The sequence below is a fragment of the Dipteris shenzhenensis genome, chromosome 16 (assembly GCF_047967505.1).
Source record: "Dipteris shenzhenensis isolate YYH24624 ecotype China chromosome 16, Dip_SZ_1.0, whole genome shotgun sequence".
Taxonomy (NCBI): domain Eukaryota; kingdom Viridiplantae; phylum Streptophyta; class Polypodiopsida; order Gleicheniales; family Dipteridaceae; genus Dipteris; species Dipteris shenzhenensis.
Window position 1 is genome coordinate 40056130 of NC_141611.1, and position 72089 is coordinate 40128218.

Genomic DNA, 72089 nt, shown 5'->3' on the forward strand with positions numbered 1-72089 from the left:
TATTCCCATGCATAACTTAGAACACTTTTCTTTGGCTCAAACCTTATTCGTCGCACATTGCCCACACATCTTTCAACACTTAATGGTGGTGCTAAGTGAGATTTCACAATGGATTGTTTTACCTTGATTCTTTTTATTTGGAATGGATTAAATCTACAACCATCATGATTGAATGTTTCTTCAAGCTATTGGTTATTAAAGTTGATGGTCAAAACATTGCCCAACAATGCTAATTTTGATTCCAAAAACATCATTATTTGACCTTCTCTATAATCGTTATCTTTCCACATCTTATAGATGTACATTTGCGTTCATTGGTTTGGCACCAAAGTGAAAGCCTATGAAAAGTCATTGGGTGTTGCTAATATCTAGAATCTTTCTTTTTAGTGCTCTCTTTTAATGATGCTAATATATAGAATCATCCTTTTTCATGCTCTCTTTTAGTGATGCTAATATATAGAATAATTTTTTAATGCTCTCTTTTAGTGATGCTAATGTACAGAATATTCCTTCTTTAATGCTTTCTTTTATTGTTTCTTTTTGGTGTTTCCTTTAAATTGCATTGTTAATTGGCTTGTGGGAGAAGTTTCGTCAAGACACAAGAGTTTCTATTTATGTTGTAACTCAAGGTTATATATGCATCAAGATTTGATATTTTTCACAGTACATTGATCTCTTCTATTGTTGCTTTTTGGCTTTTCTCTTTAAAGGCTACTTTTAATTGGCATGTGATAGCAATATTTGGTCAAGACAACGACTTTCCATTTTTTTGGTAGTTTTTCACACTACATTGATCTCTTTTATTGTTGCTTTTTGGTTTTTTTTTGAAGTATATTGTCAATTAGCATATGATAGAGTGTTTGGTCATGACACAAGAATTTCTGCTTGACCCCAAGGTAATAGTAGCCACATGTTTGGGGTATGTGACTCCCTCAAAAGTAAAAGAAAATGCTATATCAAATAGGATGGATGAATAAAGCAAAGTGAAGCAAATGGAGGCATGAATTGCAACCAAGCCTTCCACATTTAGGTGTTCACACGGAGCTTGGGAAAATCAAAGCCATTGAAAGGATGCATGAGCCCGAGAATCTTACACAGTTGAGGTCCTTTATGTGTCATGTATTTGACTTTTCAAAGATCAATGTAGCTTTATAACTCCATATTTAGCAATCAATTAAAAATATGATCAAACAATCATAGCCATCATGTACCACACATCCTTGATTAATATATTGATGTATTGTGCCAATTCAGTTTTATTTTTTGCCCAATTAGTGGTAGAGAGACCACACATACAATGAAATGAATCTAGTGACTTGTCTTTCATATTGAAATGACCAAAATTGAAGAGAGACAAGCTTGATAACTATGTGAAGTGTTTGATTTTTTATGAAAGCACAGATGTTCCACAATAGTAAATCTATAAGACCCTATTTGGCTAAGAGCTCTCATGCGAATGGTCTCTTTTAATTAGTAGATGTCCGTTGAAAAGAATTTGGCAAAGCATGGAACCTTGCATTGCAAAATGGAAAATGGGCTCAAAGAATGGGTAGTCGATGGATATTCCAGAGCATTTCTCTAACCAAAGAAGAGGTATTTGATGCTAAAATACAAGAGCATCTCCATTAAAATGAACTTTGATAAAAGAATGGCTAGTCGATGGATATTCTAGAATATGTCTCTAACCAAAGACGAGGTATATAGATGATGCCAAAATACAAGAGCATCTCCATTGCAATTTGACATCTATTTACTACACAGAGGGTGGTGTATATATTGCAGCAAGTCAATACCCAGTACAATGGTGTGTAGTACGTATATTTTTAACATGAAATTATGCAAGTCTTGAGAAACACTCATCCTAGCAAGGTGTTGTTTAGGCATGTGATTGTGCTTGAGCAGTCATACACAAGAATACAAAATGCCCTTAAAATGGTATTTCAATTCCATAAGCACCCAAGCTTGCATGCGTGTACCCTAGCTTAAAAAAAGGTTGCCACTTGCATCATTAATAATTGATCAGGGAGTGGAATTTTTGAGATGCATAATAACGACACTTTTGCATCATTAATAATTGATCAGGGAGTGGAATTTTTGAGATGCATAATAACGGCACTTGTGTTCATGTGTTCACGTTTGTCAAAGACGGCATGTTGTGGACTTTGTTAAATGTGCTTTTAAGTATGCTTCCAAAAATGCTTCATAAGGAAAGATCACAACATAAGCACAACATCAACACCACACAATGATGTGGTGATGCAACATGAATTTGGGGGTCAAGGCGAACATACCCATGGATGTGCCAAATACATCCCACATGTTCAAAAAGTTGCATGCATTTTGCTCATGTTACAAGAGTGGTAACGAACATGCCCTTTCGTATGGGGTATGAGTGTGTTCTCCAGAATGTGAGATTTTAAAATTACCACATTGTTATGCATCTCCAAATATCGATGAACATTGGAGAGTGGTCACCCATATCTTACAGAAGTCACCATCTTGATGGGTGCATTGAATGCTTTTGCACATCCTCATGTGTGCTAATATGCATGGATTGTGGGACACAAGAACTGTACACGCGAAATTCATGGAGATGCGAACTTCATGGAGAGACAAGAGGGAAGAGAACCTAGCAATACAAAGAATGTGGGATTAAAAGATCTATACATGAGCACATTGTGTAGAGAGCCGAAAGGGAAGGCCCCTAGCGAGACAATAGGTTGGGTATTTGTATTGCTAGGATAAAGTTAGAAGTTACCCATAGCAATGGTGAATTGAAAATTTGGTCCAATGCGGGATAGTTTGGAATCACTTATAGGAATGGAGACTTGAAAGTTTGGTCCTAGGCATCTTTTTCTCTCCTCCACGGTCCACACTATTGCCTTGCATGACCCTAAGCCTTTGCTGATTTATAATCCCTTTGCTCTTATATTATTGATCTCTATCCCATCCCCAAAACACCACATATGTATTTGTTTCGAGAAAAGAGGGTGGGTCTAAATCTTGAATTTTTAGGGGCTCGAGTGCCCTCGATAGAAGTAGAACAAAAAGCTAATAGAGGAGAAGATGCTCTAGGGATTTGGGTGGATAGATGCCTTTGGGTTTGGGCAAGCAGGTACAGAGTGTCGAGATGCTTCTGGGAAAGTGGGCAAGCGAGAGGGACACGTATGTCAAAATCATAAGGCATACCTTGATCTTTGAACAAATGCGTGCAAAGAAAGTGTATAGGGCTTTTATGAGAGGGTACCAATTTCATTGTTGAGGGAAGAAAAGGGCACTAGGGTCATGAAGTACAAGTAAAGGTGCCGTAGGGGGAGTGCCATGGTTGCAATGTCAAGATGGTAGTGATTCAAGATGGCTACATTGAAAACAACCCTTGTGGGGGCTTGCTGCATTGAATGAAAGAGCGACATTGCAACCATCAACCATCGTGTGGAGTTCATGGGGCATTTGAAAGAAGATGCTTACTGTGATTTTTGGTTGAGGAGGGCCACCAGGTGGTGAGTTGCAATATCTTGAGCGTGGGGTGCCACACATGAGGTGAAGGTTGTTATGGGAGTTCTTATGTGGGGACATTGGGGGCAAGGTGGAGGTAGTGTGTATTTGCGCGTGTGAAACATGTAGAGGGGGTGATTTGGCTTGATGGATTTCAGGTCAGAACTCTAGAGGGTTATGTGAGATTCATATAAATGCACAACCAGAAATGTGAATTAAAAAAAAAACCAAGGACATAATCCTTGGAAGGTAGGGGGAATGTGAAAGGGGTGCCACAGGAGTTGAGCCAGTGGGCAATTCAAGGGGGTGAGAGGAAAAGTTGAGTTTTTTTCTTAAGAAAAATATCTACCAAAGAAGAAAAGATGATGAGTTGGCATGTGGCATGGCAGATGAGGGTGGTGACATGAGAGCGAGTGATTGAGGGGGAGGGTGAGCTAGAGGACGAGAGGGATGTGAAATCCATCTGGAGGGCGTTGTGTGTTTACGTACTTGGCGAGACGAACACTCGTTGTGTGTTTACATACCAGATGTCAGCATTAGAAAGTTTTATGAAACTCTAAAATCCTACGAAGCCATGTGGCACATTCTAAGAGTTAGATCAATTGGCCTATTATTAGCTACTTACAATATACTTAGCAACATAGCATTCTAGTTACACACTTGGTGCATGGTGGGCATGCCCAAGGAATCATAGACGGGCAAGGGTGCCAGTGCGCGCCCATGTCCAAACCACGACCCAAGTGCATGATGCACCATGGGCGGGCATCTGACGGGCGGCGGGGGCAGTAGGAAAAAAGCTGAGCTGGAAGGGGGGCTGAGGTGGCAAGGGTGCCAGGTAAGGGGAGGAGGGTGAGCTGGCAAGAGGCCGACGTGGAGGGGGGGGATTGGCCATTAAAAGGGAGCAGGTGAAGTGCTGTTTTTCTTCTTCTCTTTTTCTTTTCTTCGTTTTCTTCTTCGTCTTCATTTTCTTCATCTTCTTCTTCTTCTTCTTCTTCTTATCGACTTTTTCTTCTTGTTTACTGGTTCTTCGTCTTCTCTGCAATTTTCCATCTCCAGATCCACATTTCCTGCTCCTCCTCCTCCTCCCCTGTCATGTCCCCTTCTCGCTTGAATGCATCCCCTCTGCTGTATCGCTCCCGTTCCCCTCGACCCTGACTGTTCCTCCTTCTCTGGATCCGATTCCCCCCCCCCCACCATGCCCCCCCACTTCGAATCCAATGGCTTCCACAAACACCCCCGTCATCCTCACCCCCCTCGCACCCCGAATCCCAAGCACCCTGCCGCCCCTTCTGCTAATGCCTTGCAGGAAATCGGGCTCGATCACAATAGTCGCAGATCTCCCATCCAGATTGTCAACGGGAAATTGAAAGGTAGTACTCCTGATGCATCGTTCAGGACGGCGCAGCTTTCGGGTGACTTATGGGAAAGCAAGGAGAATAGAGCGTCAACGAAGGACTCAAGGGTTACTTGCACTGTAGGGTCTAATGTGGCTGGAATCCTTTATAAGTGGGTGAACTTCGGCAAAGGTTGGAGGTCACGTTGGTTTGTGCTGCAAGATGGAGTTCTGTCCTATTATAAGGTGCATGGTCCGGATAAGATCGTAATAAATCGCGACGGACAAAAAGGATTTAAAGTCATTGGAGACGAGTCGCAGAGGTTTTTGAAAAAGCACAGGAGTATCCATGGCGATGACAATCGGCAGCAAAAAACTTTCGGAGAGTTGCATTTGAAGGTAAGGACAAGAGCGCGAGTTATGATCATAAACAGCTTGAGACAACGGGCGAACATCTTTTCTTTTCAAAGGAAAATAGTTTCATTAAGAAGTGTCGCCGTTTGATCGCTGCTTTGAAATTTGGTTCTCAAATTTGGAGGGCGACAGAATTGAGTTTTAGTTTGGGCTTGCCAGGTTTCTTCTATCCGAAAAAGCAAATCAGACGATAAGAAATTCTACATTTTCACGGGCACAAAGACGTTGCATTTGCGAGCAGACACAAGAGACGATCGTGCTGTCTGGTTAGACTCCCTTCAAGCTGCGAAGGATCTATTTCCAAAGGCCCCCCTAGCCAACGGGCTCAGTTTACCTTTCGAGGAGATAAGTATTTCAACTGAAAAATTAAGATCTCGTCTCTTGGAGGAAGGTATACGTAGTGAAGTCGTGAACGATTGTGAGAACATTATGATTTCCGAGTTCATGGTGCTGGAAGATCAACTAAAAGCCTTGCAACAGAATCATTTTAGCCTGATTGAAAGGCTGAGGCAGCTCGAGGTACCAAAGAAAAATCTTCATTTTTCTTCCACTTCACATCTCTACACTCGCACGTCCCTCCCCCCTCCCCCCCCAACCCTTCTCTCTCTCTCTCTCTCTCTCTCTCTCTCTCTCCCCGCCTCCTTCCTTCCACACCACCGCCCCTCCTTGAGTGAAAATTCTGTTCGTGGAATAAAGGTCTTTCTCATTCCAAAGCATTAAACTAAGCAGTGTGGGCCTGACGAGCATCCTCTAATCATTCATTTTCAGGCAGAGAAAGTGGAATTAGAGACCACTGTTGTTGACGAAAGCCAATATCATGCGAATGAAGGAGACAATGCAAGAGGACAGGGGCAGGAAAAGGACTGTGGTGAGTCGCAACATTCATTTGGTTGGAAATAGGATTTTAATAGAACTAGTGTATTTCCATATCCTATATTGCTATATCAGTTAAGTGGAGCACCGTTTTCCATATTCAAGTACCATGCCACTCCATGCCGGGTAAAACCTTGCCGTGTTTGTCATGTGTTTGTGCTGTCAAGTAAGCTACTCTTGTGTTCACTATCTTTGTAGCAAGTCTACAAATGGTTATGAACACAGCAATAGTAGTAGCTGTAATGGGTGATAATGTCTATGGTCTGTTGTCTTTGTTTTGTGGGCAATTTCTAGATTGAGGTTGGTTTTGCATAGTTCTAAATTGTCTACAAAGTTAACAGCAAACTGAACTGGGGGGGAAAAAACATCGAACCGAATTGAACTTTTACGAGGAAACTGCTTTCTACAAGTCTCAAAGGTGGGAAGGTCTTTAAAGCCTAGACAAGTGCAACTTCAATGGAAGCCCATCGGGCTGACATCTCTGCATGTGCACTCTATCGATTTGTTTGTGTTGACGTACAACTCTAATTTGTATCTATCATAATTGCTTGTTTGAAGCATTCCCATTACTTTGTTGCGATGTTTGCAGAGGGGACTGCCAGCGAGTCCGACGAGGATAATGAGAAACACGACAGTGTAGAACCTGAAACAGATGAGGATGATGACGTATTTTTTGATACAAATGAGGTCCTCTCAGCATCTTATCGCAGACACACCTTGGCAGATTCCTTTGGGGATTTATCTGATTCTGAGGATGCCTTTGATATATGTTCTGCAAACGATGGGAGTGGGCCAGATCCTAGCATGGAGCTCGTTGGTATTGATTATCCTCGTGTGAGGAGAAGGAAGAGGCTACCGGAACCAAAGGAGAAGGAAAAAGGGGTGAGCCTGTGGTCGTTGATCAAAGACAACATTGGCAAGGATCTTACAAGAGTATGCCTTCCAGTATATTTCAATGAGCCGATTTCTTCATTGCAAAAATGCTTTGAAGATCTTGAATATTCATACCTTCTTGATCGAGCTTATGAGTGGGGAAAACGGGTATGCTTTTCTTTTCATCTTAACTTCCTGTCTTCTTTTTGTTATGGAGCTTTGGCTGTGGCTTAGCAGATTTGATAAAAGGAGGTTGTACTTGAAACATTATTTTGAATGCATTTTCTGGAGAAATCATGTGAGATATGTTAAGAGGTTGGTACTACAGGTGCCCCTGGATGCATATGAGCAGGATGTGGATTTTGCTTGTGCTGTCTTGATTTGTGCATTCTTGTGCGGTCCACAAGTTTGTTGTTTGCATAGATAGAAATCCTATTGGGAGGTCTGAAAAGTAAAATCTGTCAAGTTGTGTACTGCATGGAGGTTGCAGTCCCTATGGTTGATTGCTTGAAGTTTGATGCATTTGAGTATGTGACCTTTTTTGAAACGAAAGATATTACGGAATGTTAATGCTTGCTTACATATGAGTGTAAGCGTAGCTTTATATAGTTTCCTACTTTTGTGGACTTGTTTTAAAGCCACTATCCTTTGTGTTCTTAACCTTTTCCATCTTCTTTCCCTTTTGTGCTCTTAATTTTTTCCTTCTTCTCTTCCTCTTTTCTTACCTCGTTTTGTAAAATGAAGGTTTATATGACCTCTTTTGTTTTGTATATTTCAGGGGAACTCTCTCATGAGGTTACTGAATATTGCAGCATTTGCAGTGTCTGGTTACTCTTCAACGGAAGATCGAAATTGTAAACCTTTCAATCCACTGCTGGGTGAGACTTATGAGGCAGATTTTGCTGATAGGGGCCTACGCTTCTTCTCTGAGAAGGTGCAGTTTTTACCTTTACTTACTAATGGTAGGGACATTGTGTACAAATGCAGAAATGCAGAAATGCAGATATGGGCCTATGCTTCTTCTCTGAGAAGGTGCGGAATTAATAGAGGGCTTTGAGGTCTGCTGTCACGGGGTCGTGAAATTCTAAGTACTTTAATGTACTACAAGATCGTGACAACTTTGGTTTTAAAAGTCCAAGCGTGGGCTTAATAATGTGTAACTAAACGTGGCATGGTGCCTAGCACATAAGCGTAATTAATCCTTAGGCCCAAAGGTATTCCAAGGAATTAAAAGAGTGGTTGTTGGGAAATGATGACGTGGCATTTTTAATAGGCCCCCTAGAGGGCCATGTACCTTCAGTGGCCTCCCTAGAGTTCCAGGTGGCTCTAGTGCCTTCTACATGCTTCTTTGTCATTCCTGGACCTTCCTAGACTTCTAAACTTCACATGTGTGGTTTTCTCTCTCATCTTCTCCCTTTGTTGAGGTTTTGGACTGGTTTTTCAGCCTCCTTCAGTTGAATTTCGTTTTTTTCATAACTCCTTACCTATTTGGATTCCTCGACTTTCGTTTGGCTCGATGGCTTCCCCTCTGCCTCCCCTTCGCAGTGATATGCTTTTTCCTCCGTGCGTTTGGTAGAACGGGCAGAGCTGAGCACTTCTTTTACTGGTCGGATTTGCGAAAGTGGCTTTTTTTGGACCGTTTTGCTTCTACAGCCTCCTGGGCCTCTCCTCTTGCAAAGCTATAGCTTTCTGTTGAATTTCGAGTGGTTCCCACGCATTGGTTGATTGGTTTTTCTCAGTTTTGGAGAACTTTCCGGCGATGAAACTTCTCAAAAACCTTCTCAATGCATTCCTCTCTGAAGCACGCTTCATTTGAGCCCAAGAACTCTCACTTCTTCGCGACAAAGGTGCTTCTTTTCGCATTTTTCAGTGGAATTCTTGCTGGTTGGCTCTTGTAAATGCTCTTTCTTTATGCCTTTGCACTCCTCTTTGGCTGAGAATGCAATTGGGCATTGGCTACTATGTCCTCTTGGTAATCGAGGACTTGGTTCGAGTTTTTAGGGCTTGGTGAGTTGTGATTTTGTCGCTGCAAAACCAGTTCAGGAAGTCTCTACTCTTTTTGCTTTAGATAGAGAAAGAACTGCTTTTATTTCAGATTTTCAGGATTGTTTCTCAGATGCACTTCCTCAAGAATTACCTCCCAAGAGGTCCAAGGATCATCAAATTGATATAATTTTAGGAAGCTCACCGCCTAATTCGTGTCAGTAAGGCACAACAGGAAGAGATAATGTCACAAGTGAAGGAACTCTTGGAAAAGAAATTAATACAGCCGAGTAATTCTCCTTACTGTTCCCTTGTGTTGCTTGTGCAAAAGAAGGATGGCAGTTGGAGAATGTGTATTGATTATAGGGCTTTGAATAAAGTCACAATTAAGAACCATTTTCCAATTCCATGCATTGATGATATATTGGATCGGTTGGAATGTTTCTTAATGTTCAGTCGTATTGACCTTAAAAGTGGATACCATCAGATAAGGATACGGCCTGAAGATGTCTACAAGATTGCCTTCCGCACTTCATTTGGCTTATATGAGTCCTTGTGATGCCTTTTGGTTTGACTAATGCACCTGCCACTTTCAATAGAATGATGGATATAATTTATAGAGCACACAGAAAGTTTGTGGACACTTTCTTCGATGACATCATTGTGTTCTCTAAAAATGAGTAGGAGCACAGGAAACACCTCACTATTGTGTTTCAAGAGTTGAAAAGACACAAGTTGTTAATAAACACCAAGAAAAGTGAGTTCTTTATGCATGAGATTCATTTTCTCGGTCATATATTGTCAAAGGATGGAGTCAAGATGGATCTTGCAAAAGTTGAGGCCATAAGGAGTTGGCTAATTTTGAAAAATCTGCATGAAGTCAAAAGATTCCTTGGGTTGTGTTCATACTATCGGAGGTCTATAAAGTACTTTGCAGAAATTGCTTCTCCCTTGCATGCTTTACAGAAGAAAGTTGTACCGTTTCGGTAGGGACCAAAGGAAAATGCAGCTTTTGAAGAGCTGAAGCAAAAGTTGTGTTCTGAACCCGTTATCTTGCCAGATCTTACAAAACCCTTCGCTGTAACTTGTGATGCATGTGGGAACAGCATAGGAGGCACTTTGACACAGGATGGCAGAGTGGTTGCATATGAGAGTAGAGTTCTCAAAGATGCTGAATTGTACTTGCAGACATACGAGAAGGAAATGTTAGCAGTGATACATGCTTTGACTACATGGAAACATTACCTTCTTGGAGCTGATTTTTATGTGCAGACAGATCATCAGTCACTTAGATATTTTCTCACGCAGAGAAAATTATCTGAAAAGCACATGAGATGGGCTAACTTCCTCTCAATGTTTCATTTTCAAATTGTACATGTGCCGGGTAACAAAAATGTCGTGGTTGATGCACTTTTCAAGAAACCACAGTCTGAAGCAGTCTCCAAGAAATCTAGTGTTTCAGCAGTGAGCATTGCTTACAACAATATGTTAGATGTGATGAAAGATCAGTATGTTAATGATGTTGATTTTTCAACTATTTATGATCAGCTTTTTGATGGTCAAAGGAAAATGCAGTTTTTGAAGAGCTGAAGCAAAAGTTGTGTTCTGAACCCGTTATCTTGCCAGATCTTACAAAACCCTTCGCTGTAACTTGTGATGCATGTGGGAACAGCATAGGAGGCACTTTGACACATGATGGCAGAGTGGTTGCATATGAGAGTAGAGTTCTCAAAGATACTGAATTGTACTTGCAGACATACGAGAAGGAAATGTTAGCAGTGATACATGCTTTGACTACATGGAAACATTACCTTCTTGGAGCTGATTTTTATGTGCAGACAGATCATCAGTCACTTAGATATTTTCACGCAGAGAAAATTATCTGAAAAGCACATGAGATGGGCTAACTTCCTCTCAATGTTTCATTTTTAAATTGTACATGTGCCGGGTAACAAAAATGTCGTGGTTGATGCACTTTTCAAGAAACCACAGTCTGAAGCAGTCTCCAAGAAACCTAGTGTTTCAGCAGTGAGCATTGCTTACAACAATGTGTTAGATGTGATGAAAGATCAGTATGTTAATGATGTTGATTTTTCAACTATTTATGATCAGCTTTTTGATGGTCAACGGCATGATCACTATATGTTGAAAGAGGGTTTCATTTTGATGCATGGACAACTCTGTGTCACTGATCAGATGCGACAGAAAGTCATAATGGAAAGTCATGCTCCTCCATATGCAGGACATAGGGGAATTACAGCAGTGGAGCAATACTTTTATTGGCCATCTTTGAGGAAAGATGTGGAAGAATATGTGAGAACATGCATGGTTTGTCAGAAAGTAAAGTTTGATAGGCAGAAGGCACCTGGGTTGTTACACCCTTTGCCAATTCTGGATAGACCATGGCAAAGCATAGCTATGGATTTTGTGTTTGATATTCCATGTACTCCTATTGGACATGATGGATGGTGGACAATAATTTGCAGGTTTAGCAAACAAGCCCACTTTGTGCCAGTAAGAAAGAAAATTACAGTAGATCAAATGGCCAAATTGTTTTTGCAGCATGTCTTCAAGTATCATGGGATGCCTGGATCAATAATTAGTGATAGAGATCGAGGATGACCAGCCTCTTTTGGAGAGGGCTGTTTGAAAGTATGGAGACTACGCTGAAATTTTTGTCATCTTTTCACCCTCAGTCTGATGGACAATCGGAGCAGGAAAACTCTGTCATCTTGGATATGTTTAAATGCTATGTCTCAGACCACAAAAGCAAATGGGAGCATTATTTGCCTTTGCTGAAATATGCTTATAATAATACGGTGCACACATCCACGGGTAAAGCACCCGTTTCATCCGAGATACTGAGCTGACAGTATTTCTGCTGTGAGACTTCATGATATTGATGCATCTTGACTATTGATCGCGGAGGATCACATAGATTTTGAGCAGTGTATATGGATGGATGCATGTCTCTCCTAGCCATATTTTCACTATCTTTGTATACTATAGTTGCGGCTTTCTTGTATACTCTTTCATGGTATATTTCATGCTCGCTCTTATGTTTTGGGGCAGCAAACTGTGGTTTGCTGTTTCAAGAGAGGGGTATGTCAAGAGGGCGTGAAATTCTAAGTACTTTAATGTACTACAAGATCGTGACAACTTTGGTTTTAAAAGTCTAAGCGTGGGCTTAATAATGTGTAATTAAATGCGGCATGATGCCTAGCACATAAGCGTAATTAATCCCTAGGCCCAAAGGCATTTTAAGGAATTAAAAAAGTGGTTGTGAGGAAATGATCATGTGGCATTTTTAATGGGCTCCCTAGAGGACCATGTACCTTCAGTGGCCCCCTTAGAGTTCCAGATGGGTCTAGTACCTTCTACATGCTCCTTTGCCATTCCTGGACCTTCCTAGATCTTCTAAACTTCACATGTGTGGTTTTCTCTCTCATCTTCTCCCTTTGTTGAGATTTTGGACTGGTTTTTCAGGCTCCTTCGGTTGAATTCCGTTTTTTTTTCACAACTCCTTACCCGTTTGGATTCCTCGACTTTTGTTTGGCTCGATGGCTTCCCCTCTGCCTCCCCTTCATAGTGATATGCTTTTCCCTAGGTGCGTTTGGTAGAACGGGCAGAGCTGAGCACTTCTTTTGCTGGTCAAATTTGCAAAAGTGGCTTTTTTGGGACCTTTTTGCTTCTACAGTCTCCTGGGCCTCTCCTCTTGCAAAGCTATAGCTTTCTGTTGAATTTCGAGTGGTCCCACACGTTGGTTGATTGGTTTTTCTCAGTTTTGGAGGACTTTCCGGCGATGAAACTTCTCCAAAACCTTCTCAATGCATTCCTCTTTGAAGCAGGCTTCTTTTGAGCCCAAGAACTCCCACTTCTTCGCTACAGAAGTGCTTCTTTTTGCATTTTTCAGTGGAATTCTTGCTGGTCGGCTCTTGTAAATGCTCTTTCTTCATGCCTTTGCACTCCTCTTTGGCTGAGAATGGAATTGGGTATTGGCTACTATGTCCTCTTGGTGATTGAGGACTTGGTTCGAGTTTTTAGGGCTTGGTGAGTTGTGATTTTGCTGCTGCAATTTCTTTTTGCCATAAGCTATTGGTTGGCCTCGTGTGCCGTCTCTTTCTTGGTTCATAGGGGCCCAGGCAGTGCTACACGATTCATTCTTTGGCTGGGTACTTTGCTGATTTTATTTTGGAGCTTTGAAAAGCTTTGTGAATGCCATTTGGAAACCACTCAAAGAGAGTGCAGCTGGGGTGTGGTGTGATTGCATCTGGACAGCCAATGGAATTGCACTTGGAAAAGAGAATGCCTTTGGATTGAGCCTATGGGTTAAGTGCACTTATGTGATGGTGTTCTATGCTTGAAAGCCTTGTGAAGGCTCAATGAATTGGGGCTGCGTGCTCATTTGCAAGGAAGGTCTCCCAGATGCAACTTGTCTGTGAAATATAAAGAAATACCGAAAGAGGCGCCACGGTGTTTGGGGCCAATCGGGTGCACTTGTCTATGTTTGTTGAGTAGGTGCATTCTAGCTTCCATCCCTTTTTTAGTGGTTTTGTTTGTGAACAAATGGGTAAATGCCAAATGGTGATCATGCCAGATGGGTAAATGCCAAATGATTAATGGTTGTGATATATGCTTTGTTTGTGAACAAATGGGTAAATGTCAAATGATTAATGGTTGTGATATATGCTTTGTGAGCTGTAAATAAGTGCTGAAGTGAATAAAGGTTTAGTTCCACTGCCCTTTGAGTGATTAGAGGCTCGTTTCATCTTGCCATATAGACACACCATAAACATTGAAGCATGTATAAATCACACACAAATTTACATGTGTACATACGTACATATACACATGTAAACATAACTAAGATATATACTAATACATCATGTGAATATGATCAAATGTTTACATCCTGTGTATGTATATTTATAATATTTAAGCTATAACTTTGAGTATGAACTTGTCAATGTGGTTACCCTATCCCACGGGATTGTGTACAAATGCAAGACAAAATGCAAATGTGCTTGCTGGGACATTTCACCGTTCTGCAGTCATAGTATCCTGTTGGGCCGAGAAGGGCATAGCTGTGCTGGCGTGTGGAACCTTAGAACCCGACGGCCTTTTTGCCCTTGGGAATCCTCAAAGGGTGTGCATCGGTGTGAGAGTAGTGCACATGGGACACACTAGTCATCTAGAGTCCAGGTGCCACTATGTGCGAGTAAGGACTGTTGCCTCACCTTTAGTCCTCCTGTCAAGCCTTTTATTTGCATATATATGAGCAATGAAGGCCTCTACCTCCAACATCCTTCCCGTGGTTGAATCCTAAATCAACATGCTATATGCCACATCAGTGACCTTCTAGATTGATTGCATGTCCAATATATTGGGGTACCATCACATTCTCTGGATTTAGTTGATTTGTGGTGCTCTAGTTGATCACTAGTAGAGAATTGGAGTGATGTAATGCAGCATTGTCCTCGGTCTTGGGTGATAGAAGGGCTTTGCCTATAAAGTAGGGGGATAACTGTAGTCTTAACATCATTTGGGGACTAGATGGCAGGTATGGGTTGTCTTGGGTTTGTGGGAGTCTTCTTGGCCATGAAATAGGTAATTGATAAGTCTATTTCCCATCAAGGGGCATTGATGGGGTTTGCATGTGTTAACTTAGTCTCAATATCACCGTTAAGCCTGCTGGCCCTCTGACCATGTGCTGCAATTGAATTGTGAGCCTCCATGTGTAGGCAGAATCATTGACCCTTGATCTTCTAGTACAGGAGGCACAAGTAGTTAAGTGTAGCTCTGATTCAGTCTTTTCCAGCTGGCATAAGATCTCCCATGGTATGCCAATGTATTGTACTTGATGAGTGGCTGGTAATGCTAAATTGGAGATTGCAAAGCTGACCTGGTTGTCAGCATTTGGGCATCAAATACGGCACATAGCTCGGAGCTATGCAATGTGCACACATAAAGAAGTAACCTGATAGATCTGCGTGCGTGTGTGACGGGCTTATGCACACATTTATGCTGTGTTTGCGCATGCATGTGCATTCAAAACCTACCTATAATCCAAGAAATCCTTAAAGTAAGATTTCAAGAGTCTTGCTCATTGCTCTAGGTCTTCAATAGGTACCATCCAAGATCTTGCGGCAGTGTCAAGGGTTTATTTCCTCCATTTTCTAAGGGAATGGAATTGCACATTTCAAAAGTCTCATCTCCTGGATACCCTGCCATATTAAGGTGCAAACTTACTGAAATATGGTTGTGTTGCTCAGAAGATAGCTCTTTTCTCTAGTTTGGATTCGTGCGTCGCTCTTTGGGTCTTTCTTTTCTTTAAGATTCATGCTTTGAAGTTGTGAATTGTAACGTTTTATGGTATAAAATTGATCCTGGGGTGTTTCCACAGGTCAGTCACCACCCTATGATTGTTGCTTGCCACTGTGAAGGCAAAGGCTGGAAGTTTTGGGGAGACAGCACAGTAAAAAGTAAATTTTGGGGCCGCTCAATCCAATTGGATCCTGTTGGCATTCTTACCCTGGAGTTCGAGGATGGAGAAATTTTCCAATGGAGCAAGGTTTACTACTGCATATGCTACTTGTAGCTAAGTCTGCACATTGAAAGATACTTCTTTTGGATCAAGACTGACTCTTGTATGGTTTGTATGTTGTTGATTATTTTCTGTACTGTATGTGTTGATGTATAGTTCATATTCTTGGCAGGTTACTACATCAATCTATAATCTTATTCTGGGCAAGCTTTACTGTGATCATTATGGAACTATGCGAATTCAGGGGAATCGGGAACTTTCTTGTAAATTGAAATTCAAAGAGCAGTCTATCATTGATCGTAATCCGCATCAGGTATTTATGAAAGTATTCAGGGAGATTCAGTCGCTGCTGAAATTGACGCAACAGTTTGTCATTTTGCAGTATCTCATATACTGCTGTTTATTCTTTCTGCTTGCAGGTTCAAGGCTTTGTACATGACAAGAGTGGGAAAAAGTTAGCGTGCCTATTAGGAAAATGGGATGAAAGTATGTACTTTGTGAATGGGGATTTGGCTTCAAAACCCAAAGGCTATGATCCCATGTCAGAGGCTATTTTGTTGTGGAAGCGTAACAAGGCAGCAAAATATCCTACAAGATATAATCTGACGTCATTTGCAATAGCACTGAATGAGCTCACGCCTGGACTCAAGGTACTGAAATATTGCAGTTTTGGTGTGCGTATTGGAGGTTTTCTAACTTATGTGAGTCAGATCTAGATTGTATTAGCTTGTTGCTTTGTTGATTGCTTCAGGCAGTCATCTGGCTTAAGACTATAGGTATTCATCAAGTGATTTTTATAGCAGTGATTGTCTTTCCTGCTCTTCATACCCATGATGGTGAATATCTTGTCTTTTCAGGAGAAATTGCCACCAACAGATTCCCGGTTAAGACCAGATCAAAGACATTTGGAAAATGGTGAATATGAGGATGCTTTTGCTGAGAAGTTACGATTGGAACAAAAACAACGAATGGTGAGCATCATGTGGGGATTTTCTGTTTGGGAAACACTATTTGATGCCTCCAATTATGGTTTAACGAGGATTTTCAATGATATTGCTCATCATGTACGGCATTGGTGCATGTGTACGCACGTTTTTGTTTTTGGGAGAGGATGTAATAAAATGGCTATTTTATCTCGTCCATGGTAGACATACACCTTGCTCTTGACTTACTCCTGAAATCTTGATCCAAGTATAGTCGATGATGCATTTCCCCAATTTGCTCCCTTAAAGTTTTTGTTACCGAGCACACACAGCCTGATTACAGTACATGTTAACACATGATTGTGGTTGAGTAAGGTTGTAAGGGCAAATAGCTTTGCTCTCGAGTGTGAGCCTTTGTATTATCAAGCACACAGGCATGTATGACAATGTTTCTTAATACATTTTGGTGGTTGAGGGACTGCATTTGAATAGCTTTGCAAGTGTGTCTTGTGGTGGGTGAGTGTGCCATTTGACTTGTGAAGAATGATGGAGACATAGTTGTGCTAGTGGGTATAAATATTTCTGATATTGAATTGCACATATATCTACGTGTGTGTGTGTGTGTGTGTGTGTGAATTGCCCTGTCACCTGTGACTTCCTACTATTTCTTGAGCAGCGCCTCCAAGCCTGCTTTCCCACTGCTTGCTTTGGCAAGCTTTTTTGGATCTTTGGCATTTACCCACGGAGAGCGGAATTTGATCTATTTTTCACATGGGTTCGATATTGGGCACTTTGGACTTTGTGGAGAGGCGGGAACCACTGAGTCTCTCGAGAGTCTACTTCTTCCATGTTCTACTATTTTCGGATGTCACTTAGGAAATCCTTTTATGATTGCTTGTCTGCTCGTCAGATAGATTACCTGTCTACTTGTCTTATAATGAAATTTTCTGAGCTTGTATTTGCTGATCTCAACTTTGGGGACAGCTTCTTATAATATAAATATACATGGATTTAAAGAGTGTGTGTGTATAGAAATAATGAAAGAGTTTATTAGAGTCTTTGAAAGACCAAAGGGTCCATGAAACTGAAAAAACCAGATACAATGAGGATACCTGAGTTTGGGAATGTTCCTGGATTCATCTAGGTATATACTTGAAGGGGTGGGTCCACTAAGTGGGCACACCCAAGACTAATACTAATTTGTAAAACCCATGAAAATTAGATATACATTGTGATGTCATTGTTTTTGTGTGTGTGTATGGGGGGGGCATATCTATCATATCAGATCAATAAGCAGGAAAAAACCGGTGTAGAGCCCAATACTGGGAGGAGGGAAGCATAAGGCTGAAAAAACTGGCTGGATGATCTATAGATGTAGCAATAGAGATGGAGAGATATAGATTTGTCTATCTATCTAGCTATCCACCTATCGATCTAGACAGGTAGATGATAGATGGAGATCTCTCTCTCTTTCTCTCTCTCTCTCTCTCTCTCTACACACACTTTTTTGTGAGATAGTGGTTCTTTGCTTGAGCTGCGTTGGAGAGAGTGCCTCAGATATTCATATCTTCTTGCCCTTCAACTTGTGTGTTTGTCGAAGAATCTTGGTCCTGGCTGCCTTGTCACTGAGAAAGATTTGTATCTGTGTTCCCTTTGGCTCAATACTCAAGATAGCATGTGAATCCCATTCCACTTGTGGTATCTGTTAAGCCAGGCAATCTCCAAACACAGAAGCTAGGGCCAAACAAGTGGCCAGAAAGGCCAGGGCCAAACAAATGGCCAGAAAGGCCAAAAATGGCCGACCATTACTGGCCGACCAGAATTGGCCGACCAGAACTGGCCGACCTGGAATTGGCCGACCAGCTGGCCGACCTCATGGGTCAGGCCTATAAAAGGCAGCAGCCCCCTGGCTGCCACATCACTTTTGGAACAGGCTGCTGCACACCTGCGCTCCAGCATCTCTGCCTCCTCTACCTCCGCTCCTGCATCCTCTCCAGCATCTCTGCCTCCTCTGCCTCCACTTCAGCATCTCCTCTGCCTCTGCTCCAGCAACTTCTCTGCCTCCTCTGCTTCCGCTCCATCATCCTCTCCTGCAGCTGCTCCAGATCAGCATCGACTTACTCCTCTATTGTTGCTGCCCTTCTTTGCAGATCTGCAGCAAACCTTTGCTCTTCTGGCAATAGGTTGCTGACCCAGATCTGGTTCAGTTCCAGCTTGTGGAGCTAGTGCAGAGCCCACTTTAGTTGATTGCTCTGGAGGACTGCCGTTTGCTCCCTCCACAGTTTCTTTCGTAGATATCTCTTCTCTTGTATTGAGTTCCTTTGGTGATATATTTCTTCTTCAGCTATCTTTTGTCTTCAGTGTTGTCTTATATCTCCAAGAACTTTCTTTATATGGTATCAGAGCAAGGTGTGCTTGCCGACACCTGAGCCTTGACCTGGAAAGCTTGGAAGATAGATCATCAACTGAAGATGTCTTCTCCTTCTTCCCCGAAGCGATCTCAGCACGAATCGACCTCTATTCAACCACCACCCTCGTCATATGTCGAGAGGGATCGAAGGTGATGAATACCTCTCCAAACTCTTTAAAGAATTTGCTGAATTTCAGAAATGGAAGGAACTTGAAGCAGGTACCAACACACCCCGAGCTGCTTCTTCTCCACGGCTTTCTCCGATACGTCAACAAGGACCTCTATTCAACTCGGAAGAAGCGGAGCAACATTTCAAGTTCGGTGCCAACGAAGAATAAGTATACCCTGACGAAAGAGGACAGGCCGGCATGAGGACAATGGGTTATTCGACAATGCCTATCCCACAAGAATCAGTGCAAGGTATGTTGCCCTATCCCCTTGGTGCAAATCCGTCTGTTATGCAAGGCATAGGAACGAGTAATCACGAGGACACAGATCTATACATGCATGTGAACACTCGTAGACGAGAAAGGAGAAATTCGTTAGGCAATGAGTTTGCTTTCGGTTCTCATTCTTCCTTTCCTCCCATCCCTCTCATATCTTCTGTTGCCATCTTCACTCTAGTGGCTTCTTATCCTCCATCTTCTCCCATGCCACTGGGCTCCTATAGCCTTTTTTCCTCTATCTCTCCCGCTGTCCCTTTTTTCCCTTTTTTCCCTCTCATGTCGTATCTCGCCTCCCATGTTTATTCCTCCCCCTCAGGGCCTTCTCCGAATCCTTTTGTTCCTCCGGTGGTGCCGCCTCTCCCACCTTCTCACTCCGCTCCTGTCTTGAGTCCTCTCATGCATCCACCGGTTGCTTCTCCCTATCATTTACTTTCTTCCTCTCACCCGGGCTCTGCAACAGCCAAACATGCTTTTACTGATGTGACTCGTTTTAATGGTTCTAATTATACCACTTGGTCAAATCTCATGCGCCATGTGCTTGATTCTCAAGACTTATGGGAACTCGTTCAAGGTACTGCACCGCAACCTGATCCTCATGTTTATCCTTATGAGGTAGTTCGCTCGTGGCGGCATCGTAATGCCACTGCCATTGTCGAAATCATGCGAGGGCTTTTGCCTGAATTTCACTCTCAATTGCGGCATTTTGACCTTGCCTCTGAGCGATGGGCACATCTCACTGACCGCTATGCGGCCCGAGATCGTACTCGTCGCATCAATCTTGACCACGATCTCCAACAATTCCAGATCACTGCTGATGATGATCTCAAGGTTAAGCTGGCAGACTACCCGCGGTTAATTGCTGAATTTGCCACAACTGGTTCTCCTAAATCCGAGGATGATCAAGTTACTTTCTTTTTGAACAAACTCCCGCCTAAGTACTTTAGTTTTATGCAGCAAATCATTTCTCAACCCTCCCTTCCTACCTTTTATGAGTTCGAATGTCAACTCTTGCGTTATGCTCGTCTCTACTCTCAGGTTCACCAAAAACATAGTGTTCCCGCTTCAAAGGGGGCTCTTCTCTTCGGGATTCAAAAAGATCAACTCAGCTCCGGGAAGCCCTCTCCCACTCCTGACTCTAATAATTCCTCTGGTATTAAACCCGCCTAGCACAACCTTCCCAAAAAGAACTGGTTTTGTCAGCATTGCCAGAAAGTTGGGCATGTTGATGACGAATATTGCTCCAAAGCCAAAGGCATTCTCCCATAGCCCCCCACCACGACTCCTCTGCCACCTCGTTGGCGCCCTAGGAGTGGTCCTCCTCCACCTAACGCTGGCCCTTGGAGACCACAGGGTCATGTCACTAATCAGTTCACCCCATCCCCTCCCTTCATCACTTCCGAAGGCCTGTTTGACTGGTTCACTGGAGATTCTCTAGACTTCACTTCCCAGGCCTTGATCCATATCACCGAGCTTGACTCCTCCCCATCCATATCTAGATCAGCATTTCATACTCTACCATGTGGCCATAAAGCCCCTTGGATTGTGAATAGTGGAGCCACTCATCATATGACCCCTCATCGTGATCTCCTCATTTCTTGCCAACCGGCAACAGGGGGAGTCCGCTGTGGCAATAACTCTGTCGCTCCTATTCGTGGCGTTGGTTCAATCAAATTTGATACCGACAAAGGCCCCAATCTTGCTCAGTTGGATCAAGTGTTTTATGTCCCCCAATTAGGGGTCAATCTTGTTTCCGTCCATCAACTTTGCCTTCTTGGCCGCGCGGTGCTATTTACAATGACGCATGTCGAAATCATAGATGAGACATCGGGACTCCTTTTAGCTCAGGGTGAAGCCCAACCTCATGGTCTGTACCTCATGACACGATTTCTTGAGACTCCCTCCAATACCGGCTCTGAGTTTCATCGGCTTCATGGTCTTGCTACCTTGAAAGATCCGACTGACACAGAACGGTTGTGGCATTATCGTCTGGGACATTTGTCCTATGACTCTTTATATGAAATGTCTCGGGATCATTTGGTTGATGGCCTACCTCAATTATCGCGAGCCAAAGATATTTGCCGTCCATGCCAATTAGGCAAACAAAGCAGAACTCCTTTTCCTCCTCATTCCACTTCTCGAGCCAGTGAGATATTGCGTCTAATCCACCTTGATATTAGTAGCAAATCTCTTGTTCCTTCATTGAATGGCTCACAATATTTCTTCTTAATTGTGGATGATTACTCTCGATATCAATGGGTGTTCTTCATGAAAGAGAAATTTGACACTTTTTCCTTCTTTGCTACTTGGGCTTGATTGGTCATGAATCAAACAGGGAAGCCTATTGGGATTGCTTGTAGTGATAATGGTGGTGAATTCATTTCCCATGAATTCACTCACTTCCTTCACGAGCATGGTATCCAGCGCCATCTCACATCTCCCAATTCGCCCGCCCAAAATGCTCGTGTCGAAAGGAGACAGCGCACAGTCATGAACATGGCACGCTCCATACTTTTTGCAGCCGAGTTGCTCGAACGTCTCTGGCCGGAAGCCGTGAACACTTCTGTCTATCTCCTTAATCGTTGCCCTACTGAGCCCATCCCGAACATGACGCCTTTTGAGGCTTTCTATGGCCACCGACCCTCTATTTCTCATATCCGCATCTTTGGATGCTGCGCGTACACTCATACTCCCAATGATACTCGCGGTAAACTAGAATCTCGTGCTGAACTTCTACTTCTCGTTGGCTACTCGGCTGAAGCCAAAGCTTATCGCTTATTTGATCCTCGCACAAACAAAGTTTTGGTTCGCCGTGATGTGGTCTTCGATGAAAGAGATCTTCTAAAAAATTTCTCTATTCTCCCTACTGATGACACCTATTCCCGTTCCCCCCGAAACCTCTTTCTCTCCCCCCGAAACTTCTTTCTCCCCACCCATTGCTTCTCCCGTTCCTCGATCCTCTTCTCAGGACCCATTGCCACGCTGGTATCGACAAACTATGAAGGTTTCCGGGATTATTTTCCTAGAACTTCCTCCTCCCGGTCCTCGTCGCTCTGCCCGGACAACTTCTTCCACTACCACTGCCTCCATTTTTACCACAGCCTATATCGTACTTCTGAACCCGCCACTTGGCAGGAAGTAGTTCAACATCTTGAGTGGCATCGTGCCATGGAACAGGAGCTTGAGAGCATTGATCGCAATGAGACCTGGACTTTGGTCGATCGACCCAGTCACAAAAAGGTCATAGGAACAAAGTGGATCTTTCGAACAAAACTCAAAGCAGATGGAACCCTGGACAAGTACAAAGCTCGCTTAGTAGTGCAAGGATTTTGCCAAAAACATGGTATCGATTATGAGGAAACCTTTGCACCTATTGCTCGGTTGACATCCTTTCGCCTCCTCCTCGCTCTAGCCGCTCATCACAGCTGGTCTATCTATTAGATGGATGTCAAGAGTGCCTTTCTCAATGGCTATCTCGATGAGGAAGTCTATGTGGCTCCCCCACCAGGTTTTTCTCCTCTTGGCCATGAAAATAAGGTATTCCGTCTCCGCAAAGCTCTTTATGGGCTTAAACAAGCACCTCGGTCCTGGTTCCACCGAATAGACACCTTCCTCAAAACTAATGGGTTTCATTCCACTCCTTTTGATCCGAATTTATATATACATCAATCTTCAGAGGGGGTCTGCTTTATCTTACTTTACGTATATGATCTTTTGCTTTTGGGCTCTACCACCACCACACTTCGATTCATTAAAACACAACTCAGCACCACATTCGAGATGACCGATCTCGGTCTTCTCTCCTATTTCTTGGGCATGGAAGTTGTCCAGCATTCTGGTGGTATCTTTGTTTCTCAACAGAAATATGCTCTTCAACTCCTTGATCAGATAATCCTCCACGAGCCTAAGCCAGCTGCCACTCCCTTGGATCCCACAGTCAAGCTCTCAAAGGACTTGGAGTCTCCTCCTAGCCATGAAAATAAGGTATTCCGTCTCCGCAAAGCTCTTTATGGGCTTAAACAAGCACCTCGGTCCTGGTTCCACTGAATAGACACCTTCCTCAAAACTAATGGGTTTCATTCCACTTCTTTTGATCCGAATTTATATGTACATTAATCTTCAGAGGGGGTCTGCTTTATCTTACTTTACGTATATGATCTTTTGCTTTTGGGCTCTACCACCACCACACTTCAATTCATTAAAACACAACTCAGCACCACATTCGAGATGACCGATCTCGGTCTTCTCTCCTATTTCTTGGGCATGGAAGTTGTCCAGTATTCTGGTGGTATCTTTGTTTCTCAACAGAAATATGCTCTTCAACTCCTTAATCAGATCATCCTCCACGAGCCTAAGCCAGCTGCCACTCCCTTGGATCCCACAGTCAAGCTCTCAAAGGACTTGGAGTCTCCTCCCTTTGATGAACATCTCTATCGTCAGGTTGTTAGCAAGCTACTCTGGCTCATTCACACTCGTCTGGATCTTTCTTACTCAGTTTCTATTCTCAGCCAGTACTTTAATGAACCCAAGCACACTCATTGGCATGCATGTATTCGTATCTTACGGTTCATACGTGGTACTTACTCTTATGGTTTGCATTTCAGACCAGGACTAACACTACAGGGATACACTGATTCCGACTGGGCTAGCGATTCGGACAATCGCCGTTCTCATGGCAGCTACATTTTCTCGTTCGGCTCGGTACCTATTTCTTGGTCCAGCCGTAAACAAGAAACTGTTGCTGGATCTTCTACTGAGGCTGAATACCAGGCCTTGTATGATTGTACCACAGAGGCCATATATCTCTGGCAGTTTCTGGCAGAGCTACACTTTCCTTGTACTGAACCAACGATCCTCTATGTCGACAACAAAAGTGCCATTGCTCTCGTCGGCAATCCCATTTTCTCCAACCGCACCAAACATGTTGGCGTACACTTTCATTTTACTCGCGAGCAAGTGGAACTGGGTACTATTTGATTGATATATGTTCCAGCTGTCGATAATCATGCTGACATTCTTACCAAGCCGGTTAACCGCCCTATTCTTGAGCATCTTAGCCCACGGCTTGGGATTGGTGTACCGCCTCCTTCTCCTTACTTTGTAGGCATCTCCATCTAAATGAAAACCCTCTTACAAAAAAAAAAAAAAAAAAAAAAAGGCTGATGAAGAAGATAGATCACCCTTGGAACCATTTTTTGATTACCCCTGGAACCATTCTACCTTGGACATTGAGAGGGGGTGTTAAGCCAGGCAATCTCCAAACGCAGAAGCCAGGGCCAAACAAGTGGCCAGAAAGGCCAGGGCCAAACAAATGGCCAGAAAGGCAAAAAATGGCCAACCAGAACTGGCCGACCTGGAATTGGCCGACCAGCTGGCCGACCTCGTGGGTCAGGCCTATAAAAGGCAGCAGCCCCCTGGCTACCACATCACTTTTGGAACAGGCTGCTGCACACCTGCGCTTCAGCATCTCTGCCTCCTCTGCCTCCGCTCTTGCATCCTCTCCAGCATCTCTGCCTCCTCTGCCTCCACTTCAGCATCTCCTCTGCCTTTGCTCCAGCAACTTCTGTCTCCTCTGCTTCCGCTCCATCATCCTCTCCTGCAGCTGCTCCAAATCAGCATCGACTTACTCCTCTATTGTTGCTGCCCTTCTTTGCAAATCTGCAGCAAACCTTTGCTCTTCTGGCAATAGGTTGCTGACCCAGACGTGGTGTTCCAGCTTGTGGAGCTAGCGCAGAGCCCACTTCAGTTGACTGCTCTGGAGGATTGCTGTTCGCTCCCTCCACAGTTTCTTTCACAGATATCTCTTCTCTTGTGTTGAGTTCCTTTGGTGATATAAATTTCTTCTTCAGCTATCTTTCGTCTTCAGTGTTGTCTTATTTATCTCCAAGAACTTTCTTTATAGTATCTTCTCTTTTAGGCAGTTGATCTTATCTTTTGTGAAATCCTTTTTATCAAGGCAATTTTGTGGTAGCCCTCCCACATGCAAGATTTGCTTGTTGGCTTCCTTGGTTTGGTGCTTTTTCACTTTATTGTATAGATTAGCTTTGTTCACTTTACTGTTTAGAGATAGAGAGGGAGAGAGAGAGAGAGAGAGAGAGAGAGAGAGAGAGAGAGAGAGAGAGAGAGAAGTAGAAGTAGAATTTATTAGCGTCCTCGGGGGGCCAAAAATGACCCATGGGACCCGTCTCAATACAATGTAAAAAGAGTCTCCTCAAGGACAGGGGTCAGGAGTCCATGAGTTCCTGACGACAGGTAAAAAGACGAGTGACAAAAGATCCCAATGCTGCCGGAGAGGCAGTGAAGAGAACTGATGTCCACTGAGCGGAGTCCCCTAGTATCTGCTGGTAGTCCTCCCTGATATGTGCATATCGGGGGCACTGTAGAGCTACATGTGCCTTCGTCTCAACTGTCTGCATGTCACAAAGGGTACAGACTCTAGCATGTCTAGGCTGGTGTATCCAAGCTCCCTGCTCAATGGCAAATGTATGAGATCTGGTACGGAACCTGGTGATGTTTCTGCGATATAGAAGGGGGATAGGTGTGCTAATATAAGACTTAGCATGAGTCTCTATGAACATGTATGTAGACCAACATGTGGGATTTATGTTGTCTTGGTAATATTCCAGCTTTACCCTCTTTTCACTTGTCAACCAGTGATTCCGCAAAGTGCTCAGTAAAGACAGTTGAAACTCTTGCATGTTGACCTTTTCAGGCGGCATGGTCAAATATGCTTCCACTTTCCATCTGCTGAACCATTTTCTTATGTCGGTTGCCCATCTTGTGCAGATGACCTTACTTTTGTAGTTCTTTTGAAGCTTTGTGTTGGGATTCCATGCTTTATGAGGCAGCCTATCAGGTTGCATTTGCTGCACCTCTATTAGGTATTGCATAACTTTGATCAATGCATGAAATTCAATCGGTCTCCTTCCCATTTCCAACAGAAGTATTGAGTATGGAGTAGTGGGTTTGACACCAAGGTGTCTCCTTAAGAAAGCTTTTTGCATTTTCTCAATATCATTCCATGTAGAGGCTGAAATGCTGCCTCCCCATACTTCCACTCCATATAATGTAAAGTATCTTTATACTTCAACCCACGCTTAACTCGTGGTTAATCATGATTTAGTGTAGTAATGGTTTGTTAGGGATTGGCTAGAGGAAGTGCACACTGCTTAGAAGTTCCTAGGAACAAAGTCTAGGTGCACCACTAGGTCCTAGGGGCAAGACAACAAAGGCACTAGAGAAGGGTCTTAAAGTTGGGCCCAAGTACAACCAATGTTGTCCTTGGCAGGAGGTTAGGACTTTAATGAAGGGACAAATGGCAAGAAAGAAGTGTCATTTGTCATGCATGTGTATGCATGTCCTTCCCCCCAACCTACCATCCCTCCCAGCTCTCCTTGGAGCTAGTTAGTCAGTTTGCATGAGAGCTCTGCTAGAGGTTCAAGTTGTCCTCACTGGGCACGCCTCTCGAGGTGGTTTTCAGGCAGAGATCTTGAGGTAGAGCTTTGTCCTTTGGCGTCTTGGGGCAGATCTGCCGACCATTATCCTCTACATCTCGTTCTTGTACTCCCTTCTGCCTTCTATCTGCTCCTTTTCTCTTCTCCAAGTAGCTGGAAGTATCCTGTACCCTTCGGGGAGCTTGGACGGAGGATAGGCGCGAGGAAAGAGCTCGCTCCTCTTCCTCAAATAGCGGGTTTTGGTTGGAGGTTCTGTTCTTCATTGGTTTTTCTTGCTTTGGAGCTTTTTGCAATGCATGTGTGTTGTTTGTAGTCCTTTCAGGACCCCTACAGGTTCTAGCAAGCACCTAGAGGCAAGGGTGTTCCTGTGAAAGGCCTAAGGACAGTGTGGATGCATGTGATAGCCTTGAGGCTGCCTTGAGCTCAGTTTGCCAGTGCTTTGGATGCCTGAATGCCTCTCAGTTGGGCCAGATCAGAAGTGGATGCTTGAGTATGCCTTGCCAGTTGGTATTCTAGCGGTGAACTTGGATTAGATGCATTGAAGACAGATAGAGGATTTGCAGAGAGGAACAGTGCAGGGGTGAACCCCTGGTGTAAAGCATTTCCATTCAGAAGCATTAAATAATTACCGTAAGGGGCGCCAAGGCATTTGGGGCCAGTGGGTGCATTGTGTACTGTTTTCACTGAGCAGGGGCATTCTAGCATTCCCTTTCTTGTTGTTGAAGTTTGTTTCTAAGTTTTTGCTAAGTGGTTGAAGTGACTGAAGCTTGCATTGTGGCTATTTATGAGGTTTATGACTGAGTAGAAGAAGTTCACTGCCCTTTTGTTTATTGAAGGTCGGTTTCAGAGAGAGATGATTGAGCTATCATCCTAATATTAGAAAGAAACTCTGTAACATATTGAGTTTTATTGTGCTAATTAATCATGGTGATCCATAATGGCACGAGTAGTAAACTCAGCGAAATTATTTTGTTTGTTCCATTTAAACTTTGTTGGAGCCCTCGTGAACCTCGAAATTTGACATAGGAGATAATAATTGTGTGTTTGTGGTTTGGGAGATTCAAGCATGTAGTCATGTATCTAATGCGTAGATTGAGTCTATGGTTAGGGTAATGTGCTGCTTCTGTAACAGTTTGATTTGTGATATAAGGGATCAACAAAAGTTCCATCTTTGTCAAAATGATGTCTTCCTTCAATTTGAGGACATAATCTTCTTTTAAGGGACGAATAAAGAATTATGCTACACCTTGGGCTTGTCCCTGCATGCGCCCGTGTGAACATATTTATACACAATATGTAGATGTGTACATACATGCATGTGTGCTCACGTCTGTGTACACCCCCCATATATGTATGCATGCATGCGAGTGCGTGTATACACACTTTTTCTTGGGGGGGTGAAATCCAGTGAAGATTATATTACAAGAAAGCAGGGATCTCTAGTTACAAGTATAAGAAGATACCATTACATGACAAGAAAGCAGGATAATCCAAATCCCGCGCGTGTACACAATCATAAAGCGATTGACATGCGTGTATGTATGTGTGTACATACACACGGATGTCTATACATACATACATACAGTAGGGAACCTGCTCAACGCTGCGACATTATATCGATTGCATGGTTGTTTGATCAAATAATATAAGTAGAGAACTATTTATGTGTGTGTGTGGTGTGTTTTCGTGCCCGCATGTGTATATGCGCCTCTTTGTGTGTGTGTATGTGTGCGGGTGCGTGCACGCTTGCACATGTGTTTGTGTGCATCTATTTGCATGTGTGATGTTGTGTGTGCGCACACTTGCGCGTGTGTGTATGTGGTGTGTGCTTGCTTGTGCATGTGTATGTGTGTGCACCCCCTACCTATGTGTGTGTTGTGTACACGTGCAAGTGTATGTCTGTGCTTGCATGCACGTATGTGTGCGCACCTTGTGCCGATAAGTACACATGCATTTACGTATGTGCATGTGTGTTGTGTATGAGACAAGCGTATGCATGCGTGTGTATATACGGGCCATTCACCCTTGGACTCTTGGACTTTTACTTTTACGGACACATGGACTACCACAAGCTCTTGGACTCTTAGACTATCACGGGCGCTTGGACTCCCACCCTTGGACTGTTGGACTACCATCAGCTCTTTGACTACCACCCTTGGACTCTTGCAAGAGGTAGTGATAGTCCACGAGTACAAGGGTGGCACGTGGTAACATTTCCTAAGCTCTTCTCTTGCAAGCTGGCACGCGTCAAAATGCCCTCAATGCCTTTTTTTTTGGGGTCTGTGGGTAATAGGTAGAATATGTATGTATACTAGGTAGAATATGTATGTATGTATGTAGGTGCACGTGCGCGCGCACACACACACAAAGCTTGGTTGTCCTTTGGATCTGGTTAGGGGATGGCACTGTATGAGGAGGAAGATCAGTGATGGAATGTTGCTTGGGATCAGCCTGGTCAGTCAGTCTGGATCCATCTCTCCTCCTTTGTAATCTCTGGGAGGTAGCTCGTCGTCTGACAAGTGCTACTGTCGCTCTAGTCCCGTCAAATAGTAGAGAGGAGATGTCTGCAGTCCTCATGTGAGCCACCGAGGTTGAGGCTTGAGTCGTGCATTTTGGGTCTCTGCTATGTCTCGTCTCTTGCTGCTTGTGACTCAGGTCATTGGAAAATAAGGAAGGAGAGAGAGAGAGAGAGAGAGAGAGAGAGAGAGAGAGAGAGAGAGAGAGAGGTTATTATATATATTAGTGTCCGCGGAAGGCCTCGCGGATGTGTGGGACAGAGTACAAAACGTCAAAAGACTTACACCATCTGGAAAAACCTAGAGAGAATCGACGGAGTGCCTATAGCAGCTCATCCCCGAATTATTATAGCATATCTACATTCAAATACTATCTATAAAGGTGGCCTGAATAACATTAGTTTAAGTCTGAGAGTCTTTAGGTTTGGATGAAATCTCTGATTAATTCTTTTCTATCCCTATAAACAGCCCATTTTCCTTCCTTTTGAGCATCCTTCACTTTAGAGTCAATTCAGTGGCCTTCAGTTTGAACTGAGTTGGAGTGAGCTCCTCCGCTGTCCATATCTTAGTACCTTTCAACTGATTGGTTTGCTTCAGAATCTTGCTTCTTTTCATCTTGTCTCGGAAGCTTGTGTCCCCCTCTTGGACGACGACAAGTACATCTTCAGCTTCCCACTCCATCTGTGCTATTCTTTCCATGGCTTAATCCAGATTTTCCTTGTGACTTCCTTCAACCAGCCCTGTGCTTGCATTTGCGACCCTTTTTTCTTGTTCTTGTACTTCTACATACACATCCGATGTGTTGATTTTAGTGTCCAATGTTGCTGCAATTTCCTGCTTCACTGACTGGAGCTGAGTTGTAACCAAGTCCTGGACTGTAGTCACCATCTGTGGTGTGGGTGCTGCTGTATTGTGTATCTGCAATACTTCATGAATGATTTCCTGCTTTCCTTGTCCTGAGAGAGAGAGAGAGAGAGAGAGAGAGAGAGAGAGAGAGACTGAGTTTGAGTTTGAGTTTATGCTGCAGGCTCGAAAATTGCAAGAAAGAGGTTGGCAACCCCGGTGGTTTCGGAAGGAAAAGGGTAAAGATACATATGAATATGTTGGTGGTTATTGGGAGGCAAGAAGTCAAGGCAACTGGGCTTCCTGTCCAGATATTTTTGGTCCAGGTTTGCCTGAGCTTCCTCAAAATTGAAAAGCTTTGATCATTGACAAATATTATCCCTTCTTTATGAATTCTTATTTGCATGATGTTTATCATTGCAAATTAGTGATTCTCACAGGAATAAGAGGTGGCATGGGATTCAACCCATGCTTTTTACTCCTAATACGAGGTCCCTGTTTTTGTTTTTGGACCAACTTGTTAAATGACATCTTGCATAGTATCCTTGTTTCTCCAAGTCAACGTTCTGAGGTGTGGTGTAAATGATTCATTGTTTTTGAGGGGATATGTGAGATCAGCATACTTGTGCATATGCATGAACATGAAGCTCCTTGTGAAGCTTAATTCGAATGGCAGAGATTAGAACCTCCTGTGGAGTATTCCCAGAATTTGAGGAGTTGGGCTGATTTGCCTTTATTTTTGAATAGTCTTCCATTGTGCGATACTTACATTGATATCTTTTGTAAGAAGAATTTGGAGGTTTGCCTCTGTGGGAGGTTCAGGGTTACTTGCTGTATGTGTTTTTCGTTGAGAGAGTTCTGTTGCAGTCTGCCATTTATTTGCAGCTAGTTTCTCTCTCTATGGCAGCTAAGGGCTGTCAAAATTCAATTTGCAATTGCGACCGAGGGCTTATTTTGACGATCGGTCCATGCGTGGCAATTTATTTTGTATATCTTGGTGGAAATCTGCGTGTATGGAGATAGAAATGAACTCTGATGGATTTGATGGGCTATTTGAAGGGCTGTATTTTAATAAAGATTCATGTCCCTTTACACACAAATGTATTACTCCTATGTTATTCTTCTGTAGCTGCATTGTTTATGGACATGGACATATTCTTCCATTAGGTGGGCCATGTAGAAACAAATAAAAATTAAAAATCCGTTCAGATTTGTATTATGAATTTATCTTGCTTAAAATTCATAAAGCTCTTCTCCGTGGCATTACTGGAGTGCCATGACATTGAACCAGAGCTGTATCAGGCATCTTCTAATGTTAAGCGTAATAAATTATTCAGGAAATTTAATGTGGCATTTACTCATTTGGTTACATTATGGGGTTGAAATATTCACGGCTGGTCAGTGACATATGACAACATTTATACTTGGTTATGTACTATGTAATCAAAGGCCAAAGGCTTTTAAACAGTTAATTCCTAAAGGGGCATGTTCCCATGCCAAGGGAGACAATTCATTGGCTAGTGCCACGGAAGGCAGAACCATACATAGACTTGTCAGAGCCACAAATATTGACTCAAGAGGACTTCATCACTATTTTAAAACTTTGAGCTGAGAAGAAAGAGGTGGAGAGGGAGAGAACACTAAAGAAGCAAGAAGTAGAGGAAAAAAGACTGGCACGAGCTGCCGCTAAACTTAGTTGCAACAAGAAACGACAGAAAGGGGAAGGCCAAAAGAGGAAGGGAGAGAGCAGGGCGAAAACTGAAGCCTGAGTGAGGGCGGAAGTGTTGAGGGAGTTGCAAGAGAAAGTTTGAGTGGATGTAGTTCCTCCACACGATGGGACAACTCAAGCTTTGGAGCCTGCCAGCAGCTCATTCTTGCTTGCTCTTGCAAACGGCGTTGCAAGCAATTTAGCCGTGGGCATACTCAAGGTTCCATGCAGAGGGGTGCCATTTGGATATGAAATATTCGGGGGGGACATGCTAGAGATGAACTACAAATGCCCTCCAAACACTGAGGTGACATTGGGATCAGAATGCTTGAGTAGCTATGGCCTCTCCCCTTGTGGAGAAGGGGCTGATTGGGTTGAGGCAAACCAGTTTCATGGTCTCAGCTTGGGGTTGCAAGCAATTTAGCCGTGGGCATACTCAAGGTTCCATGCAGAGGGGTGCCATTTGCATATGAAATATTCGGGGGGGACATGCTAGAGATGAACTACAAATGCCCTCCAAACACTGAGGTGACATTGGGATCAGAATGCTTGAGTTGCTATGGCCTCTCCCCTTGTGGAGAAGGGGCTGATTGGGTTGAGGCAAACCAGTTTCATGGTCTCAGCTTGGGTCCATGGGCTTGCGTGCATACTTCCAACCCATGGGCTTACGGGGACCCAAATGGAGCCATGTACACGGATCCTTGGAACATGAAGGGTATGCATCCATGCAGTGAGGGGGTGTACAACTCGGAAGACATCTATACAGTGAATAGATTGTGGAGGGTTTGTGCAGAAGTCCATCATTGTGCTGCAATTTTGTTACATGCTACCAGTTTGTATAGGGACTGGGGATGTTGCAGCTTTGCAACTCCCTTATGTAAAGGCCCCAAATTTTGCCAATTTTACACGCCGTCAGTTGGTTTAGGAACTAGGGACGTTGCCGCTTTGCAACTTTTTTCTGTAATCTTAATGTGTATAATTCCATTTTTGAATCAATGTGTGCATTTTAAATTTTCATATGTTTAAAATTTGTTTTAATATGTTTGCATCTCAAATGTCTGCTTGTATTACATCCTAGGTTTACATCCTAGAGCATATATTTTTAGGCTACACTATGTTTGCATCCTAGGTTTACATCCTAGAGCGTATATTTTTAGGCTACACTATCTTTGCATCTCAGACGTATGCTTGTATTACATCCTACGTTTAATATGTTTGCATCTCAAATGTCTGCCTGTATTACATCCTAGATTTACATCCTAAAGCGTATACTTTTAGGCTACACAATGAGCGGCGAGGGAGACCCTATTTTCATGGATGAGAATCCCCACCTCGACATGCCAAATCCCCCCCAGATGTCCTAACAGGTTTTGTGCCTGAAGAGATAGACCTAGATGAGCAGCTGAATCAGGGGGAGGCACAAGCTATATTCCAAGAGCAAAGAGAGAGATTAGGAAAGGAGAGCCTAGGAGTGTTTTTTGCGGGTCCCTTTGACGATGAGACAATGATGGGAGAGCCATTGAAGCTCCGAGTAGTCGTGAAGCTACACCCATCCGAGTTTGTGCAAAATACATTGTTTCTTTATTTCGGGACTCCCAAAAATAAGTATCCACAACCAAAGCTCTGAGACTTGAGACATAATACATTAGCACAAATCCTGTTGCAGAGGTTCATAGAGGTAGAGGGATACATGCCAAACAACCACCAAGTTCTTGTATTTTTTATTCAACAAGTGTATGTGTATGATGTATTGCAGTGACGTGTCGAATGGTCGGATAAGCACCACTAGTCAGGAATTGGAATGGGGCGACTTACTAAGCGTAAGAGAGCTCGAGAGAATAGGGAGCTAGTGTCTAAGAGACCTCGTGTTTTGACTCCACAGGTCCACACAGATTTGGTTGAGTTAGCCTACATTTGCTCTACCTCTCTGTCAGCAAGGTGTCACGATAGAAGTGTTACAAGACCGAATTGCCAGGAAATATGAAGAGATTGCAACTCTGTGAGGGAGTAACTTGAGGCTACAAGATGAGATCTCTCGCTACAGATCAATGTTTGGAGACATTGACGTGGATGAGTCAATTGACATCTTCAATATCAAAGATATCATGAATTTGGATAGCCAAGGTGTACCACCAAACACTCAAGGCACTTCAAACATGGGACCTAGCAAGGTAGCAACTTGAGATACTTTATTTTGATCAAATCTTATTTGCAGCAACTATGTTATGACATGTATTCTTTTATGAGATAAGCATATGTGAATCATATGTGATTTTGTAATAATATTCATTCAAAAGAAGTGCAAGAATGTAAGAGTGTAAATATTAATTCATGCTCTAATAGACACCAATAATATTATTATGTGACCATTTGTTTCATCGTACAATTTTTATTGTTCTGTAATTTCTTTTCCATTGATAGTTCAAATTTGGTTTCTAGTATCTCCTCTAGTGGCATTAATGGAAGGTTTTTAGATCAAATATTAATAAGTTTTTTATTTGTCAATCCCCTAAGCTCTACCAAATCCAAGCTACACTTATCTACCGATCCATATTGAGTAATTTCTCACAAAACAAATAACTCCTCAAAATTAGTGCTTTTGTACTTTCTATGAAACTATACTATATGAAAAGATAGTAGGTGAAGAAAAATAGCCTTTTCATGACCTCTTGTTGCAGTTTGTCTTATTCTTCAGCCTCGTGCAAGAGATGATCTTATAATGTCTCCAGCTTTACAATAGCACCCCTTACATGAGGCTAGTCTTCGTGACAAGTTGCAACAAGAGCTAATTGAAAGGATCATTTTTATCCACCCGTATCTTTTCATAGAGTATAAATTTTCAAAGAATACAGAAGACTTAACTTTGAATAGCTCCATTGCTTTGGAGACACTCCTTAACAAGGATGAAAGATGAGGTTTAGGGTAGATCTTGTAGAATCATGCAAATGGACAAATGAAAAGTCAATAATAATCAATCAAAATATTTCATCAGTAATGTTTCTAAAGAGGATACTAAAGAGGGGAACCTTTGTGAACCGCCAAGTCTAATTGGACCAAAGTGTTGGTGTCTTGTTTTCTAAACCTCTAAAACATGCTATGGATTCTATAAATACCTACACTCTTATACGTTTGCATTGGGCCAAGGATGTCATGCTCCATAAACATAAGCCTCCTAACCATTTATTCACATACTATTGAAACATACAAATAACAAAATCGAAAGAATACATATATATTCTTTCAATAATTCGAGAGTAAGTGAAAGAATGTAACTTTATCAGATGAAAGAATACAAATTACAGAACATTCATTCACATACTTCACATACTATTGAAAGAATAAAATATTCATTCAAAAGCAAGTGTAAGAATGTGAATACTTAAAATTTCATGCACATAAAATCTAAAGAATACATATATATTCTTTCAATAATAAGTGTAAGAACTTATAATTTAAGATTAAAAATTAATCATGTATGCAAGAATAAAACTATTTCACCAACATTAAAAATAAATAAATTATAAACTAAAATAAAGAATAGTTTTAGAGATTTTAGGAACACATGTACATGAGATTCAAAGATCTTTATCAAACAAGAAAAACAAATTACAAATTACAATTTAGAAATCTTAGGAAATCCAAAGAACTCTAAACTCTTAACAGAAGCACAAATTTACATGCTCATAAGAGATCTTAGAATCTCAAAAGAGATTACTAAGAACTCACACAAACAAAAAACACTCCATACGCACTCAAATCACATAAAATAAACTCCATTTAGCATAATTACAATTTACAAAAGAGATCTTAGAATCTCAAAAGATAGATCCTAAGAACTCACACAAATAAACTCATTCACAAAAGAGATCTTAAAATGTCAAAAGAGAGATCCTAAGAACTCATTTTGGTTAAGACATTTATGATTGCTATAGCAACCTCCAAGGCCTACCGTCTTTTATTTTTCTTCTTTGATCTCTTCTGCTTAACTAGAGAACCAAGCGTGAGATGAACACAAAAAGCTCCTCTGTGTACATATATAGGCATCGCAACACATTTGTACCAATAAATATTTGCACGAATAGTTATTCGTATGAATATTGGTTTATTCATACGAATACACTTAGATGACATGGTGAATTCCTTTAAAAACGTGACATGGCAATGATTTTATGCCCAATTTATTCTCCCAAATGAATCGTTCACTCGAATAGGGCCCCCTCATCAATAGAAGGGGGGTATTAATTACTTTATGTGTGTTTCTGAGGCGGCAAATGGTGCATATGTCTGTTTTGGGGGTGCGATGAACATTAATTGTGTTGTCGGTGGCTTCTTCGAGACTCTTCCGAATCGAGAAGCTTTTGTGCCATGCCTTATAAGAGGAAAGGGGCGGGGCGGTAGAGGAGAGGCAGGAGGGCTATGAAGCGCTCCTTATACATGGAGGAAGGAGGGGAGGAGGGGAAGAGAGGAGTGGGAAGGAGGAAGCAGGGAGCGGAGGAGTGGGAAGAAGGAAGAAGGAGGGAGAAGAAGAAGGGAGGGAGCAGAGGAGTGGGACGAAGGAAGAAGGAGGGAGAAGAAGAAGGAGGAGTGGGGAGAAAGAGGGAGCAGAGGAGGGTTGGAAGGAGGAGGAGAAGTTGGGGAGGAGGAAGGAGGAAGCGGGAGCAGGGGGAGGAGGAAGGACAAAGCAGAAGAGGGAGCGGTGGAGGACAACGGGAGAAGAAAGCAGGGCCGCGCAGATTATAGGTTAATTAGCAAATAGAATAGGCTAATTAAGAATGAAGGGGGGTACATGATAGATTAATTATTAGAAATGGAGCAAGGAGCGATTAGGAGAATCACAAATTCGAATTTTCCTACTTAGTTTGCACACACACATGCCACCCATGTAAAGTCACACATTGTTGACTATTTTTTGGCATTTGTTCGTGCACACATACATTAGCCTTGTATAGCCTCTTCGCTACTCCCAACACGTAGTTGTCATCTTCATGTTACAAGCTTGATCTTTGGCATACATAGGTTCTTACATGACTTTGTTTTGACCGTTTAGCATAAGCCTCCCAATGGCAGCTCTTGTACAATGTTCTCATGGGTAGACGCTTTTGTTCAGTACATGGGTAAGCCTCTTGCATAGAGCACCAGGCTGCCTCCAACATGGAGTTATCCGCATCAAACAGTTGATGATACAACAATCATGACTTTGGACGAGATCCATGAGTAGAAAGGGAATCTACTTCGACCATCATTGGTTTCGAGAGATTGAATGCAGATGTTCCACACATTAGCATGGATCAACCCACGGTTTTTGATCATGCACATTTTTGGGTAAGCCCTCAGCATGAGGCACATTTGACAGTAGGTCCTGAGCACGAGGTAGTCCCATCTACATCAGCACAGTCTAATTCTAGTGATCTACAACCATCACCTTCATGCATGGATCCGACTCCATTTATTGTCACACCAAATGATATAGATACTCAGTAGGAGTTCAATTATGATCATGCAGTTGTTCAATAGGTAAGTCCTCAGTACGAGGCACTCACATCTCTAACCACATACGGAGATACATGCCACAATGCATTTAGCTCTTCAAGTGATTCTATTCGAGCATCCATCACTGATGCTTTCACATCTAACACGGAGTTTATCACATTCTTAGATAGTTTCCACGAGTAGTACAGATCAGCAGATCAATCTACAGGACAATTTGGCATCGACTCAGGCATGCCGCATTGCACCACCCTTAGATCCAGTGATCACCACCTCTTTTGATCAACAGATCATTCCTCAGCATGACTCAGCATGAGGACATCTATGCATCAGTGCAATCCTGCTCTAGTGCAGTGGACGTCATCAGGTCTAGCAATAGCGCAACCTAGAAAGCCTTAGTGTTTTAGCATGCACTTACGGCTGTCGTATACAATCCTTGATGTCGATTAGTGGTTAGATCCAAGACTTTAGATCAATTTCGACATTAGCATTTGGCACCTCATATGCCTCAGGGACATCTTATGAATTTTCAATTGTATTTAAGGCTTTTAGGCCTTTACACTATTAGCTCCTTCTTGACGAGCCTATGACAGATGCTACATCCCATGCTGATGGCTGTTTAGTTATGCACACACCAGATCACCTTCAGCTCATGATAGTTGAGCATACAGGTTGGACAGGTTCTTATACCTTGTCATTTGTATAGGCCTCTTCATCAATAGAGTTGAGTATCATACCTGCACCTTTGGCACTATATTTTTAGTCCATGGATCACTCTATCCACACACTATGCGGTCTTCTTCGACCCCGCATCATTCGACAAAGATTATAGCTCTACTGTAGCATATGTCTGCAATTGATGTTAGTTCTTTTGGGTTGGTGACACCCATGTTTGTCACAACCTATCGGATTTGTCCTCCATAGCTACATCGACTAGCTTCACATTCGGATGCCTCTTCTATAGAGCAGTTGCAAAGTCCATAGCCACTTATGACATGGTCACCCTTGACATGTTCAGCATGCGGCCATACACATAGTGTTCTCCATGCATTCTCTTTCGACTGACCGGTATTTGATCCAAGTGGACTTTACTTTCTACATATTTTCTTCCTCTTCCCTTTGGCCTATCTTCTGGGTTTTATTCCCAAAGGCGAAGGATGACCCACAATTTAAGAGGGGAGATACACATCTTGTACAGGACCACATAAGTTGTACTCATCGTACATGCTTCCGCTACGTAGTCACTGTGCTCACACATGCACATACTACTCTAATTCTTTTCAGATTTGGAAGCACCAAACGAAATCCACAAAAAGGTCTTGCACATGCACCCTCTACTTACCCAGTGCAATTTAAAAGGGGATGTTGAGGAGGGTGTGAATTGCACCATACCTCTAGGGCAATAAGGGCAAACCCTATCACATGTATATATTCATGTTTATGTTCAATAAAACATAATGTACAAGTAGCTATATCGTGTGCACTCCTCTCTCTCCCTCTCTCACTTTCGCTATCAACGTTGGATCAACTTGTGTGTGTGAAATAATTTGTTGAGATTAAGGGCCTTTGCAAGAGATAGATGGAAAGTATAAAATAAACAAACTCATGGGGTGAGAGCCATTGGGAGTTAGGCCACCAACTAATGCAAGGCTTGCACAATGAGTCATAATTCTCCAATGATTGGACACACATCAGTAGATCTAATTCACCTTGTAAGAGGGAAAAGAGAACATTTTCCACAATTCTTAGAGTGGTCAATCTCATGACTTTGGGCTCATACTAGACAATATTAAGTGTGCTCTCATAGTAGATAGTACTAAATGTGCCCTGTGGAGACAAGAGGCAAATTCTCCATAGATCCGTCTATATCAAATCTCTTCTCAAGATAAAAAATTAACTAATAACATAACCATTTCCTTTGTTCAACATCCATAGAGAAGATGCCCTTGACAATGTTGCTCCCCTAGCCCTTTGCATGAAATTTTAACGCATCCCTTGAAATCATCTTTTGCATATTGAACATGCTTTTATAATGCAAAGGATCTCGCTTCCCTCTAGCAAGGTTGGAGAAAGCGGCACATTCTCCGTAGATTCATCTACATATTCTCTCTTGTTGAATTTAAAAAAGTGATTAAGAGTAAGATAAGTAGTTCTGAACACGAACGCTCAAAGTTCGAACCCCAACCAAAATTGCATTTTTTTGAATTTCTGTAGTGACACATGACAAGAAGGTCGAACGTGCTACGGATGAGCTATTTTGCATGCCTCTAGCCACGTGTTTGCTCAAACCAATCTCCTATAATGTGAATACTACCCTGCCTAAAGCTCGAACATCACGAGCAAGACAGGCTGAGATCTCACACAAGAAAGGCTCTTTCCCCTATCTACTTCTACCCCCTTTCTTGGGCACAAGTGGGTCCACTACATAGACATCACCATCAGAATGTCGAACACTACTCTCCCTTCTAGAGTGCCATCTTTCCCCCCTAATTTGGGCCACAACGTGCCTTCTATCTCATTTCTTCTATATCTCTTGTTTTGGCCACAACGTGCCTTTCGTCCCCCCTGTTTTGGGCCAGAATGTGCCTCTGTCTCCTTTTTTTCTAGTGGTTCCATGTTAGGCACATGTTGACAAAATATGAAGAGGGGAGAGGAGAAGAGTGGAGATGAGGAGAGAGGGCACAACTAGAGAGCACACCACAACTGACTAACTGTACGCTAGATTTAGTTGAAAATGTAGAATATATAGAAACCCATTTAGGGTTAGGTTTATGGCATCTAACCCTTTCCTTTATAGCACTCTATTGGGTTAGTGCTACGCACATATGATCACATGATGGTGATGTGCACATATGATCACATGATGTTGAGCATGATCTCTCAACACCTTCCCTCAAGATCAACATCATGATGTAGGCCTTCCCTTAAGATGGTGATTCTAGGGATTCGAAGAAGGACTGAACATTACATTCCATCGCACCCCTTTAATGGGAATGTCCTTCCTCTGCGTCAAACCAAGAGCTAGTTGGTGTTTCTCGAAAAGCTCTTTATCGAGTGGTTTGGTAAAGATGTCTACAACATTCTCTTTGCTATCACAATGCTGTAGTGTGATGTCACTAAATAATACTCTTTCTCCGATGAAGTGCTCTCTGACACCAATGTGCTTTGTCCTAGAGTGATATACTGGATTCTTGGCCAATGCTTGACATGCACCTGTAGTGAGTGCCCTATATTTTGCTTCAGTTGAAGACAAAGAAATAGTTGCCTGTTTGTTTGACAACCATGATATAGCACCTTGACCAAGGAAAAATGCATATCCCTGGGTCAATCTCCTGGTCTCATGATCTCCGCCATAGTCACTGTCATAGTATCCATGCAATCGTGGATGACTTCCTCTATATTCTATCCCAAACTATCTTGTACCTCTGATGTATCTCAAGACTCTTTTGGCTGCATTCCAGTGAGACTGTTTTGGATTTGCCATAAACTATGCAAGTGAGCTTACTGCATAGCAAATATTTGGCTGTGTGATAGTCAGATATCTAAGAGATCCGATGAGTTGCCTGTAATACCTGTCATTGACTATAGGCTTTTTTGAATCTTTAGTAAGTGGCTGCAATCTTGCAATCTGACATATGAAACTTCTTCAGGAGACTGTCAACATATTTGAGCTGACTCATGAAGGTGCTGTCTGAATCTCTCCAGAATGCAATTCTAAGACAATAGTGCATAAGTCTAAGATCTTTCATGTCGAACTCTACCGATAAGTCTTGTTTTAGCTTTTTTATGAAGCTATTGTTACTTCCTGTCACACAATCTAATCATCTACATACAAAAGTGCAATAGTAATGCCTTCCCCTTGAACTTTGTAGTAGAGAGTATAATCTTCATGTATTCCAGATTAGCAACATACCTATCGATTCTACTCTACCAACTTTTGGGTGCTTGCTTTAAGCCATAGAGACTTTTCTTGAGATGGCAAACCTTATTCTCCATTCCTGGTTTAACATAACCTCTTGGTTGTTGCATGTCAACTTCCATGTCTAGGTAACCATTGAGAAATGCATTCTTGGCTTTGAGCTGGTACACATTCCATCTGCTGAGTGTCTCTAGTGATATCAAGAATTGTATGGAATCCATCTTTGCTACTAGAGCATAAGTCTCATCATAATCTTGAGCATATTGCTATGCAAATCCTTTTGCAACTAGTCTGGATTTGTATCTTTGAATACTTCCATCTGGATTGTACTTCACTTTGTATACCCATTTGTTTGCTATGGCCTTCTTTCCTGGTGGAAGGTCGCATAATTCCCAAGTATTAGTCTTATACCAAGCATCCATTTCTTCATTCATAGCAGTTTGCCATTTTGGCTTGTCTACTACGTCTTCGAAGTACACTGGCTCTTCTATAGCCATGATGGTAGTCATAAGAGCATAGTTGGTGGTTTCAACCTGAATTGCTTTGCCTTTCTGAGCATATGTCAATTTGGATGGAGGTCTTCTTTCCCTGGTAGACCATCTGAGCTACTGTGGCTCTGCTTGGGGTGTTGCTGGCAATTCAAATCTTGCTCTTCTTCATCAACCATTTCTATAGATGGCCGTGAAATCAATGTGTCTATCTCCTGTGTATTTGAGGTTTTCCATTCTGATTTCTCATCAAAGATTACATCTTTGGAGATAATGACCTTGCAGTTGATGGGAACATACAACTTGTATGCTTTGCTTTCTTCACTGTAGCCAACAATAATGCATTTGCGTGACTTCGCATCCAATTTCCTGATAATCATCATGTATGTGGGCATATGCTATGCAACGAAATATGCAAAGATGCCCAATGTGTGGCTTATGTCCAGTGAATGCTTCATAAAGTTTGTAGTGGTTATTGCTTCTGTCTAATACTGATTCGGAAGATGCTTCTCACTAAGCATTGTTCTAGCACTGTCTACTAAAGTACCATTCTTCCTTTCAGCTCTTGCATTTTGCTGAGGAGTATCTGCACATGTGAATTGTCTTCGAATGCTGTGACTTCTGCAAAAGCTCATGAATGCTGAAAACACGTATTCACCTCCTCTATCTGATCTCATGACTTTGATCTTTCTGCCTGTCTAGTTTTCTACCATGGCTTTGAATTCTTGAAATCTGGAAAACACTTCAGATTTATCTTTCAAAAAGTAGACCCAACAATATCTGCTATAGTCATCGATGAAAGTCAAGTAGTAAAGTGAACCATTGATGTTACGGGTCTGGGCATAACCCCATACATCTATATGTATTAAATCAAGAATACCTCATGCTTGAGAGGTGCTTCTAACAAAATTGGTTGTCTTTTGTTTGCCGAAGCAGCATGCTTCACAAACTTTTCCAAGAAACTGTAGCTTAGGAATCCCTATTGGCATATTCTGATTCCTGAGATCTAACAAGCTCTTGAAATTAACATGCCCATATCTCTTATGCCAATTTGCAGATAGTGGCATTTGTCGGTTGAGCTAACATGGCTTGCTTATCTGGTAATGTAGCTAGCATTTTGTATAAGCATCCTTCCTTGACACCTTTTCCTACTAGCTGAAATCTTGTGGATTTGTCTCTGATAGTGCATTCATTTCTGTCGAAGATGACTCGGTAGTTGTGTTTTGTCATTTGACCTACTGAGACAAGAGTTCTTGTTGAGCTTCGGAATGTAGAGTACATCTTTCACCAATCCTTTCGTACAAGTGAAATTGTTCATAGGGATAATGCATGTCCCTTGAACTAGATTTGGTGTATTATCTGCTATGTAGATGACATTCTTTTGGCCTTTTAATGGTTTCAACTCTGTGAACCGTTCCTAATGATTTGTCATATGAGATGATGCACCATTGTCGATGTACCAAGGATCCTGGTCTGCTTGGTCGACTTGATAATTGAAATCCTCTTTTGGATTGCAATCAGTGTTTAGGGACACTGTATCAATCTTCTGCATTTCCTCGTTTGAAAGAAACATATTCCCATGTTCATTTGCAAAATGATAGTGACTAGAATGTCCACCACGATGATTTCCTCTTTCATGGAAGTTCCCTCGATTGCTTACTAGATTGACCGCCTTGGTCCTATTGCTTCTTGTGGAAATCTCTTTCATAGTGTTCAAACTTATGACAGTACTTGCATTGGATATTTGACACGTTGGTGGATGCATTCTTCCTTGATTGGAATGATTTTCTCTTTGTTGATTCTAATTTTGCTGATGCTGATGCTCTTTTTGCCGATGACTTTATTGCTGATTGCTGACCACTTCTCTAGAATGATCTACCTCTGCCTCTGCCTCTCCCTTTGCTTTTGTATGAAGCTGTGAATGCCTGATCATTAGAATGACCTTTGCGTGCATGAATGGCCTGAGTCCTGAGTTCTTCACTAAGTAGGACTGACTAAAGTTCTTCCAATGTCGAAATTTTCCATTGGATGGCAATACTCTGGACTAGATTCTTGTATCCCTCCATTCAGGATGACTTGAACTATTTATACTAGATTCATGGTCTCTCCTGCGGCTGTTGCGTGTTGATTGTTGTAGTCTTTCATCCGGAGTACATAAGCATGACCAGTTTCACTGTTGTTGCAAAAACTTTGGTTAATTTGGTTTCTCAGTGTGAGAATCCTGGAAGTGTTCTCCAACTCGTAGAGAGATGCAAACATATCCCATGCCTCTTTTGGTGTCTTGACAGGGTTGAGCTGTCCTAGCATGACATCTTGCACATTCTGCTTGATCAGATGATATGCATATTTATCTTTCTTATCCCATTCTTCCTATGCTCGGGCAATGGCAGGATCTGCTACAGGTGCAAAAACTATTTTTGTAGCTGGAGATCCCCATGTAGATCCCACTATTGGTGCTGTGACAACAGGTGGAGTAGAGCTGTTGTTGGTCGGATCGTCTAATGGTCTAGGTGTAGATCCATCGACATACTCCCCTTTGTCCTAAAGTACAAGAATGGTCTCCATTCAATATTTCCATGTGCCATAATTGGAGTTGTCTAGCTTAGCAAATGCCTCCAGATTGAGGTTGCTAGTTGTAGACATGGTGCAAGAAATGTACTTAAGTGTCATGAAAATCACTGTCTGAATCAACTGCAAAACACTGACTGTAGAGTGAAATCTAAATTGTTGGTGAAGATAGAACTTCAATAGATAATATGATCTGTTATAAGGCGTGTGGCAAATGATGCCAGGAATAGCCAAGAGGCTTTACAAGGCTGAAATGATGTACACAATGCCGTGAAATAGCCAAATAGGCTTTACAATGATAGCATGTGTGTGTGAAATAAAATCATGTGCTATCTACCCACTAATCAATCGGTAATGCCTCTGAACACTCTGAAGTCTACTCACTGAACTGATGAACATCAGGTTTTAGGTAATGTGATGATGTGAAACCGTATGTGAGCGTAGGGACTATTAGGAACTAGTCGAGAATTTTGGGCATGGCTTAGATTGGCAACTTGGGAATATTCAAAGCATCCCCTCTATGGTGATCTAGTCTACTCTGATCTAGATCTATACCAACCATCAATCGATGAAAGAACATCAAATAATTTCTTTTCTTTGGTTCTTTTTAAGTGCTGGGTCCGATGCATCCATGTAGAGGCTGATGTGTGTGTAGGAAGTGGATTTGTTAAAAAGGCTCAAACCTGAGTGATATTGCACCAAAACGTGTGTGTGATGTGATGAGCGTGTAGATCGCAAAAAATTGATTGTTTCACCTTTTTGTAGCACCCTCAAATTCCTCTTGGATCAAGAGATACGACTTGATCTATGTGGAGGGGCAAAAAAGAGTGAAAATGTGCTCAGTGATGTGGCAGGGTGAGTTACATGCAGTGATGATGTGGCATTGTGCCTGTGGAGCCATGAAAAAGTGGCAAGCAGGTGCACATGCAGTGTGTGCACAGTGTGCCTGACAGGGGACTGTGCCTATAGAGGGTCAGAGTGCCACGTGGCTAATGATGTGTCACTACTGACTAGGATGCTGATGTGGCAGTTGGAGTGCTAGATGATGTGGACCTATGGATAAGGTGTGCCACATGTCCCAATTTGAACCACACTTCTCTGTGGTGACCCAATCATGGGTTAACATGGGTTACGGTACCCGGGTCAACTTAACTAGATAAGGTGATGTGGCATCTTGATGACCAAGGCCCAAGGGTGTGTGGTCACCCTGGGATAAGGTTCTTGCCACGTGTCTTTTTCTAAGGTTAGAGAGCCTTGGATTGCAGAGAAGATCTGAGAGGTGTCGATGCGATTTGGGAGCTCGTTGGAGGCACATTTCGGTGGAGCTTTGGTCTGTGCGGGTTATGGACATGTTGCCAGTCGGAGGAGACCATTTGGAGCTCGGGGATGATGAACGTTGGAGCTCAAGCAAGGCTGTGTAGAAGATCGTGTGTCTTGGTTTGGAGTAGCTCATGAACCCTATGTGTTGGACAGAGCTGCTTTTATTGGAGCATCGACTATGGGAGGCTTGGGCTTCACTGCTGCTATCGATGGAGGCAGTTGGAGATAGAGCTATGGATAGCGTTTGTGGCGGCGGCCTTGCAAAATGGTTAGCATCGTTGGAGTGCTGTCGTCAATGGAGACCCGTACAAAAGTGCAATAGGTGAAACGTTGAGGTTGCCCCAGAGCTAGTCTACGCTATTGGATGTGGGTACCTGACAGGGGAGCTTGAGTCACAGAGATTGCTGGAGTCATCTTGTTTGGCTGGACGGCTAGCTATTAAAGGAAGCTGTAGGGGAGCGCTAAAACTAAGTTGAGGAGCTATGGATGGGTCATTGAGCATGGGAGCTTGTATGTAGATGTGCCTTGCCTCTCTCGTCTCCTTGAGCTAGAAGGAACCACAAACAAATGCTTTGATAGCTACTCAAAAGCATTGAGCATGCATCCATAGCTACTCAAAAGCATTGTAGTTGTCATTGTAGCACACATCCCTTGTTTGGTCGTCTCCATTGGTTGTTGAATCATTGTTCTGCATCTATCGTTGGCTAGATATTGGCTTGGGCATTTTTTGTAGGTCGTTGAAGTAGAAGGTTGGCCATAGCATGGGTGTAGTTCCATCGTTGGCGGAGCTTTAGTTGAAGATGTTGTTGGAGTCGTGGCACTATTGGGCATCATGGCTACATGGAGGTTGCGTGTTGGAGGGTTGATGTAGAGATGAGTATGGCAGCCCATGGGTGCAGACAAGATGCAAGGGCTTGGGAGCATATGGTGCTCTTATACCATGATAGGGGAAGTGAGAGAGGGAGAGAGGAGCGCATACCTGTATACTATGTTGTATTGAACATAAACATGAATGCATACATGTGAAGCCCTTAGGGCTAGGGTTAGGGTTTTCCCCTATTGCCCTAGAGGTATGGTGTAATTTACATCATCCTCAACAGAGGCAAAATGTAATTGAAAAGGCCTTATTTTTTCAATGGAGAAATTCAATCATTTTCTTAAGTGAATGTTGGAAATAGCAATTAAGCTAATGTCAATAGGCATCCTTTACCCACTTAATAAGGTCTTTCAATGGTGAAATTCAATCGATTTCTTAAGTGAAAGCTAGAAATATCAATTAAGATAATGTCAAACGACATCCTTTATCCACTTAATAGGGTCTTTCCACTAGCCTATATGAGATGATATGAAAAAATTATTATAAAAGGGTTTGAAATTTTGATTCTCATAAATATTAAGGGAGAGAGCCTTTTACTAAGAAATAGAGGGACTATCTGTATCCACTCTCCCCTTTATCCAGCATCCCTTGCCTTCACCACCCATCCCATCCCCTCTGCTTTTCATTAATTAATATATTTTTGAATCCTTTGACATATCGGTCTAGCACAATTGATGTCAATATTTTTTTGAATCCTTTGGCACATCAGTCTAGCTCAATGTATGTGAAACTAATGACATAATCAAAACATTAACTTTGAGATTGGAGCATCATTAGAGAGAGAGATAGAGAAAGACGTGGCATGTATGCATTACTATAGGTATTATATGTAAAAGAGCCAAAATCCTCACAAACTTGTGCGTTCTTTTAATAATAAATCTTTAAAAACTTGCTTATATGAAGCCTGTTTGGTACTATTTGAGCAACTCATAAACTGAAAATTTGGAATAGAGAAAAAATTTGTGAATAGATATGAAAGAAATTGCTCTCCATAGAACTTTTCTTAGATCAAATTAGAAAAAGGTAAGGAACATGCTGCTCTTATTTTCATTCCATAGATAAATAGGAAGCTATTGTTATTCAACTAGAAATGTTGTGCCTTGATAGCAACAAGCATTTTGTGAATTGATTTAAGTAGACATGTTCCAGTTGGTGAGATGAACAAAAAAAGCATGTTGTTGCAAAAGGTAGCTTATAGTTAAGGGAGTTTCTAGGGGCATTTCATTAAGTGAGAAAAGGTCATTTGTTAAGAGCAAATAAGTTAAGGATTGAGGAAAGAAACAATAATTGTTGGGAAGAAACAAATTGTGGATGAGTGGAAATTACAAGGAACATATAGGTTCATGAGATTGAGTACAAAACAATGAACAAACATAAGGTCCAAACTTGGGTTGCAATGATTATTGATGGTTGATTGGTGTCATGGAAGCTATGGAAGTTTGATGGGGGAAATGGAGCCTATGTTGCTGGAAAAATATAGTTGGCTACTTGATGGCCTTTGTAGGATAGGGCACATCCCAAAACATGTTATTGTATGTGGTCCATGAAGAGCTCTATCACCATCATTATGTGTCCATGCTTCAACATCATAGGCATGGTCAACCCCACCAACTAATTGCCAACTTGAGAATCACAACATTTTGCACATCATCGGTCTATCACAAGCAATGCACCACTTTTTGTTTACTCCTATCTTTGGTTTTAGGGGAGTGTTGGAAAGGAAAACCTTTGATAGAGATGAGTCTTTGAACAAGTTTTGGGAGTTTGTAGTACACATGGTTAGTTGGCATGTAATAAAATCGATGAGATAATCACGTTCTAGCATCTTTTTTCATGTGAGGTATTCAATGTTGATGGCAAAAGTCTCTTGGTTGTTCCACTAGCCATGGTAGCTTTTGGTCATTTGTGGACTTCTATATCTATGTGTTGAGCTATGGATCATTGCTGATGTGGGTTTCTAGTTATCTTTGATATGGTTTAATCTCCAACAAGACCCATACATTTGAGTAGATGTAGATGTTGCTTGTTTCTAGCTTTTCATTGGAATATAATACAATACTAGTTTCTTTATTTCAGCTCTCTTTTCCAATCGTATTTTCCATTATCTGAGTATGATTTCATTGCATCTATGGATTATGAAATTTGCTTCAACATTTTGCTTGTCTATTGGAATGTTGGTGTCTAGAACTTCTCGAAGGTTCTGATCCTAGTTAAATCAACGGACTTGTGAACTTTCAAATTTTGGATTTGTTCAAGACTTTGAATTAGGGACCAAGAATTTTAGTAACCTTGGTGAATTCAAAAGTCAGACACAAGTGGAGATTAGTACGGGCTCACTTTTAGAGACAATTAAGCAAGCTTCTAGGGCTTCCAGAAAGAAGTGAATTTGTGGAAATCTATGTTAATTAGGAGTGACTGCATTAATCTCCTCGATCTTCATTTTTCCTTTGTCCTCCCTTGGACTCTCTTCCCTTCTTATTTGCACCCCAATTTGCATCCTTTTTCTCTCTTTTCAACTTGTAGCAATCCTTGTTCATGTGGCCCTTCTTGCCACAATGGTAACACTCAATGTTCCATGCCCTAGATTTGCTATGAGACTTCCCTCTTTCTTGGGACTTCCCCTTGAATTGTGATCTGCCCCTTTGCACATTTAAGGCTGCATCGTTCTTGTTACCATCCATAGGCTTCTGTCTAATCTCCTCGTCCAACAGGCTACCCACAACATCAAACTTTATTGCTCCACCAGGTTCAGAGTTACTGACAGTTGTATGGAAGGTTTCCCATGAGGATGGCAATGAACATAAGAGGAATATTGCCTTAGTCTCCACATCAAAATTCATATTGTGAGCTTGAAGCTGGCTGAAAATAATATTAAATTCATTCAAGTGAGAAGCAATGGAGACCCCTTCCTTCATTGCAGCTCAAACAACCTCTTCATGAGGTAAGCTTTATTAGAGGCAGTTTCCTTCTCATAAGTGGCACATAATTTCTTCCACAAATCTTTCGTAGTCTGCTCATTGACTACTATGAAATAAATTGACTCTGCAAGATGAAGTCTAACAATAGACTTTGCTAATGCATCCAACTCATTCCAATCATCCTCAGACATATCTACAGGCTTAGCTTCAATCCTTGCCAAGGGTTTAATCTGCTTCTGTTGAATAAGCACATCCCTTATCTATTTTTTCCACAAAGAAAGTTTGTCCCATGAAACTTTTTAATGTTGAGAAACTCCAAGCAAAATCCCAAATGCTAGTACTTGTAAGAGGGAAATCATACCAAATACCAGGTGCACCCAAATGTGTATGCCAAAATGGAAGATAATATCACCAAACCTCAAAGGGTAAAAGCATCAAAATGGATTTGGCTCATGTGCTTATACTATGCATCCATATGAGCAAATCTAGCCCAAAAGAAAATTTCAACCTATAATGACAAAAGAATGGCAAACCCAATGCCAATAAGAGCCAAATGCCTCGAGCATAAACACGGTCCATGGGCATAAGCATCAATAATGTCTCATACAAGAGAGCATAGCACTATGAGTACATTAACTACAATATGTCAATCTATCCCTCAGCATAAAATAGCATGTGTGTGCTAAAAATCCATCAATAAAGCATCCCACAAGGCAATTTGGGCCTATGAGCGCATCCAACAAGGATCACAATGTCTCCAAATGGCCTGTAAAGCATCCACTACAACCCAATGCAAACCATGAATGAGTGCACATGACTCAGACTACAACTAGAGTGATCTGCATAAGGTATATACAAAAGAATCATGGCCCCACGGGAATGACCGCTAGTGAAAATAGAACCTAGGATGCCTCAAACATGGGCGTCATTGCATAATCAGACTCAGCAAGAAAATCTACAAATATATCTCTTCTGCCACAACTCCAAAATCTCATCCAAGTATGGAGTAGGAGCCAGTCAACCCTTGCATTTACTTGTAAAATAAAACCTTAGGAAACTTAACCTTAGCCAAAATGCCATATGGCACCTGTGTAGAAATTTCAAGAAATCTGCAACAACAAAGAAGAAGAATGTTGACTTAGAGAATCATAGCTCGAAGAATACTTCACTGAATAGCGTAGGAATTTGCAGATAAAAGTTTGGGCCCCGTCCTCAATTCACCGAAACAAACAGATCCAGAAATGATGGCCTGTGCAAGTGGGTTCGAACCACGGGCATTCAGACATAGAAAGAGCTCAGAGAGACATAACTTCTCCAAATCTCCATAGAATCAGAAGCAGCTTCACAGGTAGAAGTTTTGGACCACTCTAAATCCACCGGGAGTGTCGGAATTGCAAATGGTGGTCTCTACAAGATAGTCCAACACACGAGCATTGAAATGTAGAAGAGGATCAAAAACCCGACACAGATTGATTTCTTGCTCCAAACTGGCTTAGTTACTTTTGGCTACTCATGTTGCTACCCTCCAAGTGTAGCTTGTTGCTTGTACCAGTAGAATTTCTCCAGAAAGCAACTCGTTTTTTCTTCTCTGAAGGCCAAAAAATAGCAAACCACAAGCTAGAATCACAGTGTAGTAGGTCATTTTTTGCTTCCACCAAACAGTAAAAACAACCTAGAATATGTCAAAATCTAGCTCCCACGGGCAACTCATGGGTAGTAGGAGGCTCCACGCAACAACTACAGGCAAAGATAACTCTTCATAGTCTGGAAACAAGCAAGAAAAACAAGATTTGAGAAGTAGGAAACAGGATGGAAATCACTGCTACAGCAATAAAAATGAGATTCCCTTCCTCCATTTTGAAGCCACAAGCGAATAGAAGCTCTCCTGCAAGCTTCTACACCAGTATAGGGAAGTAAAGGGTGGCAAGAAGGCAAGGAACAATAGCCTTTAACCCCCCACAAGGAAGAGATTAAAGAAGTGCTGGTGGAGTTAAAAGAAGAGGGGATGGGCAAAATGGAGGTGAGTGGTCATGGTTGGGACAACAAAAGAGTGGTGGTGGAATGGTGGAGGAAAAAGGAGTGGGGGAGGAGGGAATGGAGGTCAATGGTGGTGGTTGGGACATGTGACAAGGTTCAAAAGAGGGGGGATGCAAAAATGAAAGGGGAATGAATGAGGAGTTGGGGGGGGGGGGGGAGGTTATAGAATGTGGGAGGAGATTAGGGTAGGGTAGTAAAGTTTTTTGTGTCTAGTAGTTAATTTAATTTAGGGATGTAGGATGTTAGAGAAAATAACTATGATAGGATTTTGTCAATTTGGCAAAAGTTGTAAGAAAAAACCAAAAAACTCAAAAATGTCAAATAGAGTGACAACAATTTGGCACCATTGTCGGGTGAGATGTATGCTTGTGTGAGAAAGAACCCCCTATGAAAACCATCAATGATAAATCACTCAAGGTAAGGGATACAAAAATGCTCATTGTAGCATAGGTGTTTATAAGTGTAGCATACATTCATTTGTAGAAGAGTACTCAGTGGAGATATCAAACTGCAACACTATACAAGCAAATATAATGTTGCAAATTCTAGCTACTTGGAAAAGAGCTTTTGAGGAATATTGATAAGCTCTAATTCATTGAAGGGATATTCCCATTAAAGGGATGTGATAAGGTAGTAGTGATCAATCCTTCTTCAAACCCCAGAATCATCATCTTGAGAGAAAGCCTACTTCATGATGTAGACCTTGAGGATTATAAACCCCAACCTAGAGAATTTGTATTATTCTTTACAACTAATCTATTCTAAATGCCAAAATCAAAGTCTCATGGATTCAATTAAGGCATAGAAATCATCAAGGAGTACGAAGTGAATGGCCGACCGAGGAGGGAAAGATCAGTGGTGTGGGAAAAGAGCAAGGCAAAGTGGGAGGAGACCCCTTCCCACCTTGGCCTGTTTAGGGAGTTCTTTACTCATAGCCCTGGTTTGGGCCATCATAATCACATTCGATGAAACTGAGGACACCTGGCCTCTCTCACTACTTAGCAAAAAGATGTTGTAAGGGGCCGTTTTAGGTGCCCTTCTCATGGGACAATCCTTATATAGATGGTCCATCCCACATCTTGAACATAACGAAGCATTCAAGTTATTAGTGGTTGGGTTGGTCATCCTTATAGAGTCATTGAGGAGGTGGGGTCCTTGACACTTATAATAGGCTATGGGCTGGTTGGATGTTATCTTGTAAGGACACTCACTTGCATGATGTGGGCCTTGACAAGTATAGCATTGGATAGCTAGCCTACTGTTCATGGTGTTCATAACCCTGGCTCAGACATAGTGGGAGTGGTTTGATGCACCAGAATTTGTTGTTCATTTTGCATAATGTAGTGGATTATCTGGTTGGACTGATACATATAACTCTCGTATGGCAAGGAATCAAGACCAGAATAACAAAGTCACGATCTTCCCACTCACTCGGTGGCTCTTCAATAATCACCTATAAAAAATCTATGGCAGAGTGGAGGTTGAGGACTCAAAACGGGTGGTGGCAATGGTAGGTTTTGAGTCATAGGTGGCCCTTGATTGGTTAAGGGGGCTCCTTATATAGCTAGTTGACCCTAGTTATACTAGTTTGGTAGTGCATGCAACGTCAAGGGTCACCTTTGTTGATACATGGGTGGGGTAATAGACTTGGAGTACTGCCATTGCAAAGTCTCATGATTTCGTCATTTTGCATAGTGGGTGCGATAATGTGCCGGTCTAGCCCTAAGGCATGGGCAATCATTTGTAGGGTGGTTTCCCATGTAGATCCCACACCATACATTGTCTCATCTTAAACAAGTAGGCTTTACTTCATCCTTCTCTTCCCAACCCACCCTTGAGTTGTTGGGCCACTTGGTTCAATAGATCCATGGCCACTTCATCTATGTTTGCACTCTTGGCCAACAAAATTGCCTCCTTGGCTTCACCTATGCAAATCGTCTTACTGCTATGTGTTACATTAGCCATAATTCCTGAACTGTGTGGTGTGATTATGGTTAGGAGGGAAACTAGAGGGCTTGACGGTGCTTGAATACTATGAGGCCTAGAGGGTTTGGGTATAGGGTCATGCCTAGGATAAGAAATTAGTTAAGAGGTGCAAAGGGGAGTCGATGAGAGGGCCAGAAAGGTAAGGTACCTTGTGGGGCACATGGCACCAAGGCAAGAGGCCACTTTGCAAGCATTGGGCTAGGGGGAGGTTTCTAGAGAGAGATCTCCATGGTGATGAAAAAGGAAACAAGACTCACGAGATAGGGGATTACTGGAAACCATGGCTGGGAGGCAATTAGTAGGAAAGCCCTCTATGGTGTGGAAGAAGTGATAACATTGGTATGTCGTAACATTGGTATTAAAGTGGCGATCTTAGAGGACGTGCAATGATTTAGAGTTCTTGAGAAGTCACAAGTGCAGAGACACGAGAGGTCATCGATGTGCTCATCATGGCTATTGGCAAATTGTTGCCCAAAATTTGCTGGGTGCCATTTAATGAGTAGAGGGAGTTTTGGTACATGTCCATAATATCAGTGCCTCTGCTTATGGCTTTTTGTTTACCTTGCACCAAAATAAAAGGCATTGCTGATCTAGTTGCCTGCACATATTTTGAATAGGGAACGGATGTTGGGCTGAGATCTATTGATGCTCCATGCATTGCAACTCTGTCATTTCTAGCATAGAATACCTCTCTGGCACTCTTGTGATGAGCCTTCTATTGTTACATGGCATAGAACACAAAGACTTGAAGAAGGAGGATCCGGCGACCTGCATAGGAGGGAATGGATCAAGAGCAGTCCGGATCCTATCCCTCAAAACCATCCAAATTGCATGCTATCCCTTGCAAGATAATTGTAGTGAAATATTTCTTGGAAGCTAATTGCCTCCAAAAATCTGAGAAGAGCTGGTGACATGGCACTCGGCTTCTTTTGTCAACCTATAGAACAAAACATAGAAGAACAAAAAAGCCACCACTTGTTTCAACATCCTAAGGTCCTAAAAGCCACCTCATCATTGCCTTTTTACCCCTCTTTCCTTCTTTTCAAAGCTTAAAAATCTCCCAAATCTTTTCACCTTTATAAGGTCTAGCCTCTCTAACCTTAAAGAAAAGGACTTGGAAGAGAGATTGTGGAGATACCAGAAGAGAATCAAAGCTTGCATTGAGGAGTTTTAAGTTGAAGGAAGCAAAAGAGCAGAATCAAAAGGCAAGTTCGTGAATCAAAGAAAGCAAGAAGGTAAATCCAAGGCCATCGACCAATTCTAGGGAAGTGGCAATCATATTTTTCTCTCGATAAAGCTTTCTGTTTTATATAAAAGTTTGGACAAGTCGCATTTAAAATGTCAAATCCAAAAAGAGATGAAATGATTAGGGAGGGTGAGGAAAGGGCTAGGAAAGGAAAAGCTGTAGTAGTTGGAGAGGAAATACATGAGGAGGTAACAAATGAAACTCGAGAGGGTCTCATGGAAATGGAGGACATAGACTACGGTGATTATGGAATTCCATATACGGAATTCACTAAACTTGAAACTCGAATGCAAAATATGGAAACACAGATAGGAACTATTAGTGATACATTGAAAATACAAGCTAAAGCCATAACCAAGTTAGCCAATTCTCAATCGGTAACTCCTACAAAAAAACCACCGACTCCTCCTAATCAAGTTGAGAGGTCCACCTCTTGACTTAAAGAAACCTCTAACATTCTTGAGGACTTGAAACCGCCAATTTTCAATGGGGAAGAAAAGGAATGCAATAAAGATGCGATTGATACATTCTTGCAAAAGTGGCAAGACTTCCATCGACTCAAGAATACCCTTCTTGAAAATCAAGTTGTGAAAGCAAGTATTTCCCTTGGAAACAAGGCCTATAAATGGTGGATGAGCCTCAGAGAAAATGATATTCCTAGGTATTGGGCTAAGTTTGAACAAGCCTTCTTTAAAGAGTTTTTACCAGAAAATGAATTAGAAAGAGCATGGGAGGCTTGGGATGATTTCACTATGGGTAAAAATACTCTAGTCCAATACATAGCAAATGATAGGGAGGCAGTCCTTAAGCTGAAGGGAATTGATGAATTCCAAAAGATAGGGTTTTGTGAGAGGTCTCAACAAAGACACTTATAAGGTTGAGGTGAAAATAAATTCTCCCAAAACCTTTGAGGAAGCAATTAAGTATGCCCAAATACAATGATACAATGGGGAAATCCAAAGTTGGAACTTCTGAACAAACGGGTTTTGTTCCTAAGTTGAACAAATTTTCTAATTTGAAAAGGAAGGGGCACTTTAAGAGGGAGGTTCCTTAGGTACCACATAAGAAACCTCAAACACAATTATCCTCTCTTGAAGAAAGAGGATTATGAAAGGCCTAGACAGGAAAATCTTTGCTTCAAATGTTTGGGAAAAGACCATGCTGCTTGGAACTGCCCTAAAAATAAACAAGCAGGAGCTAAAGCCACCTCCACAAAAGCAACTACATGCAGAGCAGGTGTTTCCACTTAATGGTACTAAAAAGTATAATGAGGTAGAGGTCTATCATGAGGATAGTGCCTAGATGTGCTGTCTATCATCAACAATGTGGCAGCCCACTTTTGGTCCTTATGATTTAAAGAGGATGCATGGAAAAATAAAGGGGCAAAGGGTAAGACTGATGGTCGATGATAGTGCAACAAATAATTTCTTGAACTACTCATTAGTTAAGAAATTAAAACTGCTTGAGAGTCCAAGTGCCCATAAACATGTGGTCTCTTTGGCAAAGGGCAGTGATTAAAAAGTTTGGGACACCATTTAACATGGTGTAGAGGTGGATATTCAAGGCTATCAGGATGCCTTGGATTTCCAAATCATGCATCTCAATTGAATAGATGTAGTGCTTGGTTGAGAGTGGTTGTATAGTCTTGGGCATAGCTTATAGAGGAGTTATCTTAATAACTCCGTTATGTTTGAAAAAGAGGGTAGAGTCTTCCAGATTCAGGGAGAACATGGTGTGCCCAACTCTCCTCTTATTTGTTCGATGGAATTGGACCGACTCCTACACCAAGAAGAATGTGAGGTATATCTCTGTGAACTTACTTTTATTGGTGATTTTATGTCTTCTGCATCGGAAAGAAGTAATGGGATTGAGAGGATGAGTGGAATGGCTCATTGTAAATACCATAGGTATGAATTATAATGCCATTCTCGTAGTTGCTCGGATCTCAAATCCACAGCAATCAACCTCAATTGGGCCTTGCTGTGCAATCATTCTGACGCAAAGCACTGTATCTATTCCGATAATCAGGTTTTGCAGATGTCGATAACTACCTGGCAAGGCTGGCATAAAGCAAATACTAATTTTGGTCAGGGGAGTCAATCATGACCTATGGAAGTGAGGTATGGGCACAAAGGTCCTCTCGAAACGACCTGAGAAGCATTTGACGTTAACCTTGCATACTTCCATGGCAAAGGAGAAAGCTAAACCCAGTTGGGAAGACAAAGTTGATTGGAAGTTTTTCAAGAAGTAGAATAGGGACTATCCCAAAATGTTCGAGGGTCAGAGGAGGGCTCCAAGGAGACGATTGGAATTTGTAGGTACTTCGCACTTTGGTGCAAGCAGACGGTTGGCATTTGAGGAAACCGTGGTAAGTCTACTTCTTCTCACTTAATGTATTGTTTTATTTGTTTTGCTACATATTGCATGCACTTTATCTAACTCTCATAAATTGAGCCCATAGAAAACTGTGATGGGTCGCCTTCCTACAGATGCAGAGACGAGATGCGTGTTTTGCATAAGAGTTATTTGTGTATTGGATATTATGGAGTTTTTAGAAAATAGGAAGAGTGAGTCATATAAAGAGGTGGGCTCATGTCCATGTGTTCCAATAATATAAGAGAGGCCACATGCCAAGCGTGTGGAAGGCATGTGGAGGAGTGTGAAGTCAAGAGGAATCCTTCTAGAATTCCTATGTGGAATAAGGAGGATGTGGACATGTGGAAAAGAGAGGGTCCCTATGGGCTCCATGTGAGGAGACTCTTGACCTTCTCAATATTTTAAGAGTATTGAGCATCTTGTTATAGGACACATGGCAAGAGTAGCCAAAAATGACATGGATGGTGACATACGGGCTTATGTGATTGATGGGGAAAGGAATCTACAGGCAGCAATTGTAAATGGGTGAAGGAGGGTAATAAAATCTTTATAAAAGGAGCCCTCCTCTCCCTTGTTCATCAATCTCTTCCACCATTAGGCCTCATGTTGCTCTAGCTCTAGTCTCCTCAAGCCTCTTCCATGAGCCTTCTCTCCCTCTTGTAGATATTCTCTTATCTAGACTCTTGAGTCCATCTCTCTCTAGTTTATTCTCTCTCTATGAGTAGTCTTAGAGCTTCCGCTCCCTCTTGTATGTATGAAACCTCTTCTTCTCCCTTGTGTTTGTAGTGTTGGAGTGGATTCTCACTCTATTAGTAATGAAGGTCACTTCAGGTTCTCTCTCTCTTGAGTGTCTCTTCCCTTTTCTTTCTTTCAAAGCCTTAAAAGTTCTTTCTATTCGGTCACTCACTGTGCACACATGGTCCATCGGTTTCCAGAGCCACCAAACAAACTTCTTCCCCTATTCTAGGCAAAATCTATGAGGGATGTATCGTTGATGAAGGTGGAGTCTAGAGGGAGCATCCTGCTCAGGTGAAATTAGCATGGGTGGAGGGCAGTTTTCATGACAGTTTGACCCCCTGTTAGTGTTTTGCTCATAACTTTCTACTCAATAGTCTAATTTTAATGAAATTTATATCAGCATGAAGCTCTCTTTAAGGCATATGTTCCTATGTGATTAGATCTTGAATCAGATACTGCTGCAAAAAGTTATGAGTCTCTATGTCTGATAGTCTATTTTCATGATAGTTTTTACCCCCATCCAGTAAACTGTCCATAACTTTTTGACTGTTTCTCTGTTTCTTACGAAACATATATCAGCACGAAGCTGTATGTGCTTAGATCTTGAATCAGATATTGCTACAAAATGTTATGAGTCTTTGTGTCTGACAGTCTGTTTTTATGATAGTTTTTACTCCCTTTCAGTAAACTGTCCATATCTCTTCAACCGTCTATCTGTTTTCAACGAAACTTATATCAGCGTGAAGCCCATATTAAGGTTGCATCTCTTTGTTGATTGAATCTCTGATATCATGTCTCTACTTAAAGTTATAGGCCTTTGTGTCTAATGATAGTTTGTAGAGTGTTTTGAGCTAAGTGTAAAGGTGTTTATGAAGGAGGTGCAATGTTTCCTCGGAATCTACACATCCGACCCAATCAGCCCCTTCAAACTCCTTGATATATATCAATTCATGTCATGTTGAGCCACAAGATCTTCTTTCAACAACGTATCGCTCTTCTCTTTGGCATAGACCGGCTCGCTGAGATTATGGCCTCTGCTGATCCTTTCCTTCTACCTATGCTTGAGTACAACATCACTTGGGATGTTACCATCTTCATTCTCATCTGAGGGAGGAAAGTATGGTGTGGTATCTTGGCATAAAAGCTTCTTTTTAATGTCCCATTCTCAATGATAAATATATTTGTCAGTCAGTTCAAAAGCAGCAGGAAGTGAAGAGGTGCGTGAAGTTTATTACCCCCAACTTCATGTCACAGTACCCTAAGATCACATGCAAAGATCTCCATGAAATCATCAATAGTGGTGTTCTTGCTTTTGCCGAATTATGTAGAGCTTCCATGCATTCTTTAGGTCAGCTTAGTATAATCACCACGACTCTCCTTGAATCCACTTTGGATCAAGTAATCAAGCTTAACCACTCTTCAGATCTCCCACTCACTTCATCGGATTAAAGAGCCTCCACGACTCTTTAGAACCATATCGTCCTAGTCTCTTGCCTTTTTAGAGCTACTGTGGTTATTCTATACATGGAAGTCAGTATTCATCTTCTGGTTATCATCTCGTCGATCTCCCTCTTGGCCCATTATCTCTCAAAGACCCTCCACCGTCGAGATACAAATCAATTCCTCAAGCTTTCCACCAAGCTATAGTCCACCCGTGAGCAGCACGCCCGGCCAAATCCTCCACCCCGTGCTAGCCAAAAAACTTCCACATTGGTCACTGTCAACCTCTCCGTGCTTTCACGATCTCCTTCCTTCAAGTCCTGAAGCTCACCACCGTAGCAATTATCTATCCTTCAAGCTCAGTCCCCTTTAGCAAAGCTATAGCCTCTCTGTCGCGTCCAAGATACTCTCCGAGCTCTCGTGCTCTCCATCGATTCTTTTAGCAATCCTGATTAGTTTCCTACTACTCCCAAGCCTTTGGAACCTCCAAGCAATTCCTCACCACCCCGAGCTCATGTTCTCCTCAGCCCACGACCTCCTTCTCATCTTCACATGATCGGTCTCCCTTCTAGAGCTCTCCTTTTGCCACCCTCACAGAACTCACGAAGCTCCCCCACAAGACCATACTCCATTCGTGTAGTCACTACCCTCTCACCGTCCAACCCTTCTGCCCATCTCTGCCTCCACTCTCTCTTTATGAGCCTCCCATAGTTGTTATGGCCTCCTGTCACCCAGGCTCATTCTCCATTAATGAAGAGACATCACCATCAACAATGTAGCCTGGAGCGCAGTTGACGAAAATCTCCATCAAAATTTCCAAAGGCTTCTTTCCATTGACTAACACATGTCAAGATAGGATTAAACTATGATTAGATTAAAGATAACCATGGTTAGGGGGTTCAGTTAGTGGGGCTAGGTTCAATTACTTGAATCATAGTTAAGTTTGATTAACCTTGGGTTAACTCATTTGGCTCAAAAGATTGACACATGGTAGAGTGCCACACAATCATGCATAGTCAGCAGTGCCACCTAAGCACAGAGGTCCTTGTGAAGTGCAGTTTGAATTCTTCATGTGAATCCATGTGCCACATCATCAAAGGCTCTCTTCTTCACAGAAACTTCGACAAGCCATAACTTGCAATCCAAAAAGAATTTGGACACGCTCCAAAAAGGAAAAGTATTTGTCTTTTTGAGCTCTATGCGCTTGTCAAGTCAAAATCATTGTTAGCAATTAAAAACTACCAATATTGAAAGAAATCAATTGGTAAGACATTTGCAACAAATGACAAATCAAAGCATGAATGCAGACATCGTTGTCAAAACGTGTGCCGAAAGCACAAGTGCATGAGATGACCATAGCATAGAGCATGGCATCCACACATAAAGTGTTAAGGCACATGGAAGAACAAAGCATCATGCATCAAGCTGTGTCAAGTGAAGAAGCAAACGTCATCGACATGAAGCATTGAAAAGCAAAATCATTGCCACCTTTAGCCCATATGTTTTGTAAATCAAGCCTGACCACCTGAGAGTAGCTATGAAAGCACCTAGGGGAGGTATTGACATGTAAAAGCCACACTTGACCACCTTAAGTAGCAATGCAAGCACTAAGGGGAGGTGATGGATTTGTAACTCACATCTAACCACCTTGCAGTAGAGCCAAAGGATCATGGCACCAAGGGGAGTGAGCACATGATTAGAGGCTAAGGTATGTGCTAAGGAATGTATCAAAGTAGCCACCCTAGGATGTGGACTACATGATGTGCAGATGTGGATTGAGGATATCCACAAGAAGAGATGTGGATCAGAGGATCCCACATGTGTTGACTATTCAAAGGGCACTCTCTATATAAGAGGCCTACCGTGTATTGTTGAACACACACATTGCAAGAGATATAGATTTGCTATCTCCCTCTCATGTCTTATCTAGTGTTCTTTGAGCCTCCTTAGTTCTTCCGCTGATCTTGTGTGCACTAGGCTTAGTGGCGATTACATGTTGGATCTTTCACAAGTTGCCAATAGTGTAACATCTAATTCAAGGACTGTAACCTCAAAATGAGAACTCTAGAGGAATCTTTCAAAGATTCCCTTCTTTTCATGTGAATTTTACATATTTTTTAAAAAGATGGCCATTTTGCACAATGTCTTTTGACAAAAGACATAAAAACCATCTTTTTTTGAAAAAATTTTGACAATGGTTTTTCAAAAAACAAACATGAAAACCTTTACTTAGAATACAAAATCCACATAAAATAAAATAATGTCTCAAAACCATTACAATATGGACCTATGCATCCAATGCAAATAAAAGGACCATGCCATGACATATTTCAAAAGTCTAATATGCTAGAAATTACATTGCTTCACAAATATACATGCCATTGATTCTACAAAGAATAGTACTCATCCTTGGATCCTATACCTTCAAATGCACTAGAGCTAAAGCTTTGTGGGGTAAAAGTTGTAAGAGCCTTTCTCCTCCAAACTATCCACTAGAACATTCTCTGAGTCAACCTAGCCAAGTTGAGATGCCATCCTCTTTCTTGCATTGCATGTCTTGGCTTTAACTTATGCACTGCATCCAATCAATGTCTTTGGAATCTTTCATGATAATGTTATGTATTGTGTCGCCTTTGGCAATTGCCCTGCTTGTCTCAATTGAAATGCATATATCAAAATATCTAACCTTAGGGCTCAATCAATGATATCATCCACCAAGCTCTACCTTGCTTGCTTTATGCAACCAAGCTATATGCTTGGTCAATGATATCATTGACCGAGTGAGCCAAAACCTTTGAAAGCTCTAAATTATTTGAGAAAAAAGGTAAATTTTTTTTGTAGATTCATATTTTGGTACTTTTGACATCAGAAATGAGCTTGAAATGCCCCAAAACCCTAAAAACAACTGCAAACATGGATATCTTTTCTGACGATTTTTTGAAAATGCCGAGAGGGAAAAGCATGCGTCCATGTGCTAGGCCGATGATATCATCGACCAAACGCATGCCAGGTCAATGATATCATCGACCTAGCACGTGGACGCATGCTTTTCCCTCTCGATATTTTCAAAAAATCATCGAAAGATATCCGTGTTTGTAGTCGTTTTTAGGGTTTTGGGGCCTTCTGAGCTCATTTCTGATGTCAAAAGTACCAAAATCTGAATCTACAAAAAAATTACCTTTCTCCTCAAATAATTTAGAGCTTTTGGCTCACTCAAACAAAAGTTTTTCATTCTTTCTATATGCAATTTAAAAAGTGGGTGAAAAGTCTCATTTGGACTATGATGAGTAGAAGATGCTATTAGATGCAACAAGTTAAGATAATAAAAGTTATTTTTTGATAAAAATACAAAGGGCATGAGAAGGTAAAATCTTTAAGACTTTGAGAATATAGAAAATCAAAAGATATTTTGCAATATAGTGGAGGCCCTTTTTAATTTATAAGCATGATGTTTGAAAAATGTATGAATTCTGTAAGTTTTTAGTTTTTGACTACGCAAAATATAGCTTTTTTCTAGAAAAGTTATAATTTTAATGAATTTTTGAGGGAATCTTAAAACAGGTACCAATGTTATGTACCTAAAATAGATGTTACACTGTTTGCCTTTAATGGGCTCTCTGATGGGATATCTCAAGGTGTATGCCTCAGGCACACCTTGGTTTCTATGTGTGAGTGCTAGAGGCACAGTTAGGTGCCCATAAGCACAGTTAGGTGGTGGAAAGCCACATAGGATGATTGAGAGAATCTAGGAGCAGATTGAGGAGATGATTATGGAGCTCTAAAGTCATCAGTGATGTCAGTGAGAATGTAAGAGGTGCCTACATAAGGACCTCACTCTTGTTCATTCCATAATGCAAGTATTCTGAATTTGTGTCCACTCTACTCTTTCCTTTCAGTTTACCAACATGGTATCAGAGCCATTTGATCCCCCTTGATCCATTTCTGCCACATCATCATCTTCTTCTCCATCTTCTTCTTCACCATCTCTTCCTCTTCTTCCCAAAGTTTGCTTGAGCCTGTTCTCCTTAGGTTCTCTACCATTTTCCACACCCTTCCTGCTGGAGATCCACCTCAAAGGGGTGAACCCCTGGCTGAAAGGAATTGAAGAAACACGCGCTTGTTTCGTCGCCATAACATGCAGTTCGTCAACCTTTGTTCCTGCATTTTCTCTCAGCATGCTCCATGCTTCTCTAGTTCCTTTCAGAGGGAGCTAGTACATCCTAGAGCTATCCTGTGCTGAAATCTAAGCGGCAATGGTTGCATATTCAAGTTGAAAATAGAGAAAAACCAGTCGAAATTGGAGCGACTAGCTATGGCGCCCTGACGTGTTTTTGCACCTTTTCTCCTCAGTGGACCTTCTGTGGTATATCAGCTCTCTTTTGCCTCAGAAACCCCCTTTTCCTTTGCTCTGAAGAGTGACATACAAGCCCTCCAAGTTCAATCTTTTGATTTTGACAGTTTTGACAAGTTTTTAGAGATGATGCTACATAAGATGCTATTTTAGCATTTCTGGTTTTTTGAAACTTTCAATAACATCAGTACAAGTGTGGCTTCAGTTTTTCTTTGAGTTGCTATACCTGGTTTTGATTGGAAAGTTTTCATTTTAGCCACCTCTATGAAGCATGTAAGAAAAAGCATCATTGATTGAATTTTGGTCACTAGTCTTTTCTACATTAAATGCTTATATTTGGAAGCCTTTCAATTGTTATTCTAGCCTTGTAAGAGAGAAAGACACTGCCCAATATCTGGGTTAGACCCTCTCATGGCTACCATATTGAATATAGATAAGTTCAATGGAAAGGGCTTCCACACATGGCAGATGAAGGTGAAATTTGCATTGATGAGGGAAAACCTCTGGGGACTTGTCAAACCGACTTCAACCGCTTCTTCTACATTCCAACATGCTCGGCAAGGGATCCCGCTAGAGAGGAGAAAGCATATGGTATCATTGCTCTTGCTTTAGGAGATGATTATATTCATCACATCTCTGACTTAGAGTCTCCTTCAGAAGCTTGGCAGAAGCTTGACATGATTTTTGGTGCTAGCTCTCACATCTCTAAATTATCACTTAAAATCTCTTTCTTTGAATGGAAGATGGTTAGTGGCACTACTTTGGCAGCTCATGTCAATTACATGCGGAGTCTTATGACTCAACTTGCTTCTATCAACTCTCCTATTACTATAGATGATGCTACATCTCTGCTCTCCAAGAAGAAGAAAGGCACATGGAGCTCAGGAAAGGCAATGACACTGTTTATGCTGTTTTAAAAATCCAGAAGGGCAAGTTTACACCTTGCGATCACTGTCGAAAGACAAATCACCTTTCAAAGGACTGCTTCAAAATCAATCCATGCAAACACTGTGGCAAAAACAACCATCATGAGAAGTTTTGCAGAGCCAAAGCAAAGATAAAAAATGCCAATCTACTTTCAGTTGATGTGCCTCCACAAGGTGAGGCATCTTTTGAAGATTATGCATTTTAAATCATCTCTATGTATGCTCCAGATCTCTCTTTTTATGTCAAGGTACTCAGCCTGGATAGTCCTCCAAAATGAATGAAATAAACTATTGTGTTTTGTGTGTTTTGTAAACACCTCTGATCACCTTATGATGTAGGCCATGTGTATGTTTTACTCCATGGTACCTCCTGTAGACATTGTGTGCATGTACATGCAGGGGAGATAACCATTGGAAGGTCTTTTTGTATCCCTTTTGTTTACCTTACACCCATGGGAACCCTTGCTAGCATGAGATCCTAGCCATAGATTTATCCTTGACCACCATGAGATGGCATGAGACTATGAGACTAGATGTATCCTTGACATACCTGAGGCATTCCCTTGAGGGGGGGTTTGATGGGATATCTCAAGATGTATGCCTCAGGCACACCTTGGTTTCTATGTGTGAGTGCTAGAGGCACAGTTAGGTGCCCATAAGCACAGTTAGATGGTGGAAAGCCACATAGGATGATTGAGAGAATCTAGGAGCAGATTGAGGAGATGATTGTGGAGCTCTAAAGTCATCAGTGATGTCAGTGAGCATGTAAGAGGTGCCTACATAAGGACCTCACTCTTCTTCATTCCATAATGCAAGTATTCTGAATTTGTGTCCACTCTACACTTTCCTTTTTCATATGGCAGCTCCCAAAACTTTGGAAAGTCCTGTGCCATCTCTCTCAGCTCTTCTACACTACAACTGATTGCACAACTTCACTCTTGTAAACTGAAGTGCACAGTCCTTCGTGGAGGCAACCAAACATGGATAAAAATCAATAGAGCCTAAACTGTCTTCACAGCCACCCTCATTCACATTTAAAACAACTAAATTACACAATCACAAGGTAAAAAGCATTCATTCAACATTCTTCTCTCTACACACATTTTGATACAACTCATACTCTGGCCATATTTCCTTTGATAGCCAAACAACCTAGTGGATTACACTGCTCAAGACAAGTGGACTTCTTCCCTCAACAACTCAGAGAGCAATTAGCTTCGAAATGCATCCAACCCACAACCCACATGAGGACTTACTTCATAACTCTTCAAGATGTCAATCCACAAGATGGCCACAGTTAGAAATTTTATTGTATCTTCCCCTAGTTCATCAACAAACACTAGAAATGATGCAACCCACCATTCTTGCTCATCTCTGCCTTCAAGCTATAATAGTTACCTCATAGCTATTTTCCTGCTCACTCTATACCCACCTTATATAGTAGTGACACCCATGGCCCTCATGGCTCCTGTGTACATGCATGCACTATCCTTCTTCAAAAAGCATACCAAGGGCTTGGCCTTGAAGCTCAACACAAACCTTCAAGACCACATGATCACTACTAAGCTTTCTCAAGCCACTAAGGTACCCTAAGATCATATGCAAAGATCTCCACGGAATCATCAATAGTGCATTCTTCCTTTTGCCGAATTATGTAGAGCTTCCATGCTTTCTTTAGATCATCTTAGAATAATCACCATGACTCTCCTTGAATCCACTTTGGAGCAAGTAATCAAGCTTAACTAGAACCCGCTCTCCAAATCTCCCACTCACTTCATCGGATTGAAGAGCCTCCATGACTCTTTGGAACCAGATCGTCCTATTCTCTTGCCTTTTTAGAGCTACTGTGGTTATTCTATATGTGGCAGTCAGTCTTCATCTTCTGGTTATCATCTCATCGATCTCCCTCTTGGCCCGTTATCTCTCAAAGACCCTCCACTGTCGAGATACAAATCAAGTCCTCAAGCTTTCCACCAAGCTCTAGTCCACCCGTGAGTAGCACGCCCGACCAAATCCTCCACCCTGCGCTAGCCAAAAAACTCCCACATTGGTCACCGTCAACCTCTCTGTGCTTTTGCAATCTCCTTCCTTCAAGTCCTAAAGCTGACCACCACAGCAACTATCTATCCTTCAAGTTCGGTCCCCTTCAGCAAAGCTGTAACCTCTCTATCGTCCAAGATACTCCCCGAGCTCTCCTGCTCTCCATCGATTCTTTTAGCAATCCTGATTAGTTCCTTGCTGCTCCCAAGCCTTTGGAACCTCCAAGCAATTCCTCACCACCTCGAGCTCATGTTCTCCTTATGCTCCAGCCCACGACCTCCTTCTCATCTTCATGTGATCGATCTCCCTTCTAGAGCTCTCCTTTTTCCGCCCTCAAAACTCACGAAGCTCCCGCACAAGACCATCCTCTGTTCGTGTAGTCGCCACCCTCTCACCATCTAGCCCTTCTGCCCATCTCTGCCTCCGCTCTCTCTCTATGAGCCTCCCACAGTCGCTATGGCCTCTTGTCACCTAGGCTCACCGACTCCTTCCCCTCCACTACGAGCCTCTCTGCTCTATCAAGAAGAGTCCCCCCCTTCAGCAATGCGATTCCCCCTTCGTTGTGTTCGTTAAGTCCGTAGCATCCTTCCAATGATGCCTACTTTGTTCCCTCTGCCATCTCCCTCCTAGCTCTCGCTTACCATCTAGAAAACTCTCTTCCATCCTTCACGTAGCCACATTGCATGCGTACCTTTCTTAATTATAGCCATGTCACCTTTGCCTTTTTACCACTCTCCACCCTTCCCTTCAAACTTTATACCATGGCTCTATTAATGCCCAAACCATAGACTTAGTGCACACCCTTTCACATAACCTTCCAGCAGAGCCTTTATTGCTTGACTGCCGCATATAACCGCACGTCCATGAAGCCCACAGACCATGACATGGATGCTCACACAACTTGCAACAAATCAAAAATCACTCATAGCAAGATAAACATGGGACACAGGATGGCAATGAACTCGTATGTAGGAATCGCAAGTAGAAGTTGCATGTTTGAGGTTTCCTAAGAGAGACTCCTAGCCTTATGCAAGTACAAGTGAACCTTTGCCGCTACTCTACACACACATTTTGTACTACCTAAGTCCTTGTTAGCACAGAGACAACAAGGACTTACTTGTGTATGTCAAGGAGTTCTAGGGTTGCAAAGCACTCACTATTCCTAGAAAGCTTAGGAAGCCAAGAAACAGGAATATGAAGAGGCAGAGGTCATCACTTGAGGTGCTTGTTGTGCTGAAGCATGTTTTCATGCCTAGTTGAATCCCTCAAGGTTCTAAAGTAGATACGTTGCCAAAGTAGAAGTCTCATTAGGGGAACTTTGGACTCAAAAAGGGCCTCATAAGGAGTGGATTAGCAAAATGGATTAAGAACTAATAAGGCCTACAAAGGGTCCCATCACCCCATATGGGGATAAAAAAGTACATCTCCCTAGGCCCTTGGTGGTTCCCAAAAGTGCACCTCCATCTCCCAGTTGGAGGGCCCCCCCACTCTCAAAAAGTTAACTCTCTTTACAACCTTTAGGTAGTCCACATTCCCAAAAAGTATCTCGTAGGCCCACACTTGCATGTAGCCTAGTTGGCAGTGTACCAACTCTGTCCAGCCATCAGGCCACACATGGCCCCCATTTGGTATCCAAACTAGGAACTACCGGATAACTGAGCTACTCAAATGCCTTCTCCTCATATGGGGGGGCTTACAAGTAGAGTTAGCTGGTTCCTGCATAGTTACACGAGAGTGGAGCATTGATATCTAACACCCCCCCTCAATGTCCACCCACATGTGAACTTACTTTTTTGGCCCAATGCCAAGTCGATGAAGATGCCTCTCCAGCAAGCCTCTTCCAAGAGCCTTCGTGAAGATGTTCGCAGCATTCTCTGTAGTCGGACAGTATACCAAGTCGACCTCTCCATCCATGATGAGCTCGCATACAAAGTGATATTGAATCTCAATGTGTTTTGTGTGAGCATGGAACACAAGGTTCTTTGCAATCACCATGCAACTTTGATTGTCACATGATAACTGCGTAGGCTTGTTCTGCACTACACCCATGTCCCCAAAATTCTTCTCAACCACACTACCTCGCAAGAAGCAAAGCATGCTGATTTGTACTCAGCCTCGGTAGAAGAAAGAGCAACTGTGGGTTGCTTCTTGTTGACCCATGACATAGCCCCAGATCCAAGTGAGAAACAATACCCTTTCACTGATCTCTTGCTGTCCACGTCTCTTGCCCAATCCGAGTCATAGAATCCAGTCAAGATGTTGCCCTTGGTATAGGTGATGCCATAATCAAGTGTGCCTTTGATGTATTTCAGCACCCGCATCCCTGCCCTCCAATGGTTCTCCTGGGGCTTATTGGAAAACTTGCTCAGTACACCAATCGCAAAGCTGATGTCCGGCCGTGTGTTGCACAAGTAAATCAAACTACCCACAAGCCTTCTGTACTTCACTTCATCCACCAGTGGTGATGAATCCTCGTTTGAGAGCTTTACGTCAACCTCCATAGGGGACCAACTGTGGCCATGCCAAATGCTTTCAGTATCTCTCCAGCATACTTGAACAGTGAAATGAAGATCTGTTTTGGCTCTTGCCAAACTTCAATCCCCAAACAGAAGTGCATCAGTTCGAGGTTCAAACTCTCTTCCTAGCAAATGCTTTGTCTGCGAGATATTCTCTTCATGGTTCCCTGTTATGACAAGGTCGTCCACATAAAGGACCACGACCATACACTTGCATCCTTCTTTGAAGATATACAAATTTGCATTTGATGGGCTGCTCCTGAACCCGTTTTGCAAAAAGTAGGCATCAATCCGCTGGTACCACGCTCGTGGGGCCTATTTCAGCCCGCAAAGTGCCTTCTTCAGTTTACAGACTTTACCTTTTGAATCGGGGATCACAAAACCTGGTGGTTGTTCCACGTATACTCCTCCTTGAGATCCCAATTCAGAAAGGCGGATTTTACATCCATTTGAAACACGGGCCAACTTCCCTGGGCAGCTAAAGCCAAAACACTGCGAATTGTGGTTAGTCGACCTATGGGAGCAAAAGTATCCTGATAATCAAAACCATGTACCTGTGCGAATCCTTTTACCACAAGCTGAGCCTTGTACTTATCCAACGTGCCGTCGAACTTATACTTGGTCCTGTACACCCACTTAGTGCCGATTACCTTGCATTTTGGTGGATGATCCACAAGGTCCCAAGTGTTGTTCTTCATTATGGAGCCATACTCCGACTGCATAGCCTCCATCCACCTATCATCACCCTGTGCCTCTTCAAGACACTTGGGTTCATCAGCATGGATCACCTCAGTCATCAAAGCGTAGTTGACCAAGTGTTCCTGTGCCTTTCTTTGCTCCTCTAATCTCTTGGACCGGTGGTGTTCGGATGGTTTCTCCTTAATGGCTGGAGGTTCTTTGCCGTCCAAAAGCTACTTTACCCACTTCGGGAATGGTTGTTGCCATTGTGGTTCTGCAGGCTCTTCTTTATCTTCTTTATCTTAAATCCTCCCAAGCACCATTGGGGGAGTTTGGTCTACTGTTGGGGGTGGTACTGGATGGATATCCTGGTCCTGGTTGTCTCGGAAGGAAGCATCCTCCTCCAATTGATGTGGCTGTTCCAATTGATGTGGCTCTTCTGAGAAGACCACATCGCGACTTACTATTACCTTCTTGGTAATAGGGTTATAGAGATGGTAACCCTTCACCTCTTCATTGTAGCCCAAGAAAATACACTTCCGGCTCTTCGGTTCCCATTTGGTCTTGTTAGCATCAGGGACATGCACAAAACAGTCACATCCAAAAACTCTAAAATGTGCAGCTGAAGGTTTCTTACCAAAAAAGGCCTACAGTGGAGTCATCCCGTTCACAGCTTTCGTGTAGCTACGATTCAGAATGTAAACTGTAGTGTTACATGCTTCAGCCCATAAAGTCTTTGGCAAATCTTTCCCTTTCATTATACTCCTGCCCATTTCGCAGATGACGCGCATCTTGTGCTCTGCTACTCCATTTTGCTATGATGTATGTGGTGGGGGCTTCTGCCTCTTGATCCCATGACTTTTGCAGTAACTTTCGAATTCAGTTGATGTGAACTCTCCAACTCTGTCTGATCTCAATTTCTTCACCTTCTTCTGTGATTCTTTCTCGACCATTACATGCCATTCGTTGAACCTACTAAAAGCCTTGTCTTTAGTCTTCAGGAAGTATATCCATATCCTTCTACTATAGTCGTCGATCAGTGTCATGAAGTAGTAGGAACCACCCAAAGCTTTTGTCTCCGTGTTTCCACAGAGGTTTTTAGTAGGTCTGTAATCATTCCACTTTTATGCATCTCCTTCAAAGAACTAAGGTTTAGATAACCAAACCTCTCATGCCACAGCTTAGTGTTCTTCACATCGGCTCGAGCACTGAAAGTTGAGAGTTTGTAGATGTTGTTGCACCATGTACCTTTAACAACGACCTTCCCTTGAAGATCCAGAATCTATGCACCATTCTTATCGAATTGAACTTTGAGGTCTTGATCCGTGATCGCAGAAACGGACAACAAGTTCCTCTTGATATCTGACACATAAAGAACATCGGAAAACTGTTTTACAACTCCATCTAACTTGAGAGAAATCGTACCTTTTCCTTTTGCTAGACATTTTGCATCATTGCCGACTGCTACCAGGATGTCATTCCCTACCGGCTGTAGAGAGGTATACCAATCCTTCCGATTGGTCATGTGGAGCGATGCACCACTGTCAATAATCCAAGGTTCATCCATAGGTGCATGAACTGCCTCCGTGCAAATCTCCTCAATCGCGACGAACTGCTCTACTGGTACTGCCTGTGTGCTGTTGCTAGACTCTTTCTTTACTCCGTTCTTCTCATCTGCAATCTTCTTTCGGCACTCATTCTGCTTGTGTCCTGCCTTGTTTCAATAGAAGCACTTGATCTTCTTCTTTCTCTTTTTATCATCAGAAGAAGATGGGTTACTAGAGTCCTTACCCTTACCTTTCTTTGATCCAGTCCAGAAAGCCGAATCTTCTCCAGTCCTCATCTTTTGATGCATCTCCTCCTCCAAAAGCATTGCACTGAAATCCTCAAAGTTGAGGGGCAGATTTCTATTCTGCATATTCAGCGCCGTAACAAGACCGTCATACTTTGGTGGGAGAATCCGTATGCACCTTCGTGCTAAATTCTCATTGGTGATGGTGATGCCAATCATAGTCATCTGATCACGCAAATTCTTCACCCTGGTGAAGAATTTGCTTCAGACTCAGACAGTTTCTCGTACGCGAGTTGAGTCTCCAAATTCTGAATCCGCGTCTGATTCGTGGTCTCGTACTGATTTTTCAAGACCGTCCATGCCTCCTCTGCTGTGGTGACATGTTGAATTAATGCCATGACAGAATCACTTACACTACAGACAATAGAACACAGAGCATCTGCATTTCTTCTTGTCCATGCGAGAATCTCATCCGCAGTTGGTACTATCTGTTGTCCTGCATTGGCTAGATCCGATCTCGGAATTGGCTTCACATCCACCCCAGTAGCAGTGTCCCAAAGCTCATATGCACTTA

At 42.2% G+C, this 72089-nt stretch overlaps 1 protein-coding gene across 2 annotated transcripts; it reads left to right on the forward strand.

Moving 5' to 3' along the window:
• Positions 1 to 4417: 4417 nt before the first annotated feature.
• LOC147892945 (oxysterol-binding protein-related protein 1A-like) lies at positions 4418 to 34042 on the forward strand. Of its 2 annotated transcripts, XM_087387014.1 has the most exons (11): positions 4418 to 5227; positions 5402 to 5761; positions 6011 to 6110; positions 6705 to 7156; positions 7767 to 7922; positions 15375 to 15542; positions 15688 to 15828; positions 15935 to 16165; positions 16373 to 16486; positions 30289 to 30430; positions 33695 to 34042. In XM_087387014.1, exons 1-11 carry the CDS (start codon positions 4607 to 4609, stop codon positions 33712 to 33714), a joined length of 2505 nt encoding a protein of 834 aa, XP_087243140.1. In that variant the 5' UTR covers positions 4418 to 4606; the 3' UTR covers positions 33715 to 34042. The 2 variants fall into 2 exon arrangements, with proteins under 2 accessions (XP_087243140.1, XP_087243139.1); XM_087387013.1 differs by lacking the exon at positions 33695 to 34042 and having other exon boundaries at positions 30289 to 31148.
• The last annotated feature ends 38047 nt before the right edge of the window (positions 34043 to 72089 follow it).

Coding starts and splice junctions, on each gene's coding strand:
- LOC147892945 (XM_087387013.1), top strand. CDS start 4,607: ATGCATCCCCTCTGCTGTATCGCTCCCGTTCCCCTCGACCCTGACTGT. Junction 5,228..5,401: donor TCGGAGAGTTGCATTTGAAG/GTAAGGACAAGA, acceptor TGGGCTTGCCAG/GTTTCTTCTATCCGAAAAAG. Junction 6,111..6,704: donor GGGGCAGGAAAAGGACTGTG/GTGAGTCGCAAC, acceptor CGATGTTTGCAG/AGGGGACTGCCAGCGAGTCC.